The following is a 61,610-nucleotide window of genomic DNA, read 5'->3' as shown; positions in this document are numbered from 1 at the left end:
GCAGTCGCCATTTTGGAAATTGACTAGCCCAGAGTAACTGCCTGCATCTACACGCGGCAGTGAAATGGGAGTTCAAAGTAACCCCTTAACTCGAATTAGCTGGTAAACCTCATTCCAGGAGGAGTAACAGCTCATTCGAGTTAAGGGGTTACTATTTGATAGTCCCTGTGGCCAGGTCTGGCAGCCAGTGTGCTCCCAGCCCAACTCTTGGGGAGCCATCTGCCACCCTGCATTGCTGCCTCTCTATAAGCTCTCCTTGCAGACTGGCTGCCTACCGCCCCACGCTGCTGCCTCTGACACAGAGGCAGCAGCAGGAGATGATAGCACAACAGCTCCTATCCACCGGGGGGGGGGGGGGGGGGGGGGCGGTCCAAGCTCCCTGCAGACAGAAGCTGCTCCGGGAGATGTGGAGCAGCCACTGTCTGTAGGGAGCTTGGACCTCCGCAGACAGGGGGCTGATACCACAAAGCAGCCTCTGCCTGTGGTGGGCCCAGGCTCACCGTGGACAGAGGCTGCTCTGGAAGATGCAGAGCTTGGACCCCCATTGACAGGGGGCTGCTACCACAAAGCAGCCTCCCCTGCTTCCCCCTCCCTTTCCACCCCCCCGCCATGCTACCTCTGATAGAGACAACAGTGCAGTGGAGGAAAGCAGGTGGCACTGCAGAGTCAGTGCTGGGGGGAACTGGCTTTTAAGCCAGCTCACCCCAACACCGGTTCCAGCTTCTGTCCCCCCTTGCTGCCTTTGATACAGATTTTGGATCTTGTTCAGCATAAAAGCTTTACGATGCTGACATTAACCTGGTGCACCTAATGCTGGAACATGTCCAGAGTGTACCCAGGGTCTGCCAGAATGAGGAAGACTCTCAGAAGGCCATGAACATACTGTTTGTCGAAGCACTTGAGCTGAGCAAATTGCAAATGCTGCCAGCATTCGATCTTCTGGATATAGTGGAATGCAGGTTCTGGTGCCGTGAGATAAGCACAGACTGGTGGGACCACATTGTAATGCAGGTTTGAGATGATCAGCAGTGGCTATAAAACTTTTGCATGCATAAGGCCACTTTCATGGAAGTTTGCTAATTACTTCCCCCACATGAGAATATCAGAATGAGACTGGATCTGACAATGGAGAAGCAATTGGCAATAGCCCTGTGGAAGCTTGCAATGCTAGACAGCTACTGGTCCATTGGTAATTAATTTGGAAAGGGGAATTCTACATTAGGGGTGTTCCCTAACTGTGGCGGGGCAATAGATGGAATGCACATCTCCATTTTTGCACCTGGCCACTTTGCGAAGGGGAACCAAAGTGCTTGCAGTACTTCTCGATGGTTCCAGGGGCTGGTGGATCACAAAGGCTGTTTCACTGACATCCGTGTGGGATGGCTGGGAAAGGTGCTTGATGTGTGCATCTTTAGGAACTGCAAGTTGTAACTTTTTCCCAGACCCGAAAAATTACAATCAAAGATGTTGAAATGCCAATAGCGATCGTTGGAGACCTATACTGCTCCTTGCTCTGGTGGCTCATGAAGCCCCATACAGGCAGCCTGAACCACAACAAGGAGCAGTTAAACTACAGGCTGAGCAAGTGAAGAATGGTCGTATAATGTGCTTTTGGGTATTTAGAAGGAAGGCTCCGCAGTCTGCCAACTAGAGTAGATGTAAGCGAGAGCAACATTCCCATTGTGGTGGCAGCCTGCTGTGTGCTCCATAATATTTGTGAGCGGAAGGGGGGAATATATTTGTCTGGGTGGAATGCCAAGGCATAGCACCTAGCCAGGGATTTTGATCAACCAGACATCAGGGAAATAAGGAGAGCACAGTGAGGGACAGTGCTAGTTAGAGCTTGAGAGATAGTTTTATGATACCCAGTTTTGACAGTCATGCATGTTGCTCTCAGTGAGGTACCTCTGCATTCAATGTTCTCATCTGTAACTCCCCCCCCCCCCCAACACAAGCAAGAAAGAGACTGTGGTTCACAAATCATGCGTTTTTAATAAGGGAACACAGAACAGTGACAGAAAAGGAGCCCAGGGCGAGAGCTTTGGGGGGAGTGTGTGCTAACAATTGTGAGGAGAGTGTTTTGCTTCTCGACACATCCCTGGGAGTTGAGTGTGAGTCTGTCCTTGACTCCTCTCTCCCCCGCCCACTCCCGCCTTCTAGAGCCCCTGGGAGAGGAGGCCTATGGAACTTGGTAAAGAGGGAATGTTGGTTTGCAAGGGGTGGAGGCGGTGCCTGTCCAGGAAGGAGTACCGGATGACAACACTCTCTCCTGGTGCTTCTCTCCCTGTCCAAGTTGGCAGATTGCATTTGCTCCTGGGACATCTCTTCCCTTGTCCATTTTCACCTGTGGATTTGTGTGAGGCAGACAGCGGGTAGGGGGAATGCACACCAGGCTCATTGCTGTTCCCATGGTAACAAAAAGAGAAGAGCATGCTTTACAGGAGCTCCACTGTAGAATGTAAAGCCTAATCTGTTAGAACAAAATGAAGGTCTGTCTAAAGCAGTGTTTCTTAAACTATGTTCCATGAAACACTGCTAATCCGTGAACAACTCGCAGGTGTGCCGCGACCTCTTCCTTGTTATTATTACTTCTTTGCTTTTGTCTTTTTTTGTCTGACAACAATTTTTCTTTTTTGAAGAAAATTTCCATAGGTGTTCCGCATAAAAAAACATTATTGTTTGGTGTTCCGTGGTCTCAAAAAGTTTAAGAAACACTGGTCTAAAGACCATAAGGACATGTTATGAACAAGGCCACAGTTATCTTTCAGGTGGTTACTTTGCAGCAGGTACACCTCAGGGTTCTTGATGGAGCAGCTGGACTTGGTTTTCTGGCAGGCAGGGCAAGGAACAAGCCAGGGCATGAACCTTCGGGGAGAAAGGATTAGAGGGCCTGGGCATGGCAGCGGCTCACACAGCACCTGCGTGTTCAGCACTCCCCGTTTGCCAGGAGAGTGCAACTTTCCCTTGCTGCAGGCAGAAGTAAGCAAATGGGAAGTGGGAGGGGGTCCAGTTGTGACAGTAGGGTAGGGGCTTATGTGGCACCCATGTGTTCCGCCCCCCTTCCTCCCCCCATTTTCTGGGATAGTGTAACTTTCCCAGAAGCCAAGAACATCAATTTTCACGGTGCTGTGTCTGCACTACCCGAAAGTCAATTGGTCAAGATCAAATTTAGTGGCTACTCCTCATATAAAAGCAGGAGTACAGAAATCAGCTTTAATGGCCCTTTAAGTCGGGCTTAGTAGTGTGGAACAGGGAACAGGCTTAGTGGTGTGGACTCATTGTTTAGAAAATCGACTGAATGAGGCTAAATTCGACCTAATCTCCCTATGTAGACCAGGCCCGATGAGCTATTTACATGAATGCCTACTAACAAATGATGATGGCTGTAAATAAATGCTTTATTGGGAATGCATTCCTAGAGTGCCTGAGGTATACCACAATCTAGCCCTTCCTCACTGTACACGATGAAAGCATGTACTTTGTACTAGTCTGCTTCCTACGGGAGAGATTTATTTTAGTTTTGTATCTATGCACCTATGATAGGAAGAAGGCCATCAGGATGTGTCTTCTACTTCTGGCTCTTCTTTTACACAAATAGTGAAGCTGCCATCCTTAAAAGAATGCTAGGGGAGTGCTGATTTGCTCTGTGCATGCTTGGTTCTAGTAATACATTAGGAAATGTAGATATGTGTAATACTTGTTAGGTACATCAGTAAACTATTACAGTTAACCATTACATTTGTCTATTTTGTATAATTTATAATAATACAGTGCATACAGATGAGTAAAAATAAAAATATCAGCTGGTTGTAGTAAAATATTGTTATTATTACTTCATGCATTGATGAACTTTCATTTTGAAAGTCTGCTATTCAAAGGAAAACAATGAAGTGTGCAATCACAATTAATTCCAGAGATTAATGTTATGTCTACATGAACAGAAACACAGTACAGCGGCTATTCATTACTATTATGAAATAAATTATGGCTGTTTCTAATTAAAGGAATTTTTGAAATAATAATATACAACAGAACTTTGGTTACATACACAGAGAAAAGTCACCCCAGATCAATTCCATGGAAGTCATGGGAGCTCCATCCATAATGGCATATAGAACCTAAAGAGAAAGGAGAAATTATAGCAGATTTGTTATTATACATTATTTTATGGAAATGTAAAGAGATGTTGTCCATGTTTGAAGGCCCCTAATTTGACCTACTGTGCAAATTTATCCCTTTATATCAGTTGCAAGCAGGGAAGTAAATAAGGAACCCTGGGAGATGCGACTTTCCTTGCAACTAACCTTGGACTAACAAGGATTGGGACCATGAGGTAACAAGCGCAAATGGTTTTAATTGCTTTAACCTACTCTGGAGAGAGGGGAAAGGGGAAACTCACTCTCACTATCTGCAATCTCACTTGCAGGCTGACGAAATACAGACTGAGCGCCAGGCACAAGAAGGAGTTCATGCTGAGTTCATACTGTTGATCTCTTCCCGTGATGACTCCAGAACTGGTTTGTTGGCCAGGCTATCCGAGCAAAGGACACCCTCAGGAGGTCCTGCTTCGTGATCCCCCTTTCGGGTTCTCTCTCTTTCATGGATCGATGATGTACAGGCCATGTGCAGCTTCTGGGTACATTGGCCTTCTTCACTGTCCTTGCTGGGCCATTTGCACTCTATGCTGGGGGCAGTGTGCACTCAAGTTCAGGTGATAAAAGTTCATCACCCATTGCATGTTCGTTTCCCACACATACTATGCATTCATTCAGGAAGGGGGAACCGTAAGGGGAACTTACAGAACTTAAGCCGATAACAATTCAGCTTTATAGCAATTATAACTTGCAAACAGAGAACAACATCCTTTGCCCACAACAGTATCTACTTATAAAGCCTATGTCATTCTTTTTATGTGTGTTTTTCTCAAGCCAATGATTTACTATGCTATTTAAAAAAAAAAAAGTATTACAGCTAATCCAACACTGCTGTATAACCTTGCAACAATAAACCAAAAGGCCATGTTAAATAGCTAATGATAGCCAATGGAGAATTGCCCTTGCATAGGGGAATTTTTTCTAGATAGCAGAGATCTCTCTGCCACTTCCTATGCCAGCTGTCTCTCTCCCATACTCCAGTCTATTGCAAGATGAGGCAGCGGTGTGTCAGGAATGTTCTATGGGTGAGTCATAGGCAGAGCATAGACAGGAGAAGGTGCAGTGGAGCAAAGCTCCATTAAGCCTGGTCCCTCACTGTTATGAGTTCTGATACCAGCAGCAAATGTTAGAGTAGGAGGGGGCCTGCTCTAATTTCCAATGGAGTTGGGAAGCTAAGGATTAAGGAGCAGCAATTGGCTCCTTGTCGCCATACCTCCCTTGTATCCATGTGTAGTTCAACTAGAGTGGAGAATCAGGGCCTCTATGGTGAATGTCCAAGGGGACATTATAGACACAAATGAGTTGTGCATTACTTATATGTTTTGTACTGGGCATGGGCAACAGGAATAAGAGGCAAGGTGATGTAATGCCTTCTCTGAGTCTTAGAGCTCAGCCTGTCCCCTCTTCCTATCCCTATTCTGACCCTGCTGGCTCCCACAGCAAACTTGAACAAAGGAGGTTTTATTAGACTCCATATCCCACTGAAATAAAATAACCTTTTGGAAATAAAAATCAGATGAGACACAATGCATAGGAATAATTCAGGCAGATTACTGGAAACTCCATGAGCTGATACATACAACATTTCCTCATAATTCTTCTATTGCAGGGCATGGGGAAGGTTTGAAATGGCGGTAGCTCAGCCCACAAAGACTGCAAATTTCCAAGTTGCCACCAGAAACCAAGGTCCTCTGCACAGAGGCTCTGTTCCTCTTCGTTGATTCCTGCTTCTTGAGGTTCCTTGTCTGTTGGGCTTCTAATAAACTCTGCATCCAGAGGTCCCCCATGTCATCCCCACCCACTGGAATTCCCCCTCACAATTGGCTTTGCAGTATGGAGTGGAAAGTAGCACATGTTAATGCTGCCTTGGTCAACAAGAACTTGTGCTGTTTTGTCCCGAGCAACTGGAGTGGAGGAATGATGTCATTGTACGGCAAGCCCACACCACCAACCCTTTCCTACTGTTGGCATTACCCATTTGAGCAATGAAGCCCAAACCCCAGGAAGGAAGGGGTGGCCTTGGGAACTACAAGAACATGTACTCCACTTCCACGCCCCTGGATAGAAATAAAAAAGTTTCAGTTTCCTTCTACTCATATCAGTGGATGGGAGCATTTGACCTCTCAGATGTAGCCATGTTGCTCTCAAATTAGGCTTCTTATTTATCAGTTTTGCATTACTTGTATGCTCTGTAGTAAGCAGAGGCAATGTGTATAAGAGGCAAGGTGATGTAATGCCTTCACTGGGTCTTAGTGCTCAATCTGCCCCCTCTTCTTATCCCTATTCAGACCCTGCAGGCTCCCCCAGCAGTCTGTTAGAGTCTCATTTAAACATTTTATTAGTTTGTTGCTGACAATTATAAAATCACATCTCTAAAAAATCCTTGAATAGCTCATTGAATCAGAATCACAGAACACTGGAAGGAACCTCGAGAGGTCATCGAGTCCATCCCCTGCCTTCACGGCAGGACCCAGTACCGTCTAGAGTAGACCATCCCTGACAGATGTCTATCTAGCCTGCTCTTAAATATCTTCAGAGATGAAGATTCCACAACCTCCCAAGGCAACTTATTCCAGTGTTTAGATGCACAATCTGAGTACTGTATTCAGCTTTAGCCTTAAATGCTTTGTTCTTCAGACATTTAGTTTTTAAAATAAATTCTTCAAAAGAGCACCCTTATCTAAAATACACAATGTAATTTTAATTATAATACAAATACTTGCTTCCCAAGTCTTCCTATCCTTTCTCTCCGTCCTTTTTCTCCATTGGCAATGTGTGGGGTGCACAACCGAGAGTGTGTGTCTCCCCAAACTCTGTGGGCAGGAGAGGCAAGGGCACAGTCAGCAGCCAGTGCGGGGACTAGCAGAGGGGGTTTGCAGAGATTACAGGGGCCTGGCGCTGGGTGGCAGCAGGAGTTGCCCCTGGGTTCCTCCCATCCATATGAAGGCTTAAGAGAACATTTAAAATAAAAAATCAGCTTAAAATACTGATAAAGTAAAACAGAGAAGGGCTGCATCATGTATTCCATAATATTTACTACTGTATTCAGCAGGATAGCTGGCTTGCCCTTTCTACAAAGTTTTTGCAAATAAATCTCTGACCAACTTCAGGATATATCAAAAACCTGTGCCTGACTGTTATTCCTAAATTTAATGCTTTTAATTAGGTACCTTCCAGTCTTCACAATCCCACATGCCGTGGAAAACATGCTCCATTTTCTTCAGAAAGACATTTTAGAAAACTGGTTTTTGTAAATATCATTTGCTACATTTGGGTTTAGGGATTTGGCTGGAAAGGGTAAGCAGAGAGGGGGAGGGAAGAGAAGAGAAAGACTGTGAGAAGGGGGCAGGGCCTGGGCAGAGCAGAGGTGCAGTATGGTTGGGGCCACGGGCTGTGGAGCTTGCCTCTTCAACCAGCAGCTTCACTCACCACCTATGGTATTGGGGCTTGGGTCAGGGTTGATCTCCATATGCTGTGAAAATGACTAGTAGTTCTATTAAGTGCTCCAATTTCCTGGAAACACTGTGCTTTATATAAAGATGTGAAGAAAATCTCTCTGTAAATAAGTGCCAAAACACTGAGCCATCAAATTAATGTAATGAAACATGGTAACAGTCATTGAAAAGAAAGCGCTGCAAATTCTAAGCACTTGCAATTTTTGTTGATCTGAGATAAAAACGGGGGAGGGGGGAAATGTACATCAGAGAAATTTGTCATGAAAGTATTACTGACAACTTCTTTTTTATGTTAATTTTTTAAACCAGGCCTATTTACTTGTCAATTGCAAATTAAATCAGTGAGAGAGATTCAATTAACACATTATACTATTCCCTGTGAGTACAAACATGACTCACAGCAATTCATACAGAAGACCAGCTCTTGCTTAGTTTAGCTACTAATGACCTGCTTTGTTTATAAAGGGATCCTATTAACCAAACAAAGACAACTTAATAAATTCAATTTAAAGTAATTTCAGGTACCAACCCTGCAAGGAGGCCTTGTGCCAATTTTTGTAGTTCTACAATCAGATTTTTCTGTTAATTTCTAAGGTTATTTCTCTTCTGTTGCCCCATGAAAATTATCTGCCCTGGAAAATTAGGTTGTATTAGAACATGACCTTGGGGAGTTAGCACAATGATAAAGAAAATGTTGCAGTCTTAACACAGGAGTCAGTAATGTTTAATAGTGTAACTAACAGTTATAAAAAACCAGTGTAATGCTGAGCAGTCTTCTGAAAGCCACTTCCCAACACCATTTCCCCTTGTCTATAGTGCCCGGTCAGTCTGGGTCAGGATTCTACCACTTTGGTTCAAAGGCAATATGCTGCATGGCAGGACAGAGGTAAACTATGTGAACTGAAATATTTCCTTGTTTGCGCATGCAAGGGCTATAATATCAGTGGTTGGAAACCACTTGTAAGTGTTGGAGATGGGAAAAGGCCATAAGAAAGGTTTGTGAACATGACTCTGAGAGAAAACAGAGGGGTAGGGTTTCTTGAAGAAACAGTTTCTGAACATGAAAATTGCCTACTGTTGTTTATTTCTACTATGTTCAGAGAAATATATTGTGCACATTTTTTGTTGTAAATACAAAAATTATACCTGGAAAATACCTGGACTCATATCACAAATTTCATATCCCAGTGGAAATAAACTCGTAGCGCTCCAAATTTTGGGTGACCATTCGCACCAACAGACAATGAGGGTACGTCTACACTACAGCGCTAGTTCGAACTAACTTAGTTCGAATTAGTTAATTCGAACTAAGCTAGTTCGAACTAACGCATCTAGAACTAAAAACTAGTTCGAACTAGCGTTTTGCTAGTTCGAACTAGTAAGTCCACATTGAGTGGACTCTGAACAGGGCTTAATGATGGCCGGAAGCAGTGCCGGCAGGGCATAAAAGGAGGACTTAGAGCATGGAGATACTGTCTCAGGCTAGCCGAGGGCTGCGCTTAAAGGGTCCCGACCCCCACCCCGGACACACAGTTCTAAGGGGTGCCCCGCTTGCAAAGAAGTTCTGGCTTGGAGTGCCCTGAGTGCCCACACTGGGCACATCACACCACTCGGCCATCAGCCCGGCTGCACTTGCCGCAGGCTGCCATCTGGGGAGAGGGAGTAATTGGGGGGCTGCAGGAGAGCTTCCACCCCCAGAAGCCCGCAGAGCCAGCCCAGTCCTCCCCATCGGGGGCTCGTACCCCATTCCTCCCTCACCTCCTTCCACTTGCCCTTCCCTAGCCCCCCTTCTTATTGATGTACAAAATAAAGATAACGTTTCTTCCAACAGTGACTCTGTCTTTATTGAAAAAAACTGGGGGAGACTGGGAAAAGGAGGTGGGAGAGGGGAAGAGAAAGGCTGGGAGAGGGGAGGGCAATTAACATGATCAGGGGTTGGGAACAGGTCCCAGATGAAGAGAGGCTACAGAGACTGGGACTGTTCAGCTTAGAAAAGAGGAGACGGAGGGGGGACAGGATAGAGGTCTCTAAAAGCAGGGGTTGGGTGGAGAGGGTGCATTCAGAAAAGTTCTTCATGAGTTCCCATAAAGAAGGACTAGAGGACACCAAAGGAAAGGAATGGGTAGCAGGCTTCAAAGTAGTAACAGAAAGTTGTTGTTGTTGACAAAGCAAATAGTTAACCTGTGGAACTCCTTGCTGCAGGAGGCTGTGAAGGCTACAACTAGAACAGAGTTTAAAGGGAAGTGAGATCAAGTGATGGAGGTTGGGTCCATGGAGTCCTATTAGCCAGAGGGTAGGAGTGGTATCCCTGCCCAAAGTTTGTGGAAGGCTGGAGAGGGATGGCACGAGACAAATGGCTTGGTCATTGTCTTCGGTCCATCCCCTCCAGGGTCCCTAGGGTTGGCCGCTGTTGGCAGACAGGCTACTGGGCTAGATGGACCTTTGGTCTGACCCAGGACGGCCATTGTAAGCTCAGGGCTCAGTGTCGGGGGTCTCAGTGGACCCCCTTGATTTTCATGCACACCTGGTCCTGGGTGGCCAGGCTGGCAGCTCTCCTGCCCTAGACGGCCACTTTCCTGTGCCTAGTGCGGAGATCGTGGACGAGGTCCACGATGTCCGCACTAGCCCAGGAAGGTGCCCGCCTCTTGCAGTCCAGGGGAAGCTCCCGGGAGCCGCCAGCCTGGTCCCGGCAAGAGGGGGTGGGCTGGGGGGCATCGGGTGGGTGGCTCTGTGCCGTGCCAGGTGCAGGGTCTGCTAGCTGGGTGCTGGCAGGCTTGCACCTGGCACGGGCACCGTAGCCAGCCCGTGCCCCTTTAAGGGGTCCGGGGCCGGGAGGGGGGCATAGAGTTTCCCTGGTGTTGGCCAGAGTGGCCACCAGGGAAACCTGGGGAGGGCTAGCCTCCCACTAGTTCGAACTAAAGGGCTACACAGCCCTTAGTTCGAACTAGCTAGTTCGAACTAGGCGTTAGTCCTCGTAAAATGAGGTTTACCTAGTTCGAACTAAGCGCTCCGCTAGTTCGATTCAAATTCGAACTAGCGGAGCGCTAGTGTAGCGCATAGGAAAGTTAGTTCGAACTAACGTCCGTTAGTTCGAACTAACTTTCTAGTGTAGACATACCCTGAGAGATTCTATTAGCATGTTTAATCTAAATTTTTTCTTTTAATTTTAAATATTAATCTACATTTATGTGGTTGTCTGGAGGATGAAAGGAAGGCACTGTAGTACATAATTGGACTTTCAGAAAACAATTTTTATTTAAAATAAATTATCTGGCTTGGGACAGTTTTGCAGAGTTTGATAAGCAATGTGGGATTTTTGTTTGTTTTTAAATATCACATGGTAGTCAATGAAAATGTATAGTAGTGATGGATTTGTATCAATAAAGATCTTCTCTGAGACTTGCTCTGTCTTTCTATCCTCAGGATAACTCTTCCATATTGTTTCCCTTTTGTTTTAGTTGGCCACAAGGTTACTTTGATTATCTTCATAAAAGGAAGAGACAGAAAATACCTATGGGTATGTCTACACTACAAAGTTAGTTCGAACTAACGGACGTTAGTTCGAACTAACTTTCCTAGGCGCTACACTAGCGCTCCGTTAGTTCGAACTTAATTCGAACTAACGGAGCGCTTAGTTCAAACTAGGTAAACCTCATTTTACGAGGACTAACGCCTAGTTCGAACTAGCTAGTTCGAACTAAGGGCTGTGTAGCCCTTTAGTTCGAACTAGTGGGAGGCTAGCCCTCCCCAGGTTTCCCTGGTGGCCACTCTGGCCAACACCAGGGAAACTCTATGCCCCCCTCCCGGCCCCGGACCCCTTAAAGGGGCACGGGCTGGCTACGGTGCCCGTGCCAGGTGCAAGCCTGCCAGCACCCAGCCAGCAGACCCTGCACCTGGCACGGCACAGAGCCACCCACCCGATGCCCCCCAGCCCACCCCCTCTTGCCGGGACCAGGCTGGCGGCTCCCGGGAGCTTGCCCTGGACCGCAAGAGGCGGGCACCTTCCTGGGCTAGTGCGGACATCGTGGACCTCGTCCATGATCTCCGCACTAGGCACAGGAAAGTGGCCGGCTAGGGCAGGAGAGCTGCCAGCCTGGCCACCCAGGAGCAGGTGTGCATGAAAATCAAGGGGGTCCACTGAGACCCCCGACCCTGAGCCCTGAGCTTACAATGGCCGTCCTGGGTCAGACCAAAGGTCCATCTAGCCCAGTAGCCTGTCTGCCAACAGCGGCCAACCCTAGGGACCCTGGAGGGGATGGACCGAAGACAGTGACCAAGCCATTTGTCTCGTGCCATCCCTCTCCAGCCTTCCACAAACTTTGGGCAGGGACACCACTCCTACCCCCTGGCTAATAGCACTCCATGGACCCAACCTCCATGACTTGATCTCACTTCCCTTTAAACTCTGTTCTAGTTGTAGCCTTCACAGCCTCCTGCAGCAAGGAGTTCCGCAGGTTAACTATTTGCTTTGGGAAGAACAACAACTTTCTCTTACTAGTTTGAAGCCTGCTACCCATTCCTTTCCTTTGGTGTCCTCTAGTCCTTCTTTATGGGAACTCATGAAGAACTTTTCTGAATGACCCCTCTCCACCCAACCCCTGCTTTTAGAGACCTCTATCCTGTCCCCCCTCCGTCTCCTCTTTTCTAAGCTGAACAGTCCCAGTCTCTGTAGCCTCTCTTCATCTGGGACCTGTTCCCAACCCCTGATCATATTAGTTGCCCTCCCCTCTCCCAGCCTTTCTCTTCCCCTCTCCCACCTCCTTTTCCCAGTCTCCCCCAGTTTTGTTCAATAAAGACAGAGTCAATGTTGGAAGAAACGTTATCTTTATTTTGTACATCAATAAGAAGGGGGGCTAGGGAAGGATAAGTGGAAGGGGGTGAGGGAGGAATGGGGTACGAGCCCCCAATGGGGAGGACTGGACTGGCTCTGCGGGCTTCTGGGGATGGAAGCTCTCCTGCAGCCCCCCGATTGCCCCCTCTCCCCAGATGGCAGCCTGCGGCAAGTGCAGCCGGGCTGATGGCCGAGTGGTGTGATGTGCCCAGTGTGGGTACTCCGGGCACTCCAAGCCAGAACTTCTTTGCAAGCGGGGCACCCCTTAGAACTGTGTGTCCGGGGTGGGGGTCGGGACCCTTTAAGCGCAGCCCTCGGCTAGCCTGAGACAGCATCTCCATGCTCTAAGTCCTCCTCTTATGCCCTGCCGGCACTGCTTCCGGCCATCCTTAAGCCCTGTTCAGGGTCCACTCAATGTGGACTTGCTAGTTCGAATTAGCAAAATGCTAATTCGAACTAGTTTTTAGTTCTAGACGCGTTAGTTCGAATTAGCTTAGTTCGAATTAACTAATTCAAACTAAGTTAGTTCGAACTAGCGCTGTAGTGTAGACGTACCCTATTTGATTATCATCTCCATCCCTCTGTGAATGCAGCATTTAAATCCTTGACAGGACATATCAGATGTTAAATTGATATTTTATTTATCAGTGCCATGTTTAATCTGTAAATCCATCTAATGAGAGAAAGGTCTACAGTTTGGTTCCAATAAAAATATTTTGAGCATTTAATTGACTTTGCTTCTGATCCCTTATTGAACTTGCAGCAGCCTCTGTCATTTGTTGCTGAGTCAAAGAACGCTACATTAGGTAATCCTGGATATTAAGGCAATAGATCTTCCATCCCCAGGTTAATTAGAGATTAAGAGAAGCAATACGGATGATCAAGGAGAGCAAAACAAACTCAGATATAATCTTAATCAACATTACCTCACTTATCAGGAACGAATGTTGTTGCTTTTGTCATAACTTTTTGGACTTTTCTTATCATTTCTGTGCCCAAGATTGTCTCTTTCTCTTTTCAAAAGCCTGTCTGAAAAAAACCCCAGAGGGGTATTTTCCTGATTTAAAAAATAAGACGTTTATCACAAAAAAATGAAATGTGTCTTATTTGCTAAAGCCCCATTAAGATGTCACTATTTCCATTGATTTGTGAGATGTCTGTCAGTGTTAGAAGGGGAGCAAAAAATTGCAGATATTTTGTTCTATCATGTTAGTGTTTTCTTTACTGAATAAGGAATAACCCCATTAATGTTACTTTTAAAGGGACTAATTTGGCAAAGCAATATGAAGTAAAGGTGACGATATATTTTCTGAGTCTGAACAAAAAACATCAGATTTTTTGTTTACCTTTTGTTCCATTTCATGGCATTAAGTTGGCCAACATTCACATGGCTAAGGATCTATTTTCACAGCTCCAAGGTAATGATACAGGTTGGCATCCCTAAGCAAGAAATGAAATAGTCAGATTGGACACAACATATCCAATCCCCAGCACTGTAGCTTCACACATTGTATCTGCAAAGTGCACAGCAGAGCAAATCTGGTGAGTTTTGAAAGATATCCCAGGAGAAGAGCTGGAATAATAGAGACTGCACTTCAAGGACTTTGGCAAATCCCTTTATGGGAATATGCATGTGCAAGTTTCTCTCAAAAAAACACCAGTTTTGCAATGTATGTACTACATGACATTTATTAGTACTATACAGCATCAATGGAGCACACATTAAATGTATTAAGAACTAACTGATGAATCTCAAAAAGCAGTTGTGAATGGATAATCATTAGGAAAGCGGGGGGTGTTTCTAATGGGGTGCTGCTGGGATCATTACTAAGCCCAACACTTTCATCAATGACCTGGAAGTAAATACAAAATCACTGCTAATGAAATTTGCAGATGACAGAAAGCTCAGCTGAATGACAGATAACGACAAGGACAAGGCAATCATGCAGAACAATCTGGATCACTTGGTAAGCTGACCAGAGGCAATGGGAAGGCTGAGGTTTGGAGCTGGGTGTGGGTTTGCCAAGAAGCCAGAGGCACAAAGGGAGGTCAGACACTGCTGGAACTTTGGCCGTGGCAGGCAGGCACTCATCTTGGCCTCAGAGCAAGCAGAGGAAGTGGTGAGGTCAGGGTGTCTGTGGCAGAATGGTGTTCCCGGTTCTCCTCCGTAGGCCTCCATGCCGGTTTCCTACCATGGGTTCTGCCTGCTCTGCCTCTCTGAGGCAAATAATACTGTTCTAACCAGCCATTTCTCCTGAGTCCAGCCCCTAACTCCAAGGCACCCCCTTTCCCTTGCACCATAGGGACTGGGCTAGAGGAGGAGGGGGCCTGGACCGCTCCATATCACACCCTCCCCACCTACAGAGGAACTATTGGAGGGCTGAAAACAGACCCCACAATATTTCTATTATGGTGAAGCTAGCCCTCACTGTTACTGCCACCTCTGAGCTGGGCCCATTGAAACAAAAGGCATTTTAATACAGCCAGCTGCTGTTACACACATAGGAACACTGAATGAAGGCCATCACTACAGAAGAGGACTGTATCTGGGAAACCAGTAACTCTGAAAAAGATTTAGGCGTCATGGTAGACAAACAACTGAAAGTGAGCTCCCTGTGGGATGCTGTGGCAAAAAGGGCTAATGTGATCCTGTAGTGTAGGAAGAGAAGAGTAGTGAGTAAGAAGGTGATTTTACTTCTCCATACAGCGCTGGTAAATATGATGGTAGAGGACTGCATACAGGTCTGGTGCCCACATTTTTTAAAGGATGGTGAAAAGCAAGAGAGAGAACAGAAAAGACCCACAAAAGTGATTCAAAGGCTGGAGAAAATGCCTTACCATGAAGGACATAAAGAGCTCAATCTCATTAGTTTCTCAAAAATAATACTGAGAGAAGACTTTATCACAGTAAATAAGTACCACGTGGGAAGAAAATACAGGACTTTCTATCCAGCAGAGAAAGGCAGAACAAGATCAAATGGCTGGAAGCTGAAGTCAGACAAACTTAAATTGAAAACAAGACACTTCTTTTTTAACACTGAGCATGATTAACCATTGGAACAAATTGCCAAATGAAAAGTGGTGGATTTTCTATTGCTTGATGTCTTCATATCAAAACTGGAGGCCTTTCTGGAAACTATGTGTTAGCTTAACACAAGTTATGCTTTAGTCAACACAAATTATTAGGCTCAATAAAGGAGTACCTGGTTGAAATTTAATGGTCTATGATATCTGGGTCAGGCTAGATGACCTAATGTTCCTTCTGGCCTGAAACATGATGAATGTATATAATTCCTCAGCAACAAAACACGGGCAGTTTGGGGAGCTAGAGAGTATATATAGCAAGCATTGTTATGTACAATAGAGGAGTTTAGCCCAGTGTTCCCTGTAAGCTGAGCACTTGTGCAGCCACTGAAGAGAGATTCAACTGCTGCCCAGCTGATTAGCACAGCTCTCACAGCTAGGTTTTGTTTCTGCTAGTGGTGCACATTTGCAGATGCCTCGGTGCACATAAACATTTATTCTGCGTTTTGGATTTAAAAAATCTGAACATGAATGAAAAAGGCTAGAGGGAATATTGATTGAGACCATCTCTCATTACTGCCTTACTTCAGAATTAATGTCCCTTTGCAAATGCATAGTCTTCACTCTCATTAAGTAGAACAGTGCATGTGGTCAGGCTTGCTAGCCCCTCAGTAGTGTACCAGTGTTACATGTACAGAGTTCTCGGCCACTCCCATTGTAGTCAAAATGTAGTGTTGGTATAAGACTATAAGTATCATCATGTAATAAATCCTATATAATGATTTGCCTATAAGTTTCATATGCTTCTCTGTTTCACCCTGCCAGCCACCCTTGTTTCTTGTTAGCATTACAAATTAGGTTGTGCTTCTTGTCTACATTGCACACTAAGTTGTGCAAAAGTCTTTTGTTATTTCTTTAGTAACTTTGCAATCTTTTATGTGAAATTCTCTATAAAATTGTTTGGCATGAGTGAAGAATGTGTGCATAGTTAAGGATAAGTGTGAAATCTATCACAAATCTCCAGATGGTCAAGAAGACTTCAGAAACTTGGAGATGATCAGAAAATACCCATTGTGCCAGAGGCTGAATGAATGAGCAGAACTGATGAACCTGGGAGACAGGCAGACACTCCCAAAAGATGAGATGACAAACAAGAGATAATGATGGAAAGCCTGACAACTCCTATCAAAGAATAACTGTGAAAATACCCAAGATTAACACCACTTAAGGATCAAGGATTGCAGCATGCCATTGAAAAACCCACAGACTCAAATGGGAATTTATAAGTATAAAAATGGGGAGCTTTTTTCAGAGGGCGTTGGAGTATCAAATTGCTATCGATAGAGGCCAGCTCCTCACTCATGTTCAATCTAACTGGACACTAGAGTGAACTTGAGCCACAACAGACTGATGACTATAAGAACATCTGCAGGACTTGTATGTGAATGCATATGTTGCTTTTCATATTGCATTTTCAATAAACGCAGCATGTTTCCTTTTCCCCTGAAAAAGATCCTGTGTGCTTTTTATAAGCATAACATCATGCTCTAGGGTGAGACATCTTTACCCGGATTCTAAAGCTCAAGGTATAACCCTTTTTATTTAAATACCCACCCTTGCCCAATTCCTAGGGCTCAATATGTAACTTTCTGCATGTTTGCAGGACCTTTTATCAATAAAAGAGACTTATATAGTAATATGCTGTTCTTGTGCAAAAACTTGCTGGCTGTCTACACTGCATGTGCATTCTTGCGCAAGTAAATTTACAGTCTAGCGTTGTAAAACAGGGCTTCTTCCAGAAGACTTATTCCTCTCCCCACGAGGAATAAACTCTCTTGTGCAAGAGCTCTTCCACAAGAGGGCAGTGTAGATAGGCAACATGAATTTATTGCGCAAGAAGCCCCTATGGTTAAAATGGTCATCAGAGCTTTCTTGCGCAAGAGAACGTCCACACTACCATGGATGCTCTTGCGCAAAAGCACATCTCTTGCGCAAAAGCACATGCCAGTGTAGACGCACTCCTGTGGAAGACTTTTTGCGCAAGAACTCTTCCGCAAAACAGTTCTTGCGCAAGAAGCTGTCAGTGTAGACGTAGCCATAGTGTCATGCTCACCAATCCTAATCAAAACAGGTGAACTTCCCCAGTAGGTAGGCAATTCTGAATTCTGGCTGTTGTATATCACAGTCATGCAGAGGATTCTTGGCAACTCTGACTTGGCAATTCTTGGCTATTACTTGAAGGTGATTTCTTCTTCCAGGTATTTCCTTCTTTTTGTTTTTCTGTTCCTTCTTTTCCTCTCCTGCTGATCTTCTTCTTGGACCCCAGTTTATATAGTTAAACTTGAGTCCTACTTAGCTATACCTTAAGCAATTATTTTACTAACATTTTATTAATACTAATAATATACCATCACCTTAATTCATTTACTTCTAGAAAAATTAGTTATCTAGCAGACAGAAACAATTAAAAACCAGACAGAGATCATACACACAATAGGAAAGTGGGGATCATAATAATAGAAGAGTAAAGGAATGAGGATTTCATAAACCCAACTGTTGATAAGCAGTTTCTTGCCAGATAAGTCTGTATCAAACTAAGTTTTCTTTAACCATCTTAAGATCTTCTGTTTCTTTATCTGGTGATACTGGTTGCTATTAGGACAGGGTCTCCTTATTATTACATTATTTTAATGCAATTTAGATACAATGAGAGTATGTGACTTCCTGCTTTTCTGCTAATGGCTGTTGCTCTTTCAGTTGGGCTGCACTTGAAGGCTTTGGGTCTTTAGGCCTTACAATATGGCAATAGAATAAAGGCCTTGTCCTTAAACCAGGATATATGATAGTTTGTGCATGCAATTGACACCACCAGGGAGATGGTCCGGACAGCACAGTGATCTTATCAGTTAACACTGGTTGAGAATGTCAGCAAGACCACACAGGTGCAGCCACGAACCATCCCATTGCAGAGGAGCAATAGGCATGCTTAAGATTCCAACCATTCCCAGTGGACAGAAGGTGATCTACCACAGTGGAAGTGTGATGTTATGATAATATAAGGAAGGTGAGGTACAGTCCTGTGTAATCAGGGGTGCTTGGACATGTTGGTGTTAGCTATGGTACTAGAAAGAAAAGCTAACTCTTTGGGCAGGACAGGGCATTCTTCCAGCAGGCATATGAAGTGACAGATGATCGTCTTAGCCTGGACATACACATAGCTCACTAGGCCAGTGCTCTATGGCACACATGTTCCCTGGGTCTTATCAGGATAGTTCTCACATTGCACAGGTGTGTTGCCCCAATTATTGTTGCTGAACAATGAAGTTGTAGTCAAGATCATTAAGCACTGTCACTCCCACATAGCAATCTCCGGCATAAGCAAGGCATCAGTGAAAAGGTGCTTATCTATAAGAAAAGAATGTGATGAGTAGTGCTTGCATTGTATGTTCAAGTTCCCCATTTTCTCTGATTTGATTCTCTTTATTAATAATTAAGTTAGTGTCTTTGAGCCTCTGTCATGGAGCAGGCCTCCATTACGCTCTGTGCTGTAGAACCATTGTGCTGGGGCACTGTGTTCTATGTGCTTTATGTTACCACATCTTCTTACTCCTGCATCCACACCAGGGATTGACTCTTCAGCTAACATGCTGAGGACATTGGCTAGAGAAGCTATGTACACTTCTAACCCCTCCCTTTGTTTCCCTGGTAATGCACACAATTCCATCTAGGTTCTGTTTGCCTTCTGTATCAGAAGTAAACAGAGGGCAGTCCATAGTTTCCAGCTGTCTTCCTACCCACTATCTTCTCATAAATTCCTTTTCAGCTAATAATATTTACACCTTTTGTAAAGCACTTTAAGTTGTACCAAGTAAAAGTGCTCTGTAAGAACTGGATATTTAATACTGTAAATTATACTTAGGGAAAAGCACATTAGAAATGCATAAACTATGATAAATTAGATCATCTTCTGCTGTTCTGAAGGAGTCCTTAATATGTACTACCACAATACAACCCCAAATCCCAGCCCATATGATTAGAAATATGACATGACAAATGGTATCAATATTCATATTGCCACTCTGGTTCCATCTGGCACAACTGTCTACGAACTGGTTCAACACCCACTCTTTCTTTTCACTAGCTGGCAACATGAGCAGGGGACTTAAGAAGTTGTGTAGAAAACTAAAGAAAATGCTAGCGCTCCTCATTTCTAAATAGGTACAAATTCTGATTTAGCTTGCAAGAGATCTCTCAGATTTACTTGAATCAGGAGAAGGATGATACACCTCTTCATATCACAATACCACCCACTCTTAGAGGATGTTGGGTGTTCTATACACAGCAGAGGTACATAATAGGAGCTGGGTCGTTCTAGCCACAAGTTAGCACTAGAGTGCATTGGCAGAAATGGGTAGAATTCTTGGACTGCTCCTATCTAAGTTATGTTGGCTCTGACCAGCTCTTTGACTCCCTCAGGAGAATCAGCTTCACTTACATTTACAAAAAAACCAATACAAGCAAAACACAAAAGTTCTCTATTTAGATCAGAGCAAAAAAATAAAGTGCTGTTGCAGAGGTTCTGCTGGTAAACAGAAACCATGCAAAGATGAGTCATGGAAAGCATTTATAGACTCTTATTCAAGAAGCTCATGCATCTGAGAACACACTGGGTTGGGGTGAAAAGATGATGAGGGCAGAGAAGTAGGAACTGAAAAAAGCATAGTCTAGAATGAATGAGAGCAGTGGCTCTCGACCTTTTCTACAATATGACCCTATATTATTATAAAAAACGGTTTTGGGATGTGCACGCACACATTCTATTTCTCAGTCATAAAGAAAGGGAGGGTGCTGTCAGAAGCTCCAGGTTAAGAACTTTTGCTTTGGTCCTCTCTCCATACAAAAGTTACACTCCAATAACTGTACCAGTGTAGTTAAAGTGGTACAATCACTAATTTGGGATGCAATTATACAATATAGTATTGCTTATACTGGCTTGTCTTATTCCTATATGGAAAGAGGCATAAACTATACCAGTATAATGCTCTTTTATACTGATATAACTGCATCCACATTTGAATTATACCAATTTAATTATTTCATTAAAAATCATACCCCTATCTGAAATAGTAATACTGTTAAAATTAAGCTGTTTGTAGACCAGACCTAGGGAGTTCAATGCAGCTGAATCATCCAGATCATAGCATATTTTTATTCAAAATGTATAATTAAAAATGTGGATGATGAACTACAGCTAGGATATTTTACTGAAACAGATTATTGGTGGCACAGTGCATTTATAATTTTACAGAAAACTAAAAAAGAGTTACTTCAAAATTTTCTATAAAATGTATAAACATCAAGATCTACTTGGAATCAATTGAATTGTAGACATCATTGGAAGAGTAACAGTAAAGTTTAATGTAATTGAAATCTGTTCCTGCATCAGAAGGAAGAGATTTGCATAGGTAACTCCCATTTATGCTAATGAGAGCTGTGCATATAAATTCTTTGCTCAGTGATGGACTACAGCCTATTTGCATCATTTACATTTCCAGCGACACTTCTGTTTGAATAATATATTCTATTTATGTATCCATGTTGTCACTTAACTAAATTATACAGTCACAATTCATCAACAGTTCCAGTTTCTTCTGTAGAACCAAAGACAAGTTTACAAGTCTATAAATTCCTGGATTTGAATGCTCACTCATTCATGTCTGAGTTATAAACTACATTAACTACTCACCAGCACTTAATAACCTTGTTTTAGTAAGCTATCAAAAATCTTCCATAAAAGCTTTCCAATTCCTTCTGCTTTCTTTAGAATTCTAGGATGCGATTTATCATTCTAGGCCCGGTGCTTCATCAACTTTTAATAGTCCTTATTACCTTATTATCCACTCCAATGCAACAGTAAAAACCTTCTGATATTTCACTTCCTCCCCCCCACAGGAAAATGTATCCCAGTTCCTGGGATATTACCTTCTGTTGCTTCTGTGATTACTGGGGCGAAGAATTCCTTTAGGCCCTCCACATTATCAACCTCATCCATCACTAACTTTCTATTCCTGCCTCTCGCTGGCCCCTAGCAAATTTGTATGTTTGGTTATTTAATGTCATTTTTTTCTTTTTTTTATTTGCAATTTTAATCTTTGTCAGTATTCTACCCTTTTAATTTCTCTATGTATTTTCCATAGGCTTACTTTCCTCATAACAGGTTTTGTGGTATATATCCCACTTCAATTTTCTATTTTTAAATATAGTTTAGGAATCCTGAACTGTAACTAGGCTAAGCCGGGGGTGCAGCTGCCCCGTCTTCAAAGCAAGCAAAAAAAAAAAAAAAGGGGGAGGGGGAACAAATATGCTTGCTTGGCCCAGATGCTAATATGCCTTCATACCATGCTATAAAAATCCTGTATGTTAATAAGCCAACAGTGACCAAAACATCATGCGGCTCTGCTGACCCATACTATAAATGTGTATCTTACATACAAATGAAAATCTTAAGTCAACATTTGTATAATTATTTTGTAATTAATGTGTAGACACCAATTACCTTTCTTTGCTCAGTACTTAAAAGGAACTGCAACTGCTTTATGGAAACAGAAAAAGTCATTGGGCTTTACCCTTAATTTCTGTGGTGTTCTTCATCTTCTACAAAAACGGTATTTGACAAATGACTATAACATTAAGTCTAAGCAAACCACAGCAAACGTTCCTACGTACCCTCTAGCAAAAGAATGTATTTATATAGTGACAAAAATGCACCAATATCACAGAAGGGTTTAGTAGATCTTTTATACTCTTGATTTTTATGTAATAAACTCCACTTTTAACGAAGTCCTAAAACTGGTTATAACATCATGATATGTCCTTAGTACCATTCTCATAAGTATGAGACTCATGAGTATGAGAACAATAAACACAAGATTGTCATATTTTTGTATGCTGGCGACTCCAATTAATGCACCTCAGCCTCCTATAGTACTATTACAATATTAGCTTTTCCTATGATTGAAAGATTAACTGAACACCCCCACCCCCCACCTGCGACTTGATAATATAGTGCAGTGTTTCCCAAATGGTGCTCTGCAGAACCCTGGGGTTCCACGAAGTGAAAATAAGAGTTCCACAAGAAAATTCCATTACAATAACATTTTATTATTTAAATAATAATTAATATTTACGCATTTATGAATGTTATTGAAAACAATTTTCATTTGTGTTGATCTCATGACCTTGTTTAACATTTGTTTATTATTATCTTTACTTATTTGTGGTCTACTTTTTCAGCTCCATATGTAAGACTGTTATTAGGGGTTCCACAAAATTCTTTCGAATTTAAAAGGGTTCTGTGGCCAAATAAAATTGGGAAACACTGATATAGTGCAAAATTAGAAATGTTAAAATACTAAATAGCTCAAACACAGAAGGCCAGCTAATCAATAATAAAGTTGCACCTTAGTATGTAAGAGTGTGGCTTACTCCAAATCCCTGAATTCCTCTATTTTCCTCAAGACATGGAACCATTTCTGTTGGTGGTGTAATCCACAAGAAAATCTAGACCACTTGTGGGCCACAGACCATAGTTTGTGAAGCAATGAGCTTCGCTGTTGAAAGAGAAAAAATATGTAGTAAGCAAATTACCACTTACCAACTTAAAAGTTTTAAGTTACCAACCTAAACATTGTCTACTCAGCAAGGGCGCCTTTTGTCTACTCAGCAAGCGTGCTCTGGGATGCGGCTTGCTTTTCATCCCATTCCCCGGAAGCTAAGGGAGTGACTGCAAAGTGCATGCCTCTCATACCTGGCTGGTGAAAGGAGCTCACCTGTCAGGTGTGAGAGGAATGCACGCAATGCAAGCCCTTTCCCCTCACTCCCTCAGCGTCCCGGGGAATGGGATGAAAAGTAAGCCATGTCTTGGAGTGCACAGCTGTTGGTCCCCCCCACGCCCTCCGTGTGCCCAAAATGGCTCCTTTGCTACTCAGGCCCCAATCAATTCAGGCTCTTTAGCATGTACTTCAATTTAACTGCTTTATGTGAGTAAAGTTAAGTAAGATTATTTGTACTTAAAATAAAGCACATGCACAAGTGCATGGATCGGGGCTTTAATACATTCTGTGAGGCAGGGAATCTACATGTTTATAAACCAATAATCATATTTGATGCTATATAAATAACAACGGCCTTAATTTAAAATGTAGTTTATGGAGAAATTCGTTATCCTTAACATTTACACACAAGTATGAGACCACCAGGTAGAGTGGTTAATATTTAAGGTTCATTCTTATTTTTTTATTTTGAAGAGAAACTGGAAAAAAAAATCTCATAGTATGTGAGTTGTGCAAGCTTTATCAGCTGTAGGTTTTTCTTGTTTCTAAAAATCTGGTTAGCTCAAGCATGACATCTTGAATATTCAGTGTTTAACCACCACTTTTTGATTATGTCAAAAGCTTATTATTCCTTAACAATATGAGAAAATTGGGTAACCTTCCCATCCCAATGTATTTATAGTCTGAGAAAGTTTTGATTGTTAACAAAACTTCATAGACACACTGGGTTCTGTCTTTTATTGTAGTATTAATCAATACTAGCAAGCATATGTAAATAACCTCTGCTTGAAATAGAATTTCTTCAAAATACCTATTATAAATGGGATTCTTGGTTCAATACTTATTTACTCATTTCTTGATACTATTTTCTATTAAAGATTTACAAAACGTACACTGCCTGCATGCAGAAATGATTGCACACGAATTAAAGAGCATCCTACTCATTTCCTGAGAGGACAAAGGAATGCTAGTGCACCTCTAACACCACAACATTTGGGTCACAATCACACAGCTGCAGATACTCCCATTTTTGAAATGTACATGAGCATTGCAAATAAAAAACAGCACTTAGCTGTGATAACTCTTCTGTTTAGTTCCCCCCCCACACACACATATTTAGATGTGACTAAAGCTCTCTATGATATATTCTGTGATGCTTCCCTCTCAGCACTGGAAATTACAGACTTTATTAAACTTGTTGAAGTGTTACTGTTAAAGAGCAATATATTCTCTTGTGTTTAAAATGGTGGTAGTTTCTCCCTTCTAAAGACTCCTGCATGCTTATGCCTTTACACTTATGACAAATGCACTTAAATACTGTGGCACTGTTGAATATTTGGTATTGTTTAATTTCGCTGCTTCCATTTTCAGTTTTCATTTTGCATGAAAATGGCTCCCACAGACTATGAGCCTAATTCTTGCCCCTTAAAATTCAACAGCATTACTCCCATTGACTCCAATGGAAACAGAGCTAGGCTCAGTATGAACTAACAATTGCTTGACATTGGTTTAGTTACCTATAAATAATCAAAGTGCTGATTATGTTATAAATATAGAAATTGAATAGATAACTTAAGTAGGTTTCTCAAACCCCACTATTCAGAAAACTGCATTATGTTATTTATGTTACACAGGGATCTAGGAATTGCCATACTGGATCAGACCTGTGGTCTGTCTGGTCAGCATCCAGTCTCCAACAGTCTCCAGCATCAGATGTCACAGAACCACCTGCACAAACCCACCAGGAGGCAGAGGTGGGGTAGTTTGCTCCACATTAAGATGTCATTGAAATCCTTAATAATAGAGATGTAACTGTGTTAGTCTGGTCTTGCTGAAACAAAAGACAGGACTATGCAGCACTTTAAAGACGAGTCTTTAAAGTGCTGCATAGTCCGGTCTTCTGTTTCATTGAAATCATTGACATATTTAAGTCCTTACACAATGTTTTAGAACTTTTCAAAATGTGTTAACATTAGCTATAACTTAGGATAGTCTTGTTATTCAAATAAATGTCCAGTACCTCCTTGATTATCACTGAGCTATTGGTTTCAATTACATCCTATAGTAAGGAGTTCTAGAGTCCAAATGCGCACTGAGTGAAAATATATTTCTCTTTACCAATTCTGAAATATTTTACCTTCCATTTCTTTCAATATCCCTTATGTTAATGTTAGGAGCAGGAAACCAGAAACTCCTGATGTACCTTCTTTAGACCATGTTATATATTTGTATAACGTACCCTTTTATTGTTTCCTAAGGTGAACAATCTCCTTTAGTTTTCCAATCCCTTAATCCAGCATTTCTCAAACTGTGGGTCCTGACCCCCTGGGGGAGAGAGGGGGTCGCGAACAACTGAGAAGGTGGTTGCAGCAATGGGGGTGGGGGGAGGGTCACGGTATCACAAGTTTGAGAACCCCTGCCTTAATCAGTCACCTTTCTCTGAAGCCCATCTAATTCTGCAATATTCTTTTTGAGACAAGATGACATTAATACACATTTTGTATTCTAAATACTACTGATTTGTAAAATGGCACTGTATTTCTACATTATTCTCCATCTTGTTCCTTCAGGATCCTAACATCCTGCTTGTTTTTGCTGACCACAGCTGAACAGAGGACTGTTTATAGCAGGGGTGGGGAACCTAAGGCCCAAGTGCCGGCTGTAGCACCTGGCTTGCCTAGTTGCGGCCCCCAGTGCTCAGGGTTCCCCCCCAGCCTTTGGAAGCCCACACTAGTGCTCCAGCCCCTCTACCATGCCCCATAGGGCTCAAGCACACAAAATCTACTAGCCTGGGCTGACCAAGGCTCTAGTGTATGAGGGGAATGTGGAGAATGTCTACTCAGTTGGGGGCCACCTCAGTGAGGGGTGAGGATTTTTCTATGGGTCAGCAACTCCCAAACCAATAAAGGTTCCCTACTCCTTATCTACAATGTCATCTAGGTCCCCTTATTGTTAAATTAAAATCCGTGATATACGAATAGTTGAAATGTTTCCTTTCAGTGTGCAATATTTTATATTTATCATTGAACTTCACCTGACCTCATGTTACCTATTCACCTAGTCTACTAGTCTCAAATTTCTCAGTTGTCTCTGGATTTCAATAACTTTAAGTTGATTGCAAATTTTGCAAACTGACTGATAACTTTCTTTTCCAGATCATTAATACATTAGTAAAAATTCTTGAGGTAGCCTACTCTTCAACTTTTCCAATGACAAAATTTATTCTTACTTAGTTCTCTACATGAGACAATTTTTGATCCATGACAGTATGTTGACTCTCTTCCCATCGCTAGTTATTTTCTGCAGTAGCCTCTTGCAAGGAACCTTGCCAAAGTCAATCTGGAAGCCCAAATAACTTATACAAAATACAGGACTATGTAGCACTTTAAAGACTAACAAGATGGTTTATTAGATGATGAGCTTTTGTGGGCCAGACCCCAGATCAAATCTGAGGAAGTGGGTTTGGCCCACAAAAGCTCATTGTCTAATAAACCATCTTGTTAGTCTTTAAAGTGCTACATAGTCCTGTATTTTGTTTCAGCTACACCAGACTAACACGGCTACATTTCTATCAAATAACTTATGTCACTCATATCTCCTTTTGTCATTGCTTTATTGACATGTTCAAATAAATTAGCTTAGATACTGAAACTGTGCTGGTTTGACATTATCATATCATTATCTGCCAGGTGTTCTATTTTTAATTATAATTTCAACCACAGTATCAGATATAAAATGTAAAGCTGTGTAGTATACAACTTGATCGCTCATCTCTACAGCCTTTTAAAAAAATATATGTACAACATTTACTTTCCTCAATATTTCTATAATGCAGTGATTAAAAACCAAAATCTCTGCATGTTTGCAATAGCAGCCCAGTTGCTTCATTCTTAAACTCTTTAGAACTCAGATGTATACAATCTGGGCCTTGTGTCTTAAAGTATAAGTTTGTTCCAACATCTTGTCTTCTGACATCTCAGATTCAAATAGCACCTCATCGTAAAAAAATTGTTCCATGACAGAAATCTTCCTAACATCCTCAGCCATGAAGTTTTATACTAATAATATCCTTATCTTCCTTAACTGCTCTCTGACCTAGTGATAGTGGGGCCCCACAAATTCTTTCATTAAAGCAGAAACAGAAATCTAATATATTGTTGTCTACCTTTAGATATTTGTTCTTCAAAATCTATTTTGGCCCTCTTACATATATTTCCTGCTTTAATTTATGCTTCTAGTGATTTGTTTCTCTCTGGTTAAATTTCCATATTTTGCAGCATCTCTGGCTCTCACAGATTCTCTAAATTTGCCATAGGCACAGTTTACTTCCTACCTTCCTTGTGTTCATAAGTAAACAAGCAAAACCCACACACCACTTGTGTCTCACATGTGGCCTTCCCCACTGTATATTCTAAACATATTGGGCCATTCAACATACTAGCAAGGGAACATGAGTTATACATGCTAACGGCTGGTTGCAACCTAATGTAAATCCGCCATTGTGGCTGAACCTGGATAAAACAGACTCAAACCAGAAATAAGTGAGGATAAGCTTACTAGCATGGTAAAAAGCAAAAAATAATTAGGAGAACTGGTAAATATGACATTTCCTTTGATAGAAGGGATCTGTCTGCTGTTTCACAAGTTTGGGGGCTACAACAGGTTGTAGTTGGCAGAGCTGTTAAGAGATAAAGAGGCAAAAGCAGACAAATACTTAAAAAAACCCTCTCCTTGGGTGTAAGGTGGCAAATTCACCGTCAGCTGTGGCATTCCTCCCTTTAGAACTTGCTTCCTGCTTTGGTCTGACAGCCCCAAGTGAGCTGACTTATGGAGCGTACTGTAAGACTCATTTACTTCCTAGACTTTTGAGATGAGGATGAGTGGGAATTTGTTCCCAACAGGCTGATGGAGGAGGAGAATCCCTATTTTGTTACCAATGTATAGTTTTTGAAGACATATATTAGAGTACATTTCTACAAATCAAAGTAAGCGACATGCCTTAACTAGCAATCTCAAATAGAACACACAAGCAATATAAACTTTGTTTAGTTCCACTGGTTAACATGAAAGTGAAGTAAATAACTGTCACCTACTGAAACTGACTATGGCAAGAGCTTTTGGATTACTCAAATTACACTGTACTGACATGTTTTAAAGTTCAACTAAGCATTTCCAATGTTAAATGGAAACCTTAGCACTTGAGATTTCCAACAGAGCTAATTAAAAGAGATGTTCTCCCTGGGTTACGAAATATAAAAATGTAATTTAAGTGTCAAAGGTTTAAATAGTGCATATTTGCATACTAAATGTGTATTTCAATTGTAACTAAATGCAAGTTTATGTATAACATGCTTTTGAAATACATTTATTGTTTGTACAATACACTCATTTGTATGCAAATACACATGCAATATTCCTGAATGTTAAATGATGTGAGAAGTTTATAAAATAAAATACACAAAGACATATCAAGGTTTGATTTTCACCTTTAATATGCTATGATACTTTGTTACTTAATATTTCTGTAAAAAGTTATTACAGATTTATAGATTATTGCAGTGATTTCTAAGGAAGATTTTCAGCCCTGAGGCTGAAGCCACATATTATATACATTGTTAGTCATTGGCATTATTTACTACAGCATGAAGGACAATGCCTTTAAAATAAAGATAAAGCAACATTTAACTGGAAAACATTCAAACTGAAAATTGAGCTTTCTTCCTTACATTTCTGTAACCTAGCTATTACCCACAAATTACATTTTAAAAATAGTATTTTCTGAATAGTCACAGAATAAAAAATTCATGATGAAAATTAATCAGTTTTGTCTAGATATGCTTTGATGAGCACATTGCAGGTTTTCAGCAAATCTTAGTTTTACCAAGCATCAGAAGGCAAAAGCCTAAAATGTAAAAGCTTCCAATTTCTCTGACTAGTCCATTCTCCTTGCTCTGGAGCGATCAGTGACCCATACTGCTTTGCTTTAAGACAGTGCACTAATCACTATTACTGTTCTTTATTGTGGTTGATGCCAGCAGGAAGACAACATTCAGGTTCTTAAGATGCAAGTCCTAACAAAAAACCTCCAACAAATCCACTGGATACTACTATATTCTGTTTGATAAATTCTGTTGCCTGAAAAAGAAAATAGTTTTTAGAGATCTGTGTAAAACCATTACACCTAATGGGAACATTTAATATTTTATCATGATTAACCAGAGAACAAAGGTAAATATTTGTATTCAACTTATTTTTTCAAAACTTGTTAGTTTAGCAAATATAGCACATACTGCAGTCAGTTATAGTTCAGCCTGACTCTACAAACTTAGACAATGTGCCTCATTCTTTACTTCTAGCAAAGCTCTTATGCCAATACCAGCCTTTTGCTGTGCAGAAACAGTGCATTGTACACTTCTTTTGTAAGAATGTAAGAGCAAGGGTAAGACCAGTAAGCTCATTTCAGTTTTAACCAGACACAGAATTACAGGTATAATTCGATCAATTATATCAGTCATTTCTTTTAGATCCACACTTTAACTTTTAACCTTTGGTAAATCATATACCATATGAAAGCATAGTACTATATCAACATGTGTTTGGGTATAAATAGCAATACGATATAATCTGTGTGTTATGACAGGCATGCAAAATAAATGTGATTTAAAACTCTTCTATGATGTATTAGGCATTTTGCAAACAATAGCATTAGATATTTCAGATAACAAAATAGTCCACAATTTTAAAATCAAAGCCATTTCATTTCTCCCTAGACCACTCCTCACACCCAGCGAAAAAAGATTACATTACATTTGATTTAGAGAGCAGTATACCAACTTTAAGACTGGAATTAAAATTATAAAAGTAATTTGGAAACTGAAGTACAATTCCATACAAGTTATGTTGGAGACTACAAGATCTTTAAGTACAGTGCAGGCATTTCAATGATTCTCTGCAGATTTCAAAAGACAGACTTCAAAATAAGTAAACAGAAAATTAAGGATACATGGTATGATGTTTCAAGTGAGAAAAAAAAAGAAGCAGCCCATACATCTCCTGGCAAAAAAGTCTCACTTTTTCTAATGTTGATAGTTTCTCCTCAGTACATCAACATTATGCACACCACAGACACATTTTAGACAGTAGGGATGTAAAATCCTGTGTAATGGGTTAACCTGTTAAACGTGAAGTCACTCACGTTAAACTGGTTAATCAATTAAGGTGGGATGCTCCTGCCTGCCCCTACCCCAATACCGGAGCTGCTTCGGACATGCAGAGCAGGCCCTATAGAGCTGGTGTAGACCAAGGCGGGAGGGGAGCTGCTCCAGCCCCCACTTCCCTGGTTAACTAGGGAAGCAGGTAAGGGTGATGCTTACTGGTTAAGCAGTTAACTCCAATAGAGATGTGAATGGTTAGTTCCCATTACTTGTACATAGGCAAACTCATTACTCATTTTAAAGTAGTACTTCACCAGCAATTATTTTAGAGATTATCTGCACTTGCTTGGTTAAGAGTATAGCAGAGAACAATAAAGACTTGTAAGACAGGTGTTTATACCACCATCAGTTCCTGATTTGGCAAGAAGCTCAAAGCTTACTAATACACACAAATTTAATACCAGCTCCAGAAGATTTTTACTTCATTGAAAAGAGGAATAAAGTAATTTTTTTTAAATCATAATTTTGAGCTGTAACACCACAACCAAAAAGCAACCTGAATAAAGTGATAAGCAACCAGTACTCTAGAGTGCAGCAGCAGGATGCAAATATCCAGAACTGGCATATTGGATGGCTACTGTACCTCTTTTATGAAGACAAGCCTTGAAATTTGATCAGTATAAGACAAAATAATTACTATGGTCCATCATGAGAACAAAAAAATCCACACCTGGAAGTAAACATTAGTATAACAAACAGGAACGGGGACATCCTGCAGGACTGCTAACATTTACTAAAACACACAATCTCATTAACAGAACATATTTCTGCAACTCTTCTCTAAAACTGGGTCTATGCTCCTGGAATTTTGCACATGCTGTCTAGCATTTTAGTTATCAGGCATAACTGTGGTCAAATGAACTATGTCTAAACTACACCCCTCTGTCGGAGTACAGGATCTTTCAAAAAAGCACCCCGTTGTCGAAAAAACCTCGTATAAACCACGGTTTCATTTTTGAAATGATGCTTGTTCGAAACAGCGCCATGACACAATTATGCAAATGAAGCACAGCATATTTAAATCCCCGCTTCATTTGCACTTTCGAAACGTCTAATTTACATACCTCTGCCGACAGGGGGTGTAGTTTAGACATAGCCATGCAGTGGGAGACCAGAATCCTCAACCACTGAAATCTTAATCAAAAGGAAAGAACAATTTTTTAAAAACATCTTACCTCTTCAATGAGGGTGCTGATTTCAGGTGCTGCCCTGTTTGCACGTTTTTTTATCTGCTTTTTTGCTTTGTTTACATCTTTCTCAACTCTCTTCCAGTCAACTTGCACATATCCACTATGACTGGCAACCTAGGGGAATTAAAAATATTAAATAAGAACAACTGCACTAACCAAAATAAGAGCCAAAGAGTCAAATCACAAGATGTTTGTATCCATCTAATTTTAAAAATTTGTTTTGAGTTTGCTTTTTCTAGAGATAGACAAACATGCACATTCAAGTTCTTTAGTTACAGATGCTATAAATAATGTTGCAACATTATTTCTGTAATAAATCAAAATTATGATTTTGAAAAAGAACTGACAAGGTTTGATATATCTTGTTTCTCTACCTCTTCCCTATTTTTTTTTTAATCCTATGCTTGAGAATAATTTACAGGTTAATTTATCGAGGTCAAATTATCTACTCAATAGTTATTGCTGCTTTACTTCCAACAAAATAGAAACTGAAAGCACTTTTATCATGGGATTAAAACATGGTTTTGTTTCATTTTAATTTCTTTCAGCGTCACTGCTGAAATCTTAATTTAGGACAAGACACTCAGTGAATCCGTTATCACGGAGCTAAACAGAAATATCCTGTCTTTATCATTATTACTATTAAACTGTCTAGCATAAGAACCTGATACTACAGGACTCTAGCACTCTGTACATCATTAAGCATGGTTTATGTATCATTGAATAACTACTTCTACCATAATGCTCACAAGATATTAGCAATCAATTATGGGCAAATAGAGGAGCAGTCACAGACAGTTCACGCTAACTTAAAAAACAACCCCCATCAGCTACAAAACCCCATTTTTTACTATGAATGTTTTATTCCTCCATATTTATTATTATGCCCTGATCCTGAAAACACTTAAGCAGCTGTGTAATCTGACACACAAATAGTCCTACTGACTTCAGTGAGACTATTCACAAGTACAATGCACATGTAAGTGGGTATAGGATGAGGGCCATAGATTGCAAATTTTTAGGGCAGAGGAACTGCATTTTCCTGTAAGAGTGGAGAATATTAACACAATGTCCATAATGTCTTACTATAAGTCCTCTTGTTTGGAAGACACAATTATCTGAGAACGGAAAATCAAAACTAGAAAGGTCTGTGATGATCTTTTAAATGTTGGAATAAAGCCATTCTACATAGCCATTAAAAACATATTATTCTTAAACTTTATAGATAAGTTTTGGTTTTATATTAACTCAAAGTCTGAGATTCACCTAGTGAGAAAGTCATGTAATGAAACCCAATTCACAATCTTAGGTATGGGGCCCATGAATAACTCCTCCATTACACCTTGCTTGAATTTAAATGACACATTTTGATTTGCAGTCACTGGGTTTTGCTGAAGCCATTAACTCAAAAGAATCTGATTAGATGGATTATCTCAATGCAGTTACTCACAGGGGCTTTGTACACCTTTGTTACAGAACACAAAGAGAATGCAGATGTAGATGCAGCAGGAAGACTGCAATAAAGAACCAACTTCTCCAACAGCAAGTTTCACCAAAATTAAACCAGTCAACCTGAGGAAGTGCTTGTCAACCACCTCCTAATAGCATTCAGTTTTAATACAGACAATGTTTAAAAGTTTAGCCTGCTTCTGATTTAGAATCTGATACTTAGACAGTATTACCCACCACAATGTGTATAGCTTAACAAAATGTTTAAGATATTAATACAAGTCATACAGGAGTTAACAATGAACTAAAAGAAACAGAGAAGGTAAATCTTCCTTTTGAAGAGAAACTCCAGGGATTAGATCTTTGGAAAATATCAATCAACACAGAGACATTTAAAAAAAAAATCAATGCAACTACTGTGGTTTACAGACATTAAGGATCTGGCCCAAAAATATTTGTACTAAAACTTGTTAGATTCAATGCATTTGCTTAAAGGCAAATTTCCAATATAAGAAATTCCATTTGCTTTGGCAGTTCTGCTGAATGCCCCTTTCATGTGGTGCACAAAATTGTCGATTTGGATATTCAAACACAAAAGAATTGGAAAAACGCCCACCTTTTTATCACCTCCCATAGCATGTTGCCCTCTCCCATTTGCACTAAAATGTCCAAGCAGGCACTATGCCACGATATCATAGCTACCATAGAATCCTAGTGGAGTATCTAGCCAGATCAAAGTAGGCAGGTAAACCTAGTTTTATATCTGTCCCTTGTATGGTTTTCAAGGGTTCCCTTAGATACTAAGGATGTTAAAATGTGTGCAACTGTGTAACTGCTGAAAATTTCATGGTTAGCCGGTTACACACTATATTATTACACCGGGTAACAGCCAGTGCCCTGGGAGCCCGCTGTTAAGTGGGCTACCCGTGCATGCCAGCTCTCACCTGCCATTCCATATCAGAGGCGGGTGCACAGGGCAGCAGACAGCTCCCTGTGAGCCAGCTACTGCCCCACGCTGTAGGAATGTAATAATATAGTCAATTAACCGATAAACAAAAATGTATAGGTTAATGCTATAGACTACAGGTATTCCTCCCACCCCCAGTAAATTTGTTAGCAGGCTGGCCAGCAGCCTGACTCAGTCCCGGCTTGCGCCAGGTCCAGGACCCACCCCTGCTGCAACTCTGCATTTAAAATATGTTAGAAGCCAGGTGGGCAGGCAGCCAGGCTCAGTTCCGGTTTGTGCTGGATCCGGAAGCTCAGACCCCTTCCACTGCAACAGGGGCTGCTGCCTGTTTTTTTTAAAACTGGCACCCCTCACGGACCACTCCTGCCTGGCACCCCACACTGCTGCCTCTGACAGAAAAGCAGCAGTGTAGAGTGGCAGGGGGCTCTCCAGGAGGGGCCTGAGTGTACTGGCTGCCAGACCCACCCCTGGGACTATTGAATAGTCAACTGATAAGAATTCATGAGGTTAATCGACTATTCAATTCACCAATATTTAACATCCCTACTGTGTTGCTGCCTCTGGAAGCTGGACAGGGAGCCGTGTGCAACTGTTTGGGTAACCGATAAGCTCATGCTTATTGGTTACCCATTTAAACAGCTACACTCTTGTAACCCTATTATTACAGAATCACTTAAGTGAAGACTTGAACTCATCAATGGTGCTTTAAACGGAATGAGTCCAAATATGAAAAATGACTAACTATAAATAAAGTGTTTCATAATTAAATTATGGCTAACAGAAGATAAGGTGCCAACGGGAGCAAAAAACAGTAAAACATTTTCTTGTTAAATTGAACAGATATGACTAATATATACAAGTAAAGGGGCATGCTCCATCAACATCTTCAGATGCTCCAGGAAACTCAGATTCTCCCCTGAGTGTTGGCTCACCTACTTCTCCCAGTAATCTCTCACAATAAACAGAACTCTTCAGTGATAAGGTGCTTTTTAAAAAACAAAGCAAAAAGCCACCAGTCACTTTTCAGAGCGAACCCACATTTTAAGGATTTGACCTACTTCCCCCCCACAGTTCTCCTTACTATCAGAAACTACTTAATCTAAAGGTTATTAAAGGAAAGATATTACAATTGTTGCTGTTTTGTTTTAAGACTTATTATTTGCTTTTATTTTTTCAGTGCCTCTATTATAGTGGACTTGAAGTGGTCTTGTAGCAGACACATTAGGAGGATTTAACCCTATTTGTTTAATTAAAAAAAAAGATACACAACCTAATTGTTCAACACTTCAAATTTCCATGACATTCAATCAAGATAATAAGACCATGCTGCTTTCTTAATTGATCCTTTTCCTTCTCTTTCCTCACCACAAGACTTCTTTTTAATAGGATCAGTGGTAATGTTGCTAATTGAATTAGCTTGTTTTCAGAATTTGACTCATTATATATGAGAAACTAATCACATAATATATTTTGTTTTATTTTCCAACTAGGATCCCTTGAAATTAATGTAATATAAACTAAAAATATCTGATTTTTTCTTGAATTTCAGAAAACTTTCACAAGTTGGACCCTATGGGTATATCTACACAGCAACATTCTTTCAAATTAACTTAGTCCACGTCTATACAGCAGGCAGTTATTTTGAAATACTGTCAAGCTGGAGGACTTCCGTTCCTACTTCGACTCCAATAACCCTCATTGTATGAGGAAGAGTGCTCTATTTCAAAATAAGTGCTGTGTAGATGCTCCCTATTTCAAAATAAGCTACGTAGTTGACATAACTCGAAATAAGCTATGCAAATTGAGCTAAGCCCTGCTGTGTAGACACATCTTACTTGAGTATCCTTCCCAGCAAATGGGCCCCATTCTTGTTCCAGTGGATTGCTCTGGTATCTGTAATTTCTCAACATTTTGCATTACAAAACTTGCAACTTCAAAACAAACCTTAAAGGTAATTGCTAGTCACAGGCTGAAAACCTTTCAACCTGTTCAATGAATGCATTCAGGAAATATTCCTGAATTAAAAGTGAATGTACTTTGTATACTTACAGGTGATTTTTAAATGAAAAAACTGAAAGCCTATAGAAATGTAATTAGACTACCACACAATTTATGACTAATTTTTAATATGCAAAGTACCTAGATTTAAATGACTAAAACATTTACTTCTAGAAGAGTCTGATCTGAATTAAAGGTAAAGACAACTAAACCTAAACGTACATCTGAATAGTTCTACCCCACCCAATTCCCACCCGTAAGTTTTATCAGATATTTTCCATAGGAAAGGCCAACGCAATCTCCCTCAAGATGTACATAAACCGATTCAAGAAAACTTGTTTTCCCCATTTGTATATAGACTCTTTAGTGATTTACTCACTGTTCTTTCTTTAATTCAAAATTTGTGACACAAATTGATAAGGCTAGCCAAGTAATAGAATGTTGTATTGCTAAGTAGGAAATCCAGTTCTGAAACCCAATCCCGTGCTCTTCTTAGTTTAAACAGAGTTTGAAGGGCAATGAGTACTTTTAACTCCACAGGCTATGCCTACATGAAAAATTGAATCATTCTCAACTGATCCAGAGGTGTACAGGTTTAAGGCAAGCAATTCAGTGTGTCCACATTGATTTGTGCACCATCTCCATGTCTGGTTTATACTACACAGTTTCTGATGCAACAGCCTTAGGGTACATATTCCACAGTACCAGGCACAACTAATAGCAACGGTCTGTCTTAGATATTTCAAAAGACCAACAGTAGAGAAGGACACTTTTTGAGAAAACTACCAGAATCATTATTAACTCATTTCAGTGTTGTCCCCACTGGCAATAAAATGGAGCAAATTGAAACATTTCTCAGACCTGCTGAAAATCCATACCATTTTTGGAACATACATAAACTAACTGGAATACCTGTATGAGAAAACATGATATTTAACAAGGAAGGGTGGGCAATTACAATAAGGCAGCCTGATAGGGGTAAGTCTGGCAATGTTAATTCAAAAATAGTATTTTAATTTTTGCATTAAGGTTTTCATTCTTTCAAATCACTTGAAACCATTTTTATTTAAAAACATTAGATTATTCCTGTTCATTATAACATTTCTGACCATTAATTTTACATACAGTTTTTAAAAGATAAGTAAAAATACACCAACAGTATTTTTCTAGTATTTGGTAAGGCTTATCTGGTAAGGCTTACTTAATAAAGGACATAGGTATAGAACTCTCCTTCCTTTCCCAACCCCAGTATAACCAGGAACTGAGTATTTTCCATATAATTCAATTATAAAACATTGCCTAAATATTAAAATATGAAATTCTGTATACCTGAAGTAGAAGAAATCCACCACCTACTGCAGTTGCTGCAAGTTTTCCAACTTTCTGGAACAAAAATCCTGCACACCTTAGAAGACCCAAAAAACAACATTCCAATAAAGTTAAGATTGTCTGGCCCACAATGTCACTTTTCAGAATTCTCATATTAAATCCAACTATGATTTCAGATTACTAAAATGAGTTTCACTTTCTAATTTCTTACTCCGCAGCCTGCAAGGTATAAAACATTACAGACTTATATAATATTAAGATGTTTTGGTCACATAGATCAGCTGTTCCCAACTGCCAGTCTACGTACTGGTGTCAGGCAGCAGACTGCTGGCTGCCGGGTCACAGCGGCCGCCAGAGCTGAAGGTGGCTTTTCATGGCAACTCACTGCACCACAGCTGGCTTTAGCTCCAGCAGCCGTGGTAGCTGATTTTGCCCGGCAGTAGTGCTGGGGCTGAGGAGGCGGCAGGAGGTAGAGCAGGCAGTGTCTCCCTTCCTCCTCCTCCCTCCCACCCAGGTAAGTTGGCGGCCTGGCTGGAACTCCTTGGTCCTCCCCACCTCTAACCATGGGGACATGAGACATGCTTGGAGAGGGAAGGGGCACAAAGGAGGAAGAGTGCATGCCGCCAACAGCCACTCCCCTACCCACGTGGCAATAACAGCCATGTTCCCTAGATGGGGTAGCATCACTCTGGAGAGTGTGGGGGATAGAGTGAGGTCTAAGGAGTGTTGAGTGAGGTGTGGTGGGGGTCACATGGCAAGAGGGTTTTGGCATGGGCTGTAGAGATCAGGTTAAAAGATCAAAAGGCACAGGGTGTAGGGTGGGGGGGCAAGAGGGTTTTGGCATGGGCTGTAGAGATCAGGTTAAAAGATCAAAAGGCACAGGGTGTAGGGTGGGGGAGGTCAAAGGGTGTTAGGTACTAGGGAGCAAGGGGCTGGGCTAGGGTTAAGGGCGGGGGGGAGAAGTGGCTGGGGCTGAGGGACAGCGGGGTTAGAGGTGTATTACAATGGGTCACTGGTTATGGAGCCAAGTGTGCTGCAGCTTGTACTTCTGTCTTATGTGGCAGCAGATCTGAGGGTGTCTGAGCAGAGTCCAGGGGCCTCAGAGCTTGTGGAATAGGTAGCTGCAGGGGCAGTGGGGCAGGATCAGGGTTTGGCACAATTAGCAGTCATAGAGTTTGTGGAGCAAGGGGCTCCAGAGGGTAGCAAGGCAGGATCAGGAAGCACTGGGACAAGATCCGGGGAAATAGGAGGGAGTCAATTTCAGTCAGGGTTTGCTGGGACACAGCATGCCAAGGTTGGCAGTGACAGCGGCTGTAGGACAGGCCCCAGGCAAGACATGTGGTTGACAAAAGAAAGGTGGCAGTAGGGGGTGTTGGGAAGTGAAAGACAATGGGCATTGGGGTGACAGACTTGTGAGGTAATGGGGTTAGTCGGATATAGGGGATATCAAACAATGAGTTAGGCATGTTTAATAATACAGAGACACAGAGTACCAGGGTTGGCTAGACGGGGTCAGGGGGTTCTGGGGCTGGAGCTAAAGGGATGTGTAGTGACAAGACAGGGTCAGTGGGTGAGTGAGTTGGCAGACAGGGAGAATTTTATTTGTATGTTTGCATATTCACTATTTGCATAATGACTGTGCAAATAAAATGTTATCAGTCCACCAAAAGTTTGTGAATGGGTTTGCCAGTCCATGGTATAAGGAAAGTTGGGAACTACTGACTTAGATTAAGCACAAGACTAGATCAGTGGGATATTGTCAACTAATGGTTATTTGATGTCCTCTGTGAACTGAGTTGGGGGCTTCAAGCCTTGTGTACACACAAATTAAATTGCACCACAAACTGGTACAGTCGAAGAGTTCAAACAGTTATATCAATATAAAGGTGCCTTTTTAGGTACATCTAATCTGGTAGGGAAGGAGGATAAGCTATACTGGCTTAAGGGACTTTTGTACCAATATAACTGTATCCACAGCAAGAACTATGCAGATTGAATTATTTAATCAAAAAACCCCAACATATCCCCAAACAAAATAGTTAAACCAGTATAAAAAATGTGTGTAAAGAAAATTCTAGTCTATTTTCGGGTAAAGAAAAGCTTCTGTACTATTTAACCTTTATGGTGGCAGACACGGAGATAAGTCCAGCACCTTGGCCTCTGCATGCTGGGACTTGAGCATTTTTGTAGGGCTCTTAAAAACAGGTTTCACCGCTGCTCCACAAATGGCACCAGTTTTTTAGATAAATACTTCAATTTCTATGCACCTCAATTTGACACTTGTCATGATTTTGGCACTAGACTCCCATTATACCTAAAAACACCAAAGGCTTTTATGCATTTATCTATTATTTATAACATCTATAGGGAAACATAGGTTAAAAATCATATTAAAACTACCAATTTCCCCCAACTCTATTATGAAACACCCCATATTATTTACACAATCTTAAAAATAAGTCTTTTCACCATTTATGCTTTTTTTTTTTTTTTTAAAGACTTCACTCAGCCTAGTCCATAGAGATTCTATTGTCATTTAGCCAGCTTTACTTTCAGGTTCTCATGTATTTGCATTTTAAACATAATACCATTGTTTAAATCCAAAAGTATCTGTTTTCATAAATGTAAAAAAGTGTGCTCTTATAATACTAATATTTCTATGTAAGTACTTAATACTTTATACTTATGATTGAAGTTTTTTTTAAAAAAAAAAACAAAAACAGAACATTTCACTACCTGTAAGTAAAATTGTAGAGAAGTTCAATTTAAGTGGCTTTTGCTTTTAAATACAAAAGCACTTTCACTTAACCTCTGCTGTGCCCCACAATTCTAACAGTTTTACATGCAAATCTTATTCACAACAAATCAATCAGGTAGTCATGTCTATATTATACATAATAAAATATGCTACTCCATAGCAACACAATCATTATATACAGTAGTTTTCCATTTGTTTTTTTTAAAGAAGTGTCACATCTTCAAAACTCTTTTACAATAATTGGCAAAGAATCTCTTTTATAATAGGTGCATTCCAGACAGGGAATTTGAAGTGTGATCTAGTGCCAGTTTTTTCCTTATCTCTTGGACTTACAGTTAATTAGAAAACCAGGCAACCTCAAACAGCTTATCATTTTGAATGATACAGAACAATCAAAAATTTAAGAACAGTGACGTGCATGGCATGATAATTAAAAGAGATCCTCTCTCACCAGCCAGTCACTCCGCCCATTACAATCTGAGTGGCTACAGAATACTTTTCTACAATTGGTCCAGAATTTCGGCCAAACACACGATTCCACCAATGGTGACGCCTTGCATATTCTGTTAAATCCAATACTTCATAAGAATCATCATCGCTCTCATGCTCTTTAAAAAAAAATTCAAGATTACCATTAGTGACTCTCCTTTTAGTAAGTTGTTCAAAGCAAGTTATAAAAGCATTGGTTCAACTTCTCAATTGCATAGTAAATTTATGCTTTTCGAAAACTAAAACGACTAACAGAATCACTAAGTTACTATAAAAGTCTCAGCCATCTTTTTTTAAATTTTGAGGTAAATATGGGTCAACAGACTGGTAAATTAGGAAGACGCACAGATAAGGCTAGGGTGTTACCATATTACTATCACTTGTAAACAACATTTAATAGTCTTGACTACTTAAGATGGAGGACAAGTGACTCAAATAACAGAAACATCAGCCCTAACAAGCTGGCACTGAACTTTCCTGTTATCAGTGGTAACTACAACTGCAAACCATCCACTTTATTTATTATGTTGGGGATAGAAACATCAAACAGGGATTATATTTAGCAGGCCTTGGCCACCCACAGTTTTTGTACGAGTATTATGATGGTTAGGGCCGTGATTATTGTTAGCCCAAACTACAGGGCTGTGCCCCCTGCTCGCTAAGATTGCTAACCCCCTCTCCCTTGGGGTAGGCATCTGGCCAGGGGGTAGTAAGCAGGAGAGGACTGGGGGCAGTGTGTCTGGCCAGGAGGGAGGGAGCAGGAGCAGGCTGGGGGTAAGTGTCTGGCCAGGGAGGAGGGGACAGGAGTGGGATGGGAGGGGGCGGGGGGATGGAGTCAGGATCTGATGGCAGAGGGGATTCGGGGTGTTCTGGAAGGCGGGTGGGTGGGGGCTTGGATAGCAGAGGGAATGTGGGGCAACACAGGGGAGCGTGCACAAGGTCAGGCTCAGATGGCAAAGGAGACCCTGCCCCAGCAGTTCCTCCCCGACAGCGCAGCCCCCAGAGGTGTGAAGTGGGAGCTGGAGCTGCCCAGGCCCGAAGGGGAGGGCACCGAGGCTGGCCACAGCAAGCAGATGAGACCGGAGGCAGATGGCAGCAGCACGTGGATGTTGATGACATCATTCCGTCATCCCACAGGAAAACTTTTTTTCTCTATATAAAAAAATGTTCTCCTGTAGGACGACAGTGACATAATCACCACACTCTGGTGTCCCCACAGCCCCTTCCCCTGCCTTCACCCACCCTGCCTAGAACTCCCCCAGGCAGCTGGATCCAGGCGGCCTTGCCCCTCCCAGAAGGCCAGGAGCTGCACAGCCTTTCCTCCTCACACGCGGAGCTGGGATAGGGATGTAAGCAATTAGAAGACTATCTGGTAAGCTTTTAGTGACTCGACTAAGTGCTTTGCCCCCCCTTCCCCCACCTTGCTGTCTCTATCAGAGTCAGCGCGGGGGGGCGGAGGGGGGGGGGGGGAGACAGGAGCCAGAGCTGGGGGAAGTGGACAAAAACTGCTTCCCCCCAACACCATTTCTGCGGAGGGCAAAGGAGGCTGAGGCATAGTGGAGAAGCCAGAACTGCAAGCCAAACAGCCTTCCCCACTTGCAGGGGAAGGGGTCGGAGCCACTCGCCCTTTCCCTCTCATGATGGGGAGGTCGGCCATGGCCTTGGCGCAGGCTCCCCTGCGGCTAGAGGAAAGAGCTGTTGCTACATTTCAAAGATGGAGGTGCCCTTATCCCCCCACTCTCTGGGGGTAGGCATCTGGCTAGGGGGTTGTTGCCTCAACTATTCAATGAGCCAATTCATCTAAATTTAACATCCCTACAAGGAACCACCCTATACCAACCTACAGCACTTTTATATCAGTAGCGTGTCTATGTGGGAGAGAACTATGCCAGCGTTGCACCACCACTCGGATCTCTTTTTTTGTTTAGAGTCAACAATCTTCATGTGGAAGGCAACTATGGAAACTTCTTCACCATCACCCTGGCTCTGTGAAGTACCTTATACATTCAAAAAGACTCAGAAGGGTACACGAGAGGTCCTGTAGCGCCTTAGAAACTAACAAAGAGAGATAGAAAGATGCAAAGAAGTGGGGTTTGGCCCCCGAAAGCTCATGATGCTACACACACACACACACACACAGACACACACACACACACACACACACAGACACACACACACACACAGACACACACAGACACAGACTCTAATGCGCTACAGGACCCATTCGCTGTTGTTGTTTTTTAATTCTTACATCCCTGGGTTGGAACAGGCTCTGACCAAGGCCCAGCCTGTCTCATTCCTCTACTTCCTTTCCGGCGCAAGCGAGGGCTGCTGGGCCCTTTCGGTGGCCCCCGGGATCTGACGATCGAGCAGCCGCGCCCGGACACGCCGCACACGGAGCCCCCGCGCCTGGGCAGCCCCCAGAAGCGCTGACCCCTCCCCCCCGCAAGCCGGCCGCTTCCTCCCCAGCCCCGCCCGGCGGGGGCAGAGCGAGGGGAGGGGCGGCCCCCCGCAGGTCGGACAGCGGCTACCGCGCCCGCGGGGGACTCACTCACCCGAGGCGGAGCGAGGCCTCCGAGCCGCCATGTTAGCGACAGCTTGCGGGGGCCTCCGTGGAGCCGCGCGGCTCCGCCCACCGGCCGCTCTGCGCCGCCACCCGCCGCGCTCGATGCTCCCGCCGCTCCGCTGGGCGGCGCAGGCGCAGAACGCGCCGCCAATTCTTCAGCCGCGCTGGCCAAAGCAAGGTGGAAGGGCGGGGGACTGACGTCATTGCCCCAGCTGGCCCCGGAGGATTGTGGGGATTGTAGTGCCGGGCCCCTGAGTTGGCCGGCGCTGATGTGGGGCCTGGCGGTGGCGCTTTCGAGCCTCGCGCTGGGCCCAGTTGCTCGCCCGCTCCAACGGATGCCAATCGCTGGGGGGGAGGGGCAGCTGCCATTTGTCCCTCGCCCAGCACGGCCGGCCCCGCGCACTAACTGCCCCTTCCCCGCGCTACGTCACAACCAGCCGCACACCTGGGCTCGTGCTCCCAGCCCGCGGGGCGGCTCACGGGACAGGGGCAGCGGCCGCTCGCGCCAGGTCTGGCCAGGGCCGGACTGGCGGGTGCTTGCCTCGGCGGGGCAAAAAGGAGGAGGCAGCGACGCGGAAAGAGGCTGGGCCGCTCAGTGTGCTTGGACGCTCTCGGCGAGTGAGCAGAGGGCGGGCTGATGGCTCACCCCGTAGCAGGCGGGTCACGCCTTGGCATGGATGCCGCTAGATGTTTGTGGTTTTCAAGATGAAGTTGCCTCGTCATCACCAGAACTCAAGACAACATTTCCAGAGCTGGATTTTGGCAGCACCAAGGCCCAGTCAAAAAAAGGAGGGTTGCCCGCGCTCCCAGGTGTTTCTGTGGGGGATCAGATTTGGCTGGGATGAAGCCCCCTCTAGGAAAGCTGCCAGAAGTTCCAGCTTAGTCTCTAAAACAGCGCTGGGCAAGATGCGGCCCGGGGGCTGGATCTGGCCGGCCTAGCACTTTGAGCCCGCAGACTGCATCGGGCTGCTTTCTGTTTGTAGCTTGCTGCCCGTGCCACCAAATTTCCAGGCGGTGGCTCAGGAAACCAGATCCTATTTAAATGGTTCATGGGCACTATGCTACCCTAGCATGGGGAGGAGCCACAGGCCCTTTAAATAACTGCAGCAACCCCAGGCAGCTGCCAGGCAACACAGTACCGGCAGTGCTGGAAGACGCCAGAAGACACAAGTCCATTGTTTTTAATTCAAAGCCTCCAACCCCAGGCAACTCTGGAAGGAGGCTAGTCCTCAGCCCGGCCCCTTCTTCTGCAGGCCCTGCCTCTTCAAGGAGATGGAGCCAGTCAGCGACTACCCACCAAAATTCATTAAGTGGTCCCCTTGTGAAAATTATTGCCCACCCCTGCTCTAGCAAGTTTGAGCCTTGCCTAGGTAAAAACCCCTCTGCTTGGCTTTTTGCCTCACCTTCCTGCCTGCCTCCTGGAGCTGATTGGCCATTCAGAGATGCTACAGGCAAAGCACTCTGCTTCCCCTCTGCAACCCCAAGCCATTCTAACCAGAGAAGAGGGAGCAGAAAGATTGCAAAAGATGATGCTTCTTCCCCTCTGCTCCCTTCCCATGAGTTATGAAACAGCTTCTCTACTGCACCTAGCCTGGGAAGGGGCAGAGGAGGGTGAACAGCCCTTAGAAGTACAACCCAGGCTTGGGAGATAGGAGTGAAGAACCCCAGGAGGTGCAAGGAGAGGCTGAACTCAAGAGACGGGAGCAAGGGATGGGTGGCTGACATTGTTGAATAGATGGGTTGTGGGAAACAGGCTGAATTGATGTGGGGTCTGAAGCGTGGGGGAGGAGGGACAAGACAGACTGTGAGGATGGAGGGAGAGCTCTTGCGGGAGGGACCAAAAATCACTTTACCTAGTACATTTGAGAGCCTAAAGAACATTAACTCACACCCATACATGCACAGTGGGGGATAGGCAGGAGGGTTTCAAAACTCGACACACCAAAATATCTTTTTTAAAATCTCATGGTTTTGGGAGGCCAAAATTTTTTAGTGTCTGATACGATTTTTAATTTTGTGAGGTTGGCACTACTGGTGAGTAGTACCGTGCCTAACTGTCTGGGCTCCCATGTTGTGGTAAGGCCAGGAGTGTAGAGTCCAACACCCCTTGAATGTAGACCAAAAATTTGTTGACGACTGCCCTTACGACACAGTGCAATGTTTATGTGTATGTATGGTGTGGCCACCAGTGGGTCACCATGATCTATGAGGTAGAGATGCAGACACAGGCTTAGCAGCTCCAGAAGAAAAACAGTTCTGTTGTTTGCTGTTTTGATAAACAACCCCTAGGAAGGCAAAAATCAAACTTTTCATCTGTCTCTGATGTTACTAGATTTGGAGGGTTCATGCTGAAGGTAGTGTGGCACAAGATGAAGTTGGGACTATGAGCAGGAGCAGTGTTCCCTCTGATGATGCCCATTTCTATTTTATTCATCTCAGCCAATGCCTTCAGATGCCTTACACGGAGTTTCATGAAATTGTGTTGTAGCTGCATCTATACCTTAGAGAATATATATAGTATCATGAGCAAAACCCACTAATCCACTTCATCAGAGTTTGTCACAAACATACCATTCATCACACTAACAACCAAAATTAGTCCAAAGTATTACAGCCAGTCTTCACTCCCAAAGTGAGGGCTGAGGGTTTGCTCTCCCAGCCAGCCAGCAACTCTCCCTCTTTAGCTTCTCAATCAAAGTCTGACATCTGCTGCAGGTGCTATGAGACATAGTTGATTGGGCTCCTCAGCAGTCCATTAACCCTTTTTTTTATTTGTGTGGAGTTTGTATACCCCATCACATCATTTATCTACAAGTTCCAAAACTACTGTTAGGGGCAGTAGTGTCATAGCAGGACATACCTCCCAAAATTTTAAAAGCAGGGAAACGAGTTAAGTGGAAAACTTGTGCATTCATTTCCATCTTCATGCTGCCTCCATCACTCTTGATAACAATCCAAAGAATAAACAGTAAGACAGTTATGGTGCAGTGACAGCTTTTATGTCTATCTCCAACTGATATCAAAAGCAGTGTACTCCATCTTCGTTAAATTTGCATTTTAATACAAAACTTAAACAGGGACCTTGTGCTTTTATATCAATAGATTTGCATGCCTGGCTGTTGCATGCATTTGGGAAGTTATTTTGTGTTAACACTGCTGAGGGCATTGTTAAGAAGTGTGTTGGAATGTAAGATTAATGAAGTTGGGAATATGTATAGCTTTGGGGTAACTGTTGGAGAAAGATATCACTCCACCATAATTCAGGGCTGGAAGCAGCCTGTAATGTTGCCTAGGTGCTCTAACTCTGAGACTAATCTTGAACAGCTGAATAGCTTAGTAAAAGTTGACCTACGTTTGAATCTTCTGGAGATTTCCTACACAAATAAAGGAGTAGATATTGGACGTTCTTTAGAGTCTAAACAGCGATGGAACATCGCCAGGATGATCCAAGTCAATAAGAGGCTATTGGTGAGTGTTCTTGTTGAAATAGGCCTGTTTGTGGTTAATAAAATTATTTTTGTGTGCAATGTGGTTTTACTTGCATTTTAATAATGTATTTTATAGTGCTTTGTGTTTCATCTACATGCTAAGTTTGTAACTCTTGTTTGACTTAAAAATAAAATTTGTTTTATCTTTTCCCTGTGATCTGTAGTCTGCTTTATTTTTATTATGTTAGCTAGATTGTGGTAACACACATTATGTTTTAAATGGGCTTCAAACTTAGAGGAAGACACAATCCTTACCCTAAATTTAAAGATATAAAAACAAAGGAAGGGGCAACCATTTGTTTTGCCATTTTTAGAGAGGGTAAACGGGATGACCTAGGCTGATATTCATGCTGGGCAAGATAATGGAGTGGCTGAAATGGGACTTGATTAATATAGAATTAAAGAGGATAATGCAATTAATGCAAATTGGCACAGATTTATGAAAAATAAATCCTGTCAAACTAACTTTATCTCTTTTTAATGAGATGAAAAAGTTTGGTTGCTTTAATATACTTAAACTTTGGGAAGGCATTTAACTTGGCATTAAATGAAATCTTGATTAAAAACTAGAAAAATGAACATGGCACAGATTAAATGAATTAATACTTGACTATTAGATAGGATTTACAATGTAATTGTAAATGGGGAATAATCACTGAGCAGGTTTGTCTCCGGGGGATCTTCAGTGATCTGTTCTGGGCCCTACACTATTCAATATTTTTATCAATGACTTGGGAAAAAACATCAAATCATTACACAATCAGATGACACACAAACTGGGGGAACGATAAGTAGTGAAGAGGAGAGGTCATCATTCAGAGCAATTTGGATTCATTCGTAAACTGAGTGCAAGCAAACCATATGGCTATGTCTACACTCGCGGCTTCTTGCGTGATAAATATGCAAATGAGGCTAAGCGTGGAATATCGCAGAGCCTCATTTGCATACCTAATGAACTGCCATTTTGCAGAAGAGGCTCTTGTGCCAGAAGAAGCTGTCTAGACTGCCCCTTCTTGCGCAACAAAAACCCTCTTGTGCAATGCCGTTATGCCAATTACTTTTCAGGAAGAACAGCATTGCGCAAGAGAGTTTTTTGTTGCGCAAGAAAGGGCAGTGTAGACCGCTCCTTCTGGTGCAAGAGCCTCTTCTGCAAAAACGGTGGCTCATTAGGTATGCAAATGAGGCTCTGTGATATTCCACGCTTAGCCTCATTTGCATATTTCTCACGCAAGAAGCCGCGAGTATAGACATAGCCTATGTGTTTTAAGACACATGAATATAAATGCATAGATCTCAGAACAAAGGCTGTTAACCCTACTTAACAGGATGGAGGATAGCAAAAAGATTTGTGATAGTGATAGACTCAAGGAACTCGAACTATTTAGATTAGTAAAAAGAAAGTTACAGGATGACTTGATTATAGTTGATAACCTACATGGGGAAGTAATAGTGGGTTCTTCAATCCAGCAAAGAAATCAAATTACTCTAACCCAATGACTGGAAGTTGAAGGTGGGCAAATTCAGACTGGAAATGTTTAACAGCAAGTAATTGGAACAATTAATAAGGGGTCATGGTGGATTCTCCATCACTGACAATGTTTAAATCAAGATTTTGTATTTTTTTTCCTAAAAAGATTTGCTCTAGGAATTATTTGGGGCGTGTTTTATGGCCTTTATTATATAGGGCTTCAGGCTAGATCATCATAATGGTCTCTTCTAACCTTAGAATCTGTGCATATAAGAAGGGAAAACAATCTGCTGTGATCATAGTACTGTTATCATTACTGAGGGATCATTAAAACAACTTTTAGCCTTGAGGAAACGTACACAATATTATCATTGTGGCAGTGTTTATCCACTTACATTTGAGTTTCAGGGATAAAATTTTCTATTGGTATGTGTAAAATCTGAGATTATTAGATGACCCTCTATGTGGAGCCCTCTTTCATAAAGAGGATGTATATAGTTATTTATGTAGAGAAGCAATGATCATAAATCAATCCCAGATACTATTTATACAGTTAACATATGTTTCCATTACATTTGCATAGTATAAATGCACTCAAACAATGCAGTGGAAACAAGAACAGTTTTGAATAACTTTTAAACAACTAACAGTAATAGTTTAACAACTGGGCAGGAAAGATTTACTTCAATCCACAGGGGATTAGCAGAAGTTCTCTAGAAACTCCTTTTGCGAAGCAAAGAGCATAGAAAACATAGTTTTCTATTCAAAGAGGTTCAGATACACTGGACCAGAGCTATCAGGAATAAAAGTGAGTATGTTGAAAACATCACAGTATAATAAAGGAATTCTTAGTAATAAGGTTATTTCAGTTTTTCATAAGAAAAACAATGCAGAATTTTAATCAGTAACACACTATAGGGTGGACCTCCCTGGTCCTGCACTCTTGGCACCTCAGAAGGAGGGATTTTGCTGAACCAAGGGAGGTCATTCCTGCCACTGCCCCCCCCCCCAACCCAGCTCCACTCATGGCCTGACCTCTCTGCAGGCTCCTCACATGCAAGGAGCTATGCTGCCCACGGTCCCGCTGCTGGGGCTCTCATCTACGGTGGGGCAAACCACTGCCGTGGTCCTGCCAGATCACAGATGTTGCTGGACCAGGGAGTCCTGGTTGAGAGAGATTAAACAGCATATAAAAGGAAAATTGTTCATCAGAGTCATAGTTGGGAAAGGGAAAACCTTCAATAGATACATAGTTATAGTGAAAATTGACTGCAGCACCAGACTGTTCTTAGGACATCTCCAGCTTATGGGAAATTTCCTGAAAGGCTGCTTCGGTAGCTCCAGGATGAATATAAATCAATTATTTAAAAAGCTCCAATTTTTTAATTTAAATATTATTTTTAAAATTTTAAAATAATTATACAATACTAATTTTCTTATTTAAATATAGTTACAATTACATCTGATCACAAACTTGTTACACATACACTTACAGTCTCATAAAAATGAATGAATGGCTCTAAGGGTATGTCTAGACTACATGCCTCTCGCCAGAGGCATGTAGATTAGGCTACCAGACATAGGAAAATGAAGCGGCGATTTAAATAATTGCCATTTCATTTAAATTTACATGGCTGCCGCGCTAAGCCGACAAACAGCTGATCAGCTGTTTGTCGGCTCAGTACGATAGTCTGGACACGCGGGTGTCGACATCAAAGGTATTTGTTGACCACCCAGGTAAACCTCATCCCAGGAGGCATACCTGGGTGGTCGACAAATACCTTTGATGTCGACACCCGCGCGTCCAGACTATTGCGCTGAGCCAACAAACAGCTGATCAGCTGTTTGTTGGCTCAGCGCAGCAGCCATGTAAATTTAAATGAAGCGGCAATTATTTAAATCGCCGCTTCATTTTCCTATGTCTGGTAGCCTAGTCTACATGCCTCTGGCGACACAGGCATGTAGTCTAGACGTACCCTAAGTCTCTCCAGCCTAACAAACATCTTGCTTCTTGAAAGTTCTGAGCCTTCAATTTCTTTTCCTCAACAGACTAACGTGCAAAGACAGACACAGGCTGGATAGGATTGTTTTTGTTCTGTAATTATCTGGTGGTGGGCCTGGACCAAGTACAGCAGAGTTAGTTAAAACGTTGTCTAAAGACAGAGACGCTATATAGGAAAGGATGGAGGCAGCATAGAAAGGAACAGTGGAGTGAACTAGAAAGAAAAAGGGAAGACATTATTCACCACACACATAGGGGCTGCATCTAGACTGGCAAGTTTTTCCACAAAAGTGGCTACTAGTGCAAAAACTTGCCAGCTATCTACACTGGCCGCTTGATTTTGCGCAAAAGCACTGACGTTCTACTGTCCGAAATCAGTGCTTCTTGCGCAAATGGTTTGACGTTCCCGTCTGGGCAAAAGCCCTTTTCCAGAAATGTTTTTGCACAAGAGGGCCGGTGTAGACAGCTAAAAACTGTTTTGCGCAAAAAAGCCCCGATGGCGAAAATGGCGATCGGGGCTTTCTTGCGCAAAAACCGCATCTAGATTGGCACGGACGCTTTTCCCCAAAAAGTGCGTTTGTGGAAAAGCGTCCATGCCAATCTAGACGCTCTTTTCCGCAAATGCTTTTAACGGAAAAAAAATGCTGAATCGCATTTAAGGCCAGCTGAAACCGGATCTGGCAGGGCATCAGGTCAGTAGTTGCTTTGTATGGCTGCTGTCTGAGGCTTATGCTTAAAGGGACTCCCCTGGACAGCCAGTTCTCAGCTTTCCCTGCTTGCTTACCTACCTCGCTGAGGGACAGCAAAGCATTTTTCTCTCTGCCTGCTTGGTTACCTTCACTTGGGACACCACAGCACTTGGCACCATGGAGCCAGAATTGCCCCTAGACACTCTGGTGCTTCTTTGGTATCTTTTGCTGCAAGCCTGGCAGCAAGTGCTGGAGACTGCCTGGCACCATCTGCAGCAGCCCAACCCCCAAGTCCTCTTCCGGACCCTCGTGGGAGCTGTGGAGGAACAGCGCCTGGACGCCAGCGTGTCCCACCGCATCTGGCGCCTGGACACCAGCAGCGACTGGTGGGACCACATCGTCCTGGAGCGCTGGGGAGACCAACAGTGGACCCAGAACTTCAGGATGAAGAAGGACACCTTCCTCGAGCTCGCCCCTGCTCTGCGGTGATGGGACATGCACATGAGGCCCGCCATTCCCCTCCACAACTGTGTGACCATTGCCCTATGGAAGCTTTCCATGCCAGATAGCTACCGATCCGTCAGCAACCAGTTCAGCATGGGGCGATCCACTGTCAGAGTGGTGCTCATACAGGTATGGCAGTCTCTGGCCATTGTTCCAGGGGAGGGCATGGGCAAGGAGTAGATGGGCTGCTCCAGGGAAAAGGGGGGGAGGAGGTGCAAGTCCCCTCCACGAGAGGGTTTGTTCTGTCCCAGACGCACTTCGGACTGCCTGTGGTAACCAGGATTACGGGTGGGGAGGGGACCCGGGGCAGTGGTGGGGAAGGAACATTCTCAGCCACCCTGGCACCCCAGTGACTCTTGGTTTTGTGTGTCCCTCTGCAGGTGGTCAAGGCCATCAATAGAGCGCTGCTCCACAGAATCATCCACCTCACCGATTTGGATGCGGTCATCAAGGGGTTTGGCGCCCTGGGCTTCCCCGACTGCGGGGGGGCAATCGATGGGACACACATCCTCATCCATGCCCCAGAACACAAGGCCTCCCTCTACATTAACCGGAAGGGATACTTCTTGGTCACCCTGCAGGCCATGTCTGACCACCAGGGCCGCTTCCTGGACATCAATGTGGGCTGGTCTGGCAAAGCACATGATGTGCGGGTGTACCGCAACTCCTCCGTGTGCCAGAGGCTGCATGCCAGGACCTTCTTCCCCGACCGCCACATCAGGGTTGGGGACGTGGACATGCCTGAGTGCCTGGTGGGGAATGCGGCCTACCCACTACAACCCTGGCTCATGAAGCCCTTCATGGGACACCTCAACCCCTCCCGGCAGGCCTTTAATGCCAGGCTCAGCAGGGCCCGCATTGTGGTGGAGGGGGCCTTCGGCCGGCTGAAGGCCCAATTTCGATGCCTCCTCATCCGCCTCGACCTCTCCGAGAGGAATATACCGCACGTGGTGGTGGCGTGCTGTCTGCTGCACAATTTGTGTGAGCGGGAGGAGGAGGCTTTTCTGCCAGGCTGGATGGTAGAGGCTGACCACTTGGCTGGCCTGTACGTGCAGCCCTGCATGGCTGCCAGCCGTGAGGCCCATTGCGAGGCTGCCAGTATCCGGGAGGCCCTGTGGGAGAGCTTCTAGACAGAGGAGGAGTGAAGTCTCCCTGGCGTGCCCCACTGGGGCCTTGTGTCTTATTCCACCCTCACATCCTTCCACTTTCCACTCCCTAACCCCCGTTCCTGATGTCAAATAAAAACATGTGTTGCCAAAAACCCCTCTATTTATTGACCATAACTGGGATGGGGGGGGGGGGGGGAAAACTGGTAGGAGGGAGCTGGAAGGGGGAGGCAAGGGGAGGAGAAGCTCAGAGTTGGGGGTCTTGCCGGCCTATCTGTCTCCTTGCACTGCGGGTGCGGGGGCCTCAGCATCTCTGGGGGGGAGCGGGTATGGAGGAGGGGGTGGAGGGAGCAGGAGTGGGTGGAGGAGCGATAGCTGGAGCGGCAGCAGGCAGCAATCTCTGCGCCATGGTCTGCAGGTGGTCGCAGATGGCACGGCCTTAATCATGCAGCTGCTGCAAGCTCTCCCACCACAGCTGGAGCTTTTTCTGCCCCTAGTGCTCCTGGCTGTGGACCTGCCTTTTTCAGTAACCCCAGGTGCTGCCACTGTTATCCCTCCTAGTTCCGGGTGCGGGAGGATGTCGTGGGCGGGGTAGTGCACCCTGTACTCGCAGCTGGTGCAGCTGTGGAGAAAGCAAAGAGGTGGTTCGTTCTCCCTGGGGACACAGTGGGTGAAGCCCAGCCCCCCTCTGCAAGGTGAGTACAGCAGGTCTCCACACCACCATGTCCTGCTATCCCCAGGAGTGTGAGCTGGCCCAGGACTATACCCATGCTCCTGTGCTGTATATAGTGTGGGGGGGAGGATGTGGCCTGCCTGTGCGTAGAGGGGGCTTGTAGAGGGAGGGCATCGTGCAGTGGGTGTGCGTGACCCCTGGGGTCCCAGGAGTGCTGGGGCTGGCTGCTGCGTCCGTGTGCCAGTCAGTCTGGCCACAGAAGGTTGCACGTGCAGCGTGCTGCTGCGCAGCATGCGGCCAGGCTGTGCCATGTGCCGCTCCCTCTTCCTCACCCCATGGCCCCCCTGCCCCCTGCACACTTGCACGTGGCAGCTGCAACACTCACCAGAAGATCCCTTGCCAGCCTCCGAGCCACAGGTCTTTCAACTTGGCCTGGGTCTGTTCCACCTTGGCCTGGACCTGCTGGGTGTCCCTCTGCAGCTAGCGCCTGGGCCTTCCAGGCAAAGATGTCCACATTCCGCCTCCTGGACTTGGGGTTCCGGAGAGCCTCCTCCTAGCCCCAGAGGTCCAGGAGGGCCTTGACCTCGGCGGTGCCCCAGCATGGAGCCTGCCGCTCGGTGCCCCTGGGAGCCTTCTGGGTGCTCTGGGGTGGCTCCTGGGTGGGGCCTGCAGGACGACGTGGTGGCTGGGCGGCTGCCATCGCTCCCCCTGGCTGCTACCCAGGATGCACATGGTACATGACTCCACTGGGTGCCTGTGCCTTTAAGAGGAGGCCAACTAGGGGGAACCAGCGAGTGTTGATTGCGCATACAGTGTGTCAGAGAGGCCACCTGTGTTTTTTTCCCCCGGAGGCCAGTTCTTGCGCAAGAAGCCTTTGCCGCGTGTCCACACTGCCCTCTTGAGCGCCTGCGCAAGAGATCTTACACCTGTTAGGACAGAGCGTAGCTTTTGCGCAAGATGCCCTCTCTTACTACGCTGTACTGTAAATTTTCTTGCGCAAGATCGGGCGGGCAGTGTGGGCACTCTGCAGGTTCTTGCGCAAGAATGGCCATACTTGTGCAAGAACCCGCCAGTGTGGACATAGCCTTTATCTATTCTCTTAGATGTTGTAAAGTGCTGTCATGAGTTGTAAATTAATATGTTTTACTGATTAGATTTGCACCATTGTTTGAAGAAATATGTGAAGAAGTGTCAGCGGAAAACGTGATTTAAATCAGTGATTTTAAATTGCCTTGATTTAAATCAGTCCACCCTTTGTCACTCCCTTTATTTTGGCTGAAATAAAGCTCCACACACTTTCTCTAGGGATCTGAAAATGTATGCATGGCCAACACAGTCAACCCTGAGACTGGCAGGATTTAGGACTGCTGCTAACAACTCTAGTACCTGTAGTTGTCTCTTCTTACCATATGCAGATTTCAAAATAACATTTCTCCATCCGGAAGACTTACATACCAAAACAGAACTTGGATTAGTGGAATTGGGTCTACTTTGAGGGCAATTTTCTTGCAGCGATTAAAGCCCACTGTAGTGGCAAAGTTATTCAGCAAACAGAAATCCATTTTCTTGCACACGGTTACAGGACAAGAGTGCTTTAATAACCAGACACTTATCTAATATTGAAGCAGCAATATTTAATATGACTATAATATACAGTAAATTTGTCAAAAGACAGATTTAATTCTCAATATATTCCCAGAAGAATCTGATCTGTGAGCAATCAGTTCATTTGTCTTTAAAAGCTGATTAATAATTAGGGATAGTGTATTGTAGCTTTCTGATCTCAGGTAGGGCTGATATAAATTTTCCAGATTTGAATTTGTATATGAAATTTTATTAAAATTTTGAATAAAAGCAGATTTTGACTAGTTTGAGGGGGCCTCAGGATTGCATAAAGCTGGTGAGAAATAGAAAAAAAATTCTTCTACTTTTCATCAGAAATTCACTTCGTCAGAAATTCACTTCAGAAAGAATTTTTCAGTCAATTGTAGTAAAAAATAAATAATGTTCAACTCTTCTCATTGCATGTTCATGAGCCTGATGATGTGTCAGTCCTTACTGGAGCACTGAGATCAGTGAGAGGTTTCTATATATAAACATGACTGGACACCAGGTCGTCACCCAATAATCTTACCAAAAGATACTGCTTCCACTGATTCAGCTGCACCAGTGTTGGTATTGGTGGGATATTATTGTGTAGAAAAGTCTTGGTGGCAACAAACAGTTTTTAATTGACACATTGATAAAAATAGAGGGCTGAAGCCTTGCCTACACTAGGGATTCCATAGGCACTTCTACCAATTCGTCTGAACCAGTGGTAGCTCCTAGAGCAGTGTTTCTCAAAGTGGTCCGCGAAACCACTTTGTAAAACCTGCTGACTGGCCGCGTCAGTAAGTTTACTTTCCCTGGCTGCGGCACTGGTAAGTAAACACACTGGCGCGGCCAGTTAGCAGGTTTCTCAGAGTGGTTTCATGGACCACTTTGAGAAACATTGTCATGGAGAATATTTGAAAATATTCCCTAGTGCAGAACTGTTCTGCCTGCTTTCATTATGTCCAGTAACACCAAAGGCAGCTGTTCAAAGGTATATTAGGGAAACTGAAGATCATTAAGATGGGCTTAGGTATCTTGAGTTTTTTGAAACACTGCTTCATTGCCAGGCACTCCCACAAGCTATGCTTTATAATCTTCTGTAATATCCAGATTTATCAGCATACAGCGGATTAGTTTTATTCTATACATTTTAGCTGTTCACTGCAGTTTGCACAATTGTTGAGCTGTTTTTTCCTCTTCTGATTTATCAATACCATTGAATCTGTAGATGTATATTGTTTGTTCATATCTTCGTCCTAAAACAGTTTAAGATGAGTAGGTGACTTGTTTGTGCTGTCATTAAGAAGACCATATGTTAGGGTGGCCTTATTTGGAAATAAGCGTTCAAGTAAGGTTTTAAGCGTTCATGTAAGGTTGCCTCCAAAGGAGTCTTGATTGCTCATCCAAGTCCAGAGGCTGAACAATGACTGGGCTGCAACTAATGCCAAAAATCTGTTCAGCTCAGTCCCATTATTCCCAACATTAAGATCTGTTTTTTTTTAAATGTCCTAATTACACTACTACAATTTCTTGATGCACAAAAAAGTATGCATTCCGAAGTTCTACTCATCCTATGAAATGTCTGGGACTAAGCAAAGTACGCACTTTCATTTACACATCAGCAAAACAACTTCAAAACACATTGTTGCCAAACCCCTATACAGAGCCATTTTAAAGATATTTAGGACCCTTTTAAAGGACAGTTTTAAACAAAATAGTGCAACAACATTGCAACATTTTGAAAACCTACATCTTCCAAATGAATGTTACATATAAGATTTCAATATTGGGGTGTCTGCCAACATTAACAGTTTACAGGCAGTCCCCAGGTTACGTACAAGATAGGGACTGTAGGTTTGTTCTTAAGTTGAATCTGTATGTAAGTTGGAACTGGCGTCCAGATTCAGCCACTGCTGAAACTGACCAGCGGCTGACTACAGGAAGCCCGAGGCAGAGTTACTCGCCCCGGGCTTCCTGGAATCAGCCGCTGATCAGTTTCAAAAGCAGCTGAATCTGGATGCCTGGGACAGAGCAGCTGGGGCGCTGCGGGTAGGTCCCGGCAGCGCCGCACCTCGGCGCTGCAGGGACCAACCAGCAGCACCCCAGCTGCTCTACCCCAGGTGTCCCCAAGTCAGCCGCTGCTGTAACTGATCAGTGGCTGATTCCAGGAAGCCCAGGGCAGAGCAACTCTGCCTCGGGCTTCCTGTAGTCAGCCGCTGGTCAGTTTCAGCAGCGGCTGACTTGGGGACGCCTGGGGCAGAGCAGCTGGGGTGCTGCTGGGTTGCTCCAGTAGCGCCGCTCCTCGGCACTACTGGACCAACCCAGCAGCACCCCAGCTGCTCTGCCCCAGGCGCCTGATTCAGCCGCTGCTGAAACTGACCAGCAGCAGCTGAATCAGGAAGCCTGGGGCAGAGCAGCTGGGATGCTGCCAGGTTGGTCCAGTAGCGCCGAGAGCGCGCTGCGGGACCAACCGGCAGTGCCCCAACTGCTCTACCACAGGCGTCCTGAGAAAAGCCTGGTCTGCTGGGGGGGCACACTAGCTGCGTCCCCTCCCCCAGCAGACCAGGGAGACGTGGAGCAAAGCCGCGGAGGACCCGTGCGGCGGGACCAAGGAGACGCGGAGCAGCTTTTCTCGCCCTGGAGGACGCGAGGCCCGCGTCCTCCGGGGCAAGAAAAGCCCCGTTCATAAGTACGGATCCGACGTAAGTCGGCTCCACGTAACCCGGGGACTGCCTGTACTCATGAAGCTGCTTTCTCTTGGCTATAATAAAAATGGACGGGGAGAAAATAAAACTCTGAATGCTAATTCTGCAACAACAGACACAATAGTGTCAAATCAAAACCCTTTTAGAAGCAGAGTTTTTATATTCATATATTAATTATTATTAGCAATATATTATTAGATTTTTCCTTCAAATTCTACAAAGGTTAAAGAGGAAGGATTGTTTAGTCATGCAGTGTAGGGATGTTAAATTTAGATTAATTGGCTAATCGAATAGTTGATGCAATTTGCTTTGACTATTTGATTAGTTGATAAGGGCACCTCTGCCTTTGAAGTGTGGCAACAGCCCCAGGGCTGTTGCTACACTTGAAAGGCGCTGCAGGGAGCATGGGGCCAGCAGGGGACTCAAGCATTCCCTCTCTGGCCCTGTGTTCCCCACAGCGTTTCAAAGCGGCAGTGCCACATGGAGCCCGGGCTCAGCTGGGGAATTTGAGGGCATCAGGCTCCACGCAGTGTTTCAAAGTGGCAGCACTGCATGGAGCTCAATGTCAGCTTTGAAGCACTTTCCCTCCCCCCCGTGCCCCTCCTTCCCCCTACCATATGCCTCTTTCTGATAGAGGAAACAAGGGGGAGGGGGAAAGCAACTATTTGACTAGTGTGTTGACTATTCAATAAGCATTTGCTTATCGGATAGTCGACTAGTCGTTCACATCCCTAATGCAATTAGGGTTCAAAGCCTGGGTTCCATTCATTGATCCAGCACAGACTTTCTGTGACCTTAAACAAGACACTTAGGCTGTGTCCAGACTCCATGCCTCCTTCGACGGAGGCATGTAGATTAGCCACATCGGAAGAGGGAAATGAAGCCGCGATTAAAATAATCGCGGCTTCATTTAAATTTAAATGGCTGCCCCGATCTGCCGATCAGCTGTTTGTCGGCAGATCGGGAGAGTCTGGACGCGATGCCCCGACAAAGAAGCCTTTCTTCATCGACACAGGTAAACCTGGTTTCACGAGGCTTACCTGTGTCGATGAAGAAAGGCTTCTTTGTCGGGGCATCGCGTCCAGACTCTCCCGATCTGCCGACAAACAGCTGATCGGCAGATCGGGGCAGCCATTTAAATTTAAATGAAGCCGCGATTATTTTAATCGCGGCTTCATTTCCCTCTTCCGATGTGGCTAATCTACATGCCTCCGTCGAAGGAGGCATGGAGTCTGGACACAGCCTTAGTCTTTCTATGCCTCAGTTTGCCATCTGCAGAATGGGGACAATAGCACTTCTCCACCTCACAGGTGTGTGAGGATACAGACACTAAAGTTTCGAGGAGTCCTGTGGCACCTTATAGACTAACCGAAGTGTTGGAGCATAAGCTTTCGTGGGCAAAGACCCACTTGCATCTGACAAAGTGGGTCTTTGCCCACGAAAGCTTATGCTCCAACACTTCGGTTAGTCTATAAGGGTATGTCTACACTACCACCCTAGTTCGAACGAGGGTGGTTAATGTAGGCAACCGGAGTTACAAATGAAGCCCGGGATTTGAATTTCCCAGGCTTCATTTGCATATTGCCGGGCGCCGCCATTTTTAAATGTCCGCTAGTTCGGACTCCGTGCCCGCGTCTACACACGGCACGAACTAGGTAGTTCGGATTAGGATTCCTATTCCGAACTACCATTACTCCTCGTGGAACCTTGTAGTGTAGATATGGCCTCCCTCTTTTATCTTTGCTGTGTAACAATGCCCATCAGGAGGGCCTTCTCTCCAACATTAACAGCTAAGGCAGTTTCTTCAGGCTTTCCCCATGCAAACTTATTACCTCTTCTTTGATTGGCAGCATGCTGTGGGATAAATTAATTGGCATCACACTCATAACTCCAAGTTTCTAAATTGATTATAAGATCAGTGTCCATAGTAATGAATCTATCAGTTGGAGGAGAAAATTCTCTGCTAGCTGTCTGTGCCAAAGCAAAAACTGATGTTAAGCTTTTCATGGATATTTTCCTATGTGCTGTATTAGCAAGTGCACCAACTTGAAGGTACTGTAGAATATTTGTCCACTTGTTTAAAGTAGTGAAAACTTATGGATAGATTCCTTGTCAAAACTTAGTTGTATTTGCAGCAGACTGCATCCAGTATGATAAGTGAAAAAAGCAGAGACTGCAGCTGTCTTGGCTTTGAGCTATCTCAATGTTTGCTACCTGACACAATGCCAGTTACTGATGATTTTGAAGTAGCTAATAGACAGGTGTAAGCTTTTTTGGATGAATGACAAACTGTGGTTTTCTAGAGGCACTAAAGAACCATGACTCAAGATTAGATGAGCACTCATCTTCATTTGGATGCAGAAAAACCAAGACAATAGATTATTTGAATTCAGCGTGAAGTCAGTAAAGGCCATTTGGGAGAGCCATTCTGTACTATGCCAAAGTTTGCATAAGCCATCAAAAAAAAAAAAAAAACAAGAAAGAAGTAACAGTTGTTGTTTGAGAGAATGTCTCTCTTGGAACACTTTTGCTTCAATTCAGGGTAAAGTGCAGTAATATGTTCTTGTAGCTAGCAGATTTTTATAACTACAGAAATAATACTGCATTAAAAATGACAAATGTGTTCACATTTTAATGGGCAGAGAAAGGCTCTTGAGTCAATGGCTAGCTGTGCTTCACAGTTTCTTGAAGAGGTGTAAGTATAGAACCATTCACTATAACAAGAATTTCTAAGAACAAAACTCTATGCTGCTGAAACCAATGTCAAACCACTTAGTGTCTCTCAGTTCTTTCCCACTAATCCTACTCAGGACAAGGAACAGCTGTTGAAGTCTGTAGGTGTCTAAGTCAAAATGCCTACTCATATACGAATTTGCCTTCTTTATTAGTGTGACACCCTGTATCCTATGTTCACCACTTTTTATATGGCTATGACATGGTTTGTACAAAATATGCCTTATGAGGTATCATTTGAAAACTCATAATCTGCTGAACGTTGTTGTCCCATTAAGGGTACGTCTAAACTACATGGCTCCGTCGACGGAGCCATGTAGATTTGTTGTTTTGGCAAAGTCAAATGAAGCCGCGATTTAAATGATCGAGGCTTCATTTACATTTACATGGCTGCCGCGCTGAGCCGACAAACAGCTGATCAGCTGTTTGTCGGCTCAGCGCGCTAGTCTGGACGCTCCCCTGCCGACATCAAAGCCCTTTGTTGGCAGCCCCAGTAAACCTCATCCCATGAGGAATAACGGGGCTGCTGACAAAGGGCTTTGATGTCGGCAGGGAAGCGTCCAGACTAGCGCGCTGAGCCGACAAACAGCTGATCAGCTGTTTGTCGGCTCAGCGCGGCAGCCATGTAAATGTAAATGAAGCCGCGATCATTTAAATCGTGACTTCATTTGACTTTGCCTATGTGTCTAATCTACATGCCTCTGCCGACAGAGGCATGTAGTCTAGACACAGCCTAAGATGTGTGTAACATCACTGTATGGAAAATTGAGATTTTGCTATAAAATTGTCAGTGAAACATGTTGTATTCTGCATAACACCCACAAGCTAGCTTTTCAGAGCAAAGACTCACTGAGGTATCAGCATAGCCAAATAAACCATTGGGGATTATTAGATAATTATAATTGGACATTCTTCAGCAATGGGGAAGTATAAACAAGATGTTTACATTTCCTCTCTGATACCGTGTGACTCTCACGTACATGGGATTATTTATCTATGCCCCGGCAGGGTGAAGGGAGGTAATTCAAAAAGAGTGGGGAGGGTATAAAAATAAAGGACAGTGACCTCCACAGGACCCCTCTCTCTTCTTTCCATCTCTGCTTAAGAAAACAATAACTCTCAAAGAAATGAACAAAGGAAGGAGTGATCATGGGCTGGAAAGAAACACTGCGTGTGAAATGCATTTGCAGCTTTTACTTTTAAGCCTGATACCTTGATAAATTTTAGGAATTAGTTTTCATGGTAATCCTTTTATTTCTTTTATAACCAATTCTGATTTTTATGCCTTACCATGTATAGTCACTTAAAATCTGTCTTTCCCTAGGTAATAAACTTGTTTTACCTAAACCCGTATGTTTGGATTGAAGGGTTTGGGAAACCTCCACCTGAGACA

General features: G+C 43.4%; 1 protein-coding gene across 6 annotated transcripts; it reads right to left on the bottom strand.

Annotated features, from left to right (window-relative positions):
- Positions 1–2,012: 2,012 nt before the first annotated feature.
- FUNDC1 (FUN14 domain containing 1) lies at positions 2,013–44,083 on the bottom strand. 6 transcript variants are annotated; one of them, XR_012898271.1, is made up of 7 exons: positions 43,246–44,083; positions 40,653–40,809; positions 37,444–37,519; positions 31,686–31,814; positions 13,787–13,880; positions 4,049–4,118; positions 2,013–2,400 (listed from the first exon to the last, which is right to left on the bottom strand). XR_012898271.1 is itself a non-coding variant. In XM_075912798.1 (6 exons), the coding sequence occupies exons 1-5, from the start codon at positions 43,274–43,276 to the stop codon at positions 13,824–13,826; spliced, it is 450 nt and encodes a 149-aa protein (XP_075768913.1). In that variant the 5' UTR covers positions 43,277–44,083; the 3' UTR covers positions 3,808–4,118; positions 13,787–13,823. The 6 variants fall into 6 exon arrangements, 2 of the variants coding, with proteins under 2 accessions (XP_075768913.1, XP_075768903.1); XR_012898273.1 differs by lacking the exon at positions 2,013–2,400 and adding an exon at positions 13,367–13,469 and having other exon boundaries at positions 3,808–4,118; XR_012898270.1 differs by lacking the exon at positions 2,013–2,400 and adding an exon at positions 6,878–7,101 and having other exon boundaries at positions 3,808–4,118.
- Between the last annotated feature and the right edge of the window lie 17,527 nt (positions 44,084–61,610).

The sequence above is a fragment of the Pelodiscus sinensis genome, chromosome 1, assembly GCF_049634645.1.
Source record: "Pelodiscus sinensis isolate JC-2024 chromosome 1, ASM4963464v1, whole genome shotgun sequence".
NCBI lineage: Eukaryota > Metazoa > Chordata > Testudines > Trionychidae > Pelodiscus > Pelodiscus sinensis.
The sequence above is the reverse complement of the archived record's forward strand: the minus strand, read 5'-3'. Positions and strand labels throughout refer to the sequence as shown.

What these genes read in the sequence shown, in the direction of transcription:
- FUNDC1 (XM_075912788.1), bottom strand. Translation starts at nt 43,276, where the DNA reads ATGGCGGCTCGGAGGCCTCGCTCCGCCTCGG. An exon ending in GAGGCCTCGCTCCGCCTCGG is followed by an intron (nt 40,810 to 43,245) that starts GTGAGTGAGTCC and finishes TTTTTTTTAAAG; the next exon opens with AGCATGAGAGCGATGATGAT. An exon ending in TCAGCACCCTCATTGAAGAG is followed by an intron (nt 29,432 to 31,685) that starts GTAAGATGTTTT and finishes TTTCTTTTTCAG; the next exon opens with GCAACAGAATTTATCAAACA.